Source organism: Maniola hyperantus, chromosome 18 (assembly GCF_902806685.2).
Source record: "Maniola hyperantus chromosome 18, iAphHyp1.2, whole genome shotgun sequence".
NCBI classification, from domain to species: Eukaryota; Metazoa; Arthropoda; class Insecta; order Lepidoptera; family Nymphalidae; genus Maniola; species Maniola hyperantus.
Genome location: NC_048553.1, coordinates 13,725,801 through 13,795,885, shown reverse-complemented (window position 1 = coordinate 13,795,885; position 70,085 = coordinate 13,725,801). Strand labels below are relative to the sequence as shown.

General features: G+C 45.8%; 3 protein-coding genes across 5 annotated transcripts; 1 reads left to right on the top strand and 2 right to left on the bottom strand.

The window, feature by feature from the left end:
* Nucleotides 1-9,494: 9,494 nt before the first annotated feature.
* On the bottom strand, nucleotides 9,495-11,679 carry LOC117990888 (gametocyte-specific factor 1-like). 2 transcript variants are annotated; one of them, XM_069504469.1, is made up of 2 exons: nucleotides 11,379-11,679; nucleotides 9,495-10,935 (listed from the first exon to the last, which is right to left on the bottom strand). In XM_069504469.1, the coding sequence occupies exon 2, from the start codon at nucleotides 10,888-10,890 to the stop codon at nucleotides 10,597-10,599; it is 294 nt and encodes a 97-aa protein (XP_069360570.1). In that variant the 5' UTR covers nucleotides 10,891-10,935; nucleotides 11,379-11,679; the 3' UTR covers nucleotides 9,495-10,596. The 2 variants fall into 2 exon arrangements, with proteins under 2 accessions (XP_069360570.1, XP_069360569.1); XM_069504468.1 differs by having other exon boundaries at nucleotides 11,396-11,679.
* Nucleotides 11,680-12,712: 1,033 nt separating this feature from the next.
* Nucleotides 12,713-34,446, top strand: gkt (tyrosyl-DNA phosphodiesterase glaikit). The gene is made up of 13 exons (XM_034978383.2): nucleotides 12,713-12,855; nucleotides 13,297-13,395; nucleotides 13,965-14,118; nucleotides 14,809-15,140; nucleotides 16,673-16,852; nucleotides 18,814-18,916; nucleotides 19,763-19,978; nucleotides 24,807-24,977; nucleotides 25,588-25,756; nucleotides 25,875-25,977; nucleotides 26,057-26,156; nucleotides 29,097-29,301; nucleotides 34,265-34,446. Exons 1-13 carry the CDS (start codon nucleotides 12,807-12,809, stop codon nucleotides 34,400-34,402), a joined length of 2,019 nt encoding a protein of 672 aa, XP_034834274.2. The 5' UTR covers nucleotides 12,713-12,806; the 3' UTR covers nucleotides 34,403-34,446.
* An 803-nt stretch (nucleotides 34,447-35,249) lies between these two features.
* Nucleotides 35,250-37,432, bottom strand: LOC117990886 (mitochondrial intermembrane space import and assembly protein 40). 2 transcript variants are annotated; one of them, XM_034978382.2, is made up of 3 exons: nucleotides 37,291-37,432; nucleotides 36,238-36,477; nucleotides 35,250-36,129 (listed from the first exon to the last, which is right to left on the bottom strand). In XM_034978382.2, exons 2-3 carry the CDS (start codon nucleotides 36,465-36,467, stop codon nucleotides 35,934-35,936), a joined length of 426 nt encoding a protein of 141 aa, XP_034834273.1. In that variant the 5' UTR covers nucleotides 36,468-36,477; nucleotides 37,291-37,432; the 3' UTR covers nucleotides 35,250-35,933. The 2 variants fall into 2 exon arrangements, with proteins under 2 accessions (XP_034834273.1, XP_069360805.1); XM_069504704.1 differs by having other exon boundaries at nucleotides 36,238-36,570; nucleotides 37,291-37,428.
* Between the last annotated feature and the right edge of the window lie 32,653 nt (nucleotides 37,433-70,085).

The following is a 70,085-nucleotide window of genomic DNA, read 5'->3' as shown; positions in this document are numbered from 1 at the left end:
TGGAGTTGAGCTCTACAAAATCGCGGAGACTGTTTGTAATTAGGATTAGGTTGACGAAATCGTGGTGAGCTCTACCGCAGGTGCCGGTTCTGGACTCTAGGTAGAGTCTGTACCTAAACCCTAGAGCCGGTATCGGTGAACACATAGCTTGTAACGAGACAAGCACGGAGAGCCGTCGCACACATCTCTGCGACCGGCGGTTCCCGAGATATTGAATTTAGAAGATCCAGGCAACAATTAAGTCCGCCATCTTGAAAAATTTTAAAAGTTGGATATCCCGGCAACCGTTGGTCGTAGAGAACTGCGGTTTTCACGGCTGACCAGCCCACGACGAGGGCTATCGATCGGTACTGGACGGGCGGCTCTAGCTAGAGTCAAGGTAGAGTCAATCTCTACCAAGCAGCGAAAGTAGTTTTTTGACTAAGCAGATTTTGACTGCTAGTTAGTCAGTAGTAGGCTTTTGACAGTTGGAGGCCCCTTACACCTCCAACTTTTTCAAACTTGTTTAAAGTAGTTTTAAGTAAAATTGGACAAAACTCCCGTTGTATTGTAATAGCAACTTGACTTGGGCAGCTTTTTACACTGCTCAAACTAGTTTTAAATCTACACTCAGTTTAAGTTTATTGACTTGAGCAGCTTTTTACACTGCTCAAATTAGTTTCTGATACTTTTGTCTAGCATATTATCGACTTGAGCAGCTTTTACACTGCCCAACCTAGTCTTAAATTGTATAACTAGTTTTAGTATTTCATTGACTTGGGCGGCTTTTACACCACCCAATAGTATAGGTATAAATTGACGAAGGTAGGCCCTTTACACCTCCATAAATTAACCGAGATTACAGGCCCTTTACACCTAACATTTCGTTGACAAGGCTAGGTTAAACTTGATTTTCTTTGTTCCCTGACGTATACTCATCCCAACATAAAATGCTGGGTCTCCGGACACCCGTTAAAACGCCAAGGCAGAGCCTAGACGCTGCAAAGGCGCCTCTTCACACAAGTAAGGAACTGGTCGAGCCCGGCCAGACACCGGAAGTGGGTGCAGTGGTAAGCGACCCCAGCCTGCCTCCCTCAAAGGACGATCCAACGAACTCCTCTCAGCCAAGCACGCAGGACAAAACACCGCAAGGTGAAGGGCCAGCGCCTCGGAGGATCGGCGCACCTCTGGACCAGACATTCCAAAAGCTCGGTTCCCCCGAGCCAGAAACAACAAAGCTAAAGGGAAGGGCTGCGGAGGCAAAAGCGTGTCTTATGAAAGCAAAACTCCAGCTAAATAATTCCCGCAACCTAAAGGCGGAAATAAAGACCGAGGTGATCTGGGCAATTGAAAAGTTGTACCGCCTGGTGAAAGAATCTGAGGCGGCTGGACTCCGACTCACCCAAACGACCGGAAACGACCACAATAAACCCAAGGAGCTACCAAAAGTGACACAACAGAGTGCAAGTGCGAAAATCGCAGCGAACACGAAGGGTGACGCAGCCGAGCTGACTCGGGCGCTGGAAGAGCACAAAAAACTCGTCCAGGAGAACACAGCACAAATGAAGCTGTTAAAGGTTCACCTGGACAAGAACGCCTCTGTCGCCCGTGCAGCTCCTCTGCCCCACGCAAATGACGCTCTGGTCGTGGAGGTCAGATCCGAACTGCAACAGCAGAAGGAGGTGGCGTCCGCGACCAGGGACGACCTGGGAGCCCTAAAAGACCAAGTGTCGCACCTCAGCAAAAACATCCAAGAGAGGATAGCCGTCACATACGCAAATGTGGCAGCCGGCGCCCCAAGGAAACGCGGTCTGGAGCTGCCTCAATCTTTCCACTCGATGGTGGTGTCTTCGGTCGACGCTCACGACAAAAGCGAAGACATAATTGACAAAATAAGAACTGCCGTGAACGCGAAGACATCCGGCGTGCGAGTGGACAGGTTGAGAAAAGCCAAAGATCAAAAGGTAGTGCTGGGCTGCCAGTCGCGAGAAGAGCTCGCTAGAGTAGTAGAGAAATTGAAGACTGGCAGCCCAACACTCCTGACGCAGGAGGTGGAAAATAGGGATCCGCTTGTAGTCCTGCTAAACGTCCTTAGCATCAATACCGACGAGGACATATTGGGTGCCCTAAAGCGGCAAAACGGGAACGTGCTGGGGACGATACCGGACGATGAATATAGGGCAAGCGTGAGGTACAGAAGAAGAGCCAGGAATCCGCTCGAGAATCATGTGGTTTTGCAGGTGTCGCCGCAAGTATGGCAGCAAGTCACAGCCGTGGGAAAGGTCCACATAGATCTGCAGCGGGTGGTGGCTAAAGATCAGTCCCCACTGGTTACCTGCTCCAGGTGTCTGGGCTACGGGCACGGTCGTAGGACCTGCGAGGCGTCCGTAGACACCTGCAGCCACTGCACGGGTCCGCACCTGCGTAGTGAGTGCCCGGCGTGGAAGGCTGGAGATCGACCCACGTGTTGCAACTGCCAGAGCAGCCGACTAGATCGGACAGATCACAATAGTTTTGACAATAGCTGTCCGATAAGGAAGAAATGGGACGCTCTGGCAAGGGCGAAGGTGGCCTATTGCTAAGGGCGCACCCGGGGACGCCATGGCACTCCATTTCTTCCAGGTAAATTTACAACGTAAAAAACTAGCACTAAACGAGCTGCTGCTCGAGTCGGAGAAATACGGAGCTCAGGTGGCGCTGGTGCAGGAACCGTATGTCGGAAGAGAGGGCAGGGTTTCGGGTCGGACGGGGACCAGGGTCTTCCAAAGCGCTGACAACGGGGAGGGTACGGTGAAGGCCGCAATAATTGTTTTTAATGTGGACCACAACGGCATCTCTTTTAAATTACATCTAAAACGGGTCAGATATAACTACATCAAGCACACAACACGAACATATAACACACGGAAAGCCAATTGGAGCCAGTTTCATGAGAAACCGGGCCAAATTTTGCAAACCAAAAACATTACAGTCACACACATTCAAAACACCACTACAGCTACACAACTAGATCATAGCATACACGAACTTATGCAGTCACTGACCGAAGCGAGCGAACATGCAATTCCCAAAATTGGGAGAAAATATACACTTACGCTGCCGTGGTGGTCAGAGGAGTTGGCGAAGTTGAAGCGTGAGGTGGCCACCGGAAAGAGGAGGATCCGGCGTGCGGCATCGATCCGACGTTCAAAGGTAGTCGAAGAATACCTGGAGGCCAAGACAAAACATGAGACCGAGGAACAGACACTCCGGAAAGACGCTTTGATACAAAGCAAACGTATAAGTTTATTCTGCATCAAAGCTGAAAGGTCAACGAAAGGAACAGAGCCAAATAAAAAGGCCCAATGTTGTTTAGTATTGTTGAATACGCAAATTAACATGGACGAAAATCAAATGGCTCTGTTCCTTTCGATATGGAAAAAACTCGATGTCATATAAAATGTATATATATAATAAGACAGAAATTGTAAACAAGATTGTATTAAAGATTAAAATAAAATAATAGAATAAAAATAATAAAAACCCCTTTAAAAAAATAGTCTAGCATAGGAGGGGAACCCACCCGTCGTATGAAAGAGGATGTATGAAAGAAAGAACTGGTATGAAGAATGAAAGTGCGAGAAGTAAAAAAGCGAGAACTGGCATGGAAGATTCAAAATTTAGCAAACAATGTCTCTAATCACGTTAGAGGAACCTAGCCTTATTAAATAAAAAAAAAAAAAAAAAAAAAAAAACATAACCTAACATAACCTAACATAACCTAACATAACCTAACATAACCTAACATAACCTAACATAACCTAACATAACCTAACATAACCTAACATAACCTAACATAACCTAACATAACCTAACATAACCTAACATAACCTAACATAACCTAACATAACCTAACATAACCTAACATAACCTAACATAACCTAACATAACCTAACATAACCTAACATAACCTAACATAACCTAACATAACCTAACATAACCTAACATAACCTAACATAACCTAACATAACCTAACATAACCTAACATAACCTAACATAACCTAACATAACCTAACATAACCTAACATAACCTAACATAACCTAACATAACCTAACATAACCTAACATAACCTAACATAACCTAACATAACCTAACATAACCTAACATAACCTAACATAACCTAACATAACCTAACATAACCTAACATAACCTAACATAACCTAACATAACCTAACATAACCTAACATAACCTAACATAACCTAACATAACCTAACATAACCTAACATAACCTAACATAACCTAACATAACCTAACATAACCTAACATAACCTAACATAACCTAACATAACCTAACATAACCTAACATAACCTAACATAACCTAACATAACCTAACATAACCTAACATAACCTAACATAACCTAACATAACCTAACATAACCTAACATAACCTAACATAACCTAACATAACCTAACATAACCTAACATAACCTAACATAACCTAACATAACCTAACATAACCTAACATAACCTAACATAACCTAACATAACCTAACATAACCTAACATAACCTAACATAACCTAACATAACCTAACATAACCTAACATAACCTAACGGTTACAATGTAGTCAGTAAGTTTACAAAGTTATTAATGCTGCCGTCATCTCAGTAGTTTGTATGCGGCAGCCTACATTGTAACTACACATTATGTTGGTCGTTGATATCTCGTCTGATATTAGTTTCGCATCAATTTTTATTTCTTTCACAGCAATGTTGTTTTAAGTGCTAGTATTGTGTGATTTTCCATATTTTTTCATGCAAGGGGTTAGGAGATACAGGAGCTGCAACTGGAATTGACTTCACTGAAAGCATATGCAATTTATAGTCTTTCTTATCACTTATACCTTTCGTTTAGTCGTGGTCTGGTTTTTTGGTCTAAAATCTGCTTGAAACTGCCTGCAGATCATAGCAGAATAGTTGAAAATAATAAGGTTGACAATTAAGTAGGTACAGTACGCCGCAGAAAATAATGCCTATTGAATGTTATTTCGGCTTTGTAGAGCGTTGTCTCTGTCACTCATATAGGTATGAGTATGACATATTGTCGGTGTCAACGACAGAGACAATGCTATACAAATCCGCTATTAATTCTTTAATTTTGTTTTAAATAAATATTCTGCTATTCGGGACATCGGTTCAGCTGTCGGTGTAGTTTAGGGAGAGGCAGCACTGATACACATACATACACGCCTACACCTTTCAATCAATCACTCAAATTATTTATTGCTTATTTGGGAACATTATGAACAACATTGCTTTGAGAACATAATGGAGAACTCTCAGGTGAGCCGGTTTCCTCGCGATGTTATTCTTCAGCGTTAAAACGTGCGTTTTAAACAATTCAATATCAAATTGTTTAAAACGCACATAACTACGAACAGCTAAGAGGTCCTCCCGGGGGAATGACGGAGGCTCCGGGGGGAGGATGGGGGGCTCCGGGGGGAGGATGGGGGGCTCCGGGGGGAGGACGGGGGACCCGGGTTCGAACCCCGCATCTTCCGATCGGGGGGCCACTATGTACCGTAGGGGTCATAGGAATACAGAAGTAATAAAGAATAGACAATAGACATAAATTACACTTATTCATTATTGTTACTTATAGTAGGTATGTATGTATTAATTTAATTAATTGTTTTATAAACTTACTACCGAGCACATCCATTCGACAAAATTACTCACATTATCAAATACTTAGTCACAAAAAAATAAAAAAATAATTAATATTGCAAATGTCAAAAATTAAAAAATTTCCAACTTAGTAGTGCAATAGTAATTATAATACATTAATAATATAAAATAATCCAGCAGAAGTAACGGTAATGATCTGTACATATACACTGTGATAGCTTGGTGGTTAGGACTCCGCCTTCTAATCGGAGGTCGGGGGTTTGATGTTGGGCTCTCTTTTCGGAGTTCTGTGCGTTTTAATTAATTAAATATCACTTGCTTTAACGGTGAAGGAAAACATCGTGAGGAAACCTGGAGGGTTATTCCCGTTGAGTCACACCCCCGTGTGTAACACTGTGACACAAGGTACCAAAAATTTCAAAACATTCCCGTTGAGTAACACTGTTACACAACGGGAATTTTTTGAACTTGTTGGCACCTTGTGTCACACCTACATAAATACATATTATTGCGCGTGTATCAAGTATTAACTGATTGTGCACTTTTCCGGGATGTTATTTATTTATAAATCCAAGATGGCGGACATGATTTTTTTTTTTCAAAAAATTGACATGGGTGTCGTTTTCAGGGATTTCGAGGGTGCTGAATTTGATGATGACATTTATTCTGAAATCCAAGATGGCGGACATGATTTTTTTTTTTTCAAAAAATTGACATGGGTGTCGTTTTCAGGGTTTTCGAGGGTGCTGAATTTGATGATGACATTTATTCTGAAATCCAAGATGGCGGACATGAATTTTTTTTCAAAAAATTTACATGGGTGTCGTTTTCAGGGTTTTCGAGGGTGCTGAATTTGATGATGACATTTATTCTGAAATCCAAGATGGCGGACATGATTTTTTTTTTTCAAAAAATTGACATGGGTGTCGTTTTCAGGGTTTTCGAGGGTGCTGAATTTGATGATGACATTTATTCTGAAATCCAAGATGGCGGACATGATTTTTTTTTCAAAAAATTGACATGGGTGTCGTTTTCAGGGTTTTCGAGGGTGCTGAATTTGATGATGACATTTATTCTGAAATCCAAGATGGCGGACATGATTTTTTTTACAAAAAAATTGACATGGGTGTCGTTTTCAGGGTTTTCGAGGGTGCTGAATTTGATGATGACATTTATTCTGAAATCCAAGATGGCGGACATGTTTTTTTTTTTCAAAAAGTTGACATGGGTGTCGTTTTCAGGGTTTTCGAGGGTGCTGAATTTGATGATGACATTTATTCTGAAATCCAAGATGGCGGACATGATTTTTTTTTTTCAAAAAATTGACATGGGTGTCGTTTTCAGGGTTTTCGAGGGTGCTGAATTTGATGATGACATTTATTCTGAAATCCAAGATGGCGGACATGATTTTTTTTTTTCAAAAAATTGACATGGGTGTCGTTTTCAGGGTTTTCGAGGGTGCTGAATTTGATGATGACATTTATTCTGAAATCCAAGATGGCGGACATGATTTTTTTTTCAAAAAATTGACATGGGTGTCGTTTTCAGGGTTTTCGAGGGTGCTGAATTTGATGATGACATTTATTCTGAAATCCAAGATGGCGGACATGATTTTTTTTTTCAAAAAGTTGACATGGGTGTCGTTTTCAGGGTTTTCGAGGGTGCTGAATTTGATGATGACATTTATTCTGAAATCCAAGATGGCGGACATGATTTTTTTTTTCAAAAAATTGACATGGGTGTCGTTTTCAGGGTTTTCGAGGGTGCTGAATTTGATGATGACATTTATTCTGAAATCCAAGATGGCGGACATGATTTTTTTTCAAAAAATTTACATGGGTGTCGTTTTCAGGGTTTTCGAGGGTGCTGAATTTGATGATGACATTTATTCTGAAATCCAAGATGGCCGACATGATTTTTTTTTCAAAAAATTGACATGGGTGTCGTTTTCAGGGTTTTCGAGGGTGCTGAATTTGATGATGACATTTATTCTGAAATCCAAGATGGCGGACATGATTTTTTTTTTCAAAAAATTGACATGGGTGTCGTTTTCAGGGTTTTGTAACACCAGGTTATGTTAGTAGCTTGTCTTAGTTTAATATTTAACATCAGTTTATACGGTTAACATGCGATTGGATCTATTTCGATTATGAAATAAAATCGATTAAAAGTTTAGAAAAAGCATGGACTTCTCTAGGAATGTAAATAATTATGGATGCGTTCAAAAATAAAACATTTTTAATGCGTTCTGTTATGCAAATGTTAAACACAAAGTCAAATGATTTATTCAAAATAGGTAATAAATAACTCTTTTTGATGGTCAGATGTTGGATTTCTAAGATATAGTGGTGATAATTATTACGCAAACTTAAAACTAAAGCTACGAGCTACGTTATATTTTTGAAGACGATTATCATAATTTCCATGTCATTTTTTTTTGAAAAAAAATCATGTCCGCCATCTTGTATTTCAGAATAAATGTCATCATCAAATTCAGCACCCTCGAAAACCCTGAAAACGACACCCATGTCAATTTTTTGAAAAAAAAATCATGTCCGCCATCTTGGATTTCAGAATAAATGTCATCATCAAATTCAGCACCCTCGAAAACCCTGAAAACGACACCCATGTCAATTTTTTGAAAAAAAAAACATGTCCGCCATCTTGGATTTCAGAATAAATGTCATCATCAAATTCAGCACCCTCGAAAACCCTGAAAACGACACCCATGTCAACTTTTTGAAAAAAAAATCAAGTCCGCCATCTTGGATTTCAGAATAAATGTCATCATCAAATTCAGCACCCTCGAAAACCCTGAAAACGACACCCATGTCAATTTTTTGAAAAAAGATTCATGCCCGCCATCTTGGATTTCAGAATAAATGTCATCATCAAATTCAGCACCCTCGAAAACCCTGAAAACGACACCCATGTCAATTTTTTGAAAAAAAAATCATGTCCGCCATCTTGGATTTCAGAATAAATGTCATCATCAAATTCAGCACCCTCGAAAACCCTGAAAATGATCCGCCATCTCGGATTTCAGAATAAATGTCATCATCAAATTCAGCACCCTCGAAAACCCTGAAAACGACACCCATGTCAATTTTTTGAAAAAAAAAATCATGTCCGCCATCTTGGATTTCAGAATAAATGTCATCATCAAATTCAGCACCCTCGAAAACCCTGAAAACGACACCCATGTCAATTTTTTGAAAAAAAAAATCATGTCCGCCATCTTGGATTTCAGAATAAATGTCATCATCAAATTCAGCACCCTCGAAAACCCTGAAAACGACACCCATGTCAACTTTTTGAAAAAAAAATCAAGTCCGCCATCTTGGATTTCAGAATAAATGTCATCATCAAATTCAGCACCCTCGAAAACCCTGAAAACGACACCCATGTCAACTTTTTGAAAAAAAAATCAAGTCCGCCATCTTGGATTTCAGAATAAATGTCATCATCAAATTCAGCACCCTCGAAAACCCTGAAAACGACACCCATGTCAATTGTTTGAAAAAAAATTCATGCCCGCCATCTTGGATTTCAGAATAAATGTCATCATCAAATTCAGCACCCACGAAAACCCTGAAAACGACACCCATGTCAATTTAAAAAAAAAAAATCATGTCCGCCATCTTGGATTTCAGAATAAATGTCATCATCAAATTCAGCACCCTCGAAAACCCTGAAAACGACACCCATGTCAATTTTTTGAAAAAAAATTCATGTCTGCCATCTTGGATTTCAGAATAAATGTCATCATCAAATTCAGCACCCTCGAAAACCCTGAAAATGACACCCATGTCAACTTTTGAAAAAAAAAATCATGTCCGCCATCTTGGATTTCAGAATAAATGTCATCATCAAATTCAGCACCCTCGAAAACCCTGAAAACGACACCCATGTCAATTTTTTGAAAAAAAAATCATGTCCGCCATCTTGGATTTATAAATAAATAACATCCCGGAAAAGTGCACAATCAGTTAATCCTTGATACACGCGCAATAATATGTATTTATGTAGGTGTGACACAAGGTGCCAACAAGTTCAAAACATTCCCGTTGTGTAACAGTGTTACTCAACGGGAATGTTTTGAAATTTTGGGTACCTTGTGTCACAGTGTTACACACGGGGGTGTGACTCAACGGGAATAACCCAACCTGGATGCCTGAGAGTCCTCAATAATGTTTCCATAGTGTTTGTGTGAAGTCTACCAACCCGCACATGGCCAGCGTGGTAGACTATGCCTAAAACCCTTCTCACTCTGAGAGGAGACCCGTGCTCTGTAGTGAGCCGGCGATGGGTTGATCATGATAATGATGATGATAAAAGGAAAAGCTGACTGACTGACTGACTGATCTATTAACGCACAGCTCAAACTACTGGACAAATCGGGCTGATTTTTGAAAATTCAATTCCTAAATTGGAGCCCCTTTTAGGAACTGAATAATTTAGGTATAGTAATAACTAGCTTATGCTTGCGACTTCATCCGCGTGGGCTACACAAATTTCAAACCCCTATTTCACCCCCTTAGGGATTGAATTTTCAAAAATCCTCTTTTAGCAGATGCCAATGGCATATTAGCTATCTGTATGCCAAATTTCAGCCCGATCCATGCAGTAGTTTGAGTTGTGCGTTGATAGATCAGTCAATCAGTCAGTCACCTTTTCATTTTATATATTTAGATAACAGTAATACATACATAATAATATAGTAACAGTAGTATAGTAGCCATCAAATGCCAATTGGTGATGAGACTGAACCAAACAGGTCTGTACTCTTTCAACAGATAAGAACACTTGGACGAGGAGTGGGCACTGGGCTAGCTACAATACTGGTATCTGCAAAAGATGAGTGAATCTCTTCCTGATTGGTGTGATGGCACGCAAGCACTTAGTCAGTATTGACATGAGAGCCAAAGTAGATCTGTGTGGAGCCCAGCTCAGTCCCACACTTCGTCGTCGGGGTCGTTCTTGGCCATGTAGGCGCGCTTGTCGGGAGGCGGCGGCGCGCGCTCGGGCTTGGCGCGCTCCTCGGCGCACAGCTGCGCGCGCGTCGGGCACGCGTCCACGTGCGCGCGCAGCTGCGCCTCCGGCATGCGGTGCGTGGCGTTGTAGGGGCAGATGGCGAGCGGCGGGTGGCGCGCCTCGCACCTCACCAGGTGGCGCTGGATGCGCAGGACGGGCACGCGGTGCGCGCGGTCGTAGGGGCACGTCACCCACTCCTCGTCCTCCATGCCGCCTGGTGCCTGCAGTCCACACGCCGCTACTGCAACTGCATGCTGACAAAAAAACTACATTATTACTTATGTAATAAATACAACTCTCAACATGTGTAGGTTGGTCAAAATGTAGCATTTTATTCACTGGCGAGGCACCCGACCTGGCCGCCCTAGTCGAAGGGCCCGGTCACACTGAACGGACTGAAAGGAATTTAATGAGGATGCACGCCGGAGCCCCATTGGTACACCTCAACAGTAAAGTTACGACGGTTCCGGTGAACGAGAGCAACTCGTAGGAGCAACACAACATAGACATGGTATTATCGTTATACTATGAAGGATATGGGTTCAAAGGGTTTTTATCTCTAAACAAAAACTTGATAATCCTTGTATAGAGCTAAATCAGAAAACATGCATGATGTACGGAACACAGCTAACAGCGTACAGCACAAGTAGACCTTCCACAGCTCGGTATCACTTCACACAAACAGGACTCAACTAACCGTCGAAGAATACCTACCGCTAAACAATAGCGGTATCTGCTTTCAAGAACTATGTCCTCACTATTTCTATCTTCACATTAATTAAATAATAATATTAACGATGTAACAAAAATGAAACACTTTTTATACTGAGGGGCATATAATGTACTCTGTGCTGAGGGGCTTGTTCAAGCCCATTCAAGCCTCAAGCCTCGATTGTACTTTGTATTTTAACAAAGTACAGACGTCAAAACGCGAGTATTGCATCTTCTTAAAACTTAGAGCAACTTAAAGCTTACAGGGGGAAAGAACAAAAAAAGCAAAAAACAGAAAAATCGCGAAAATCGAATCGAAACGAATATCAAAGAGTATATAACACAGAACACTATCACTACGATGTCCACAGATTACTATATAGTAGAGTTCGTCTGACTGACGAATGAGGGGTCCTTATAGGCGAAGATTCAGCACTTTTGGGGAAGCTTCAAAGTCTTTCCGCCGAAAAGTTGCCGGCCTATCGGTGTTTCACAGGATATATTTCGGAGTGTGCTCAGGAGCTGTTCGATCTTGTCCCTCCCTCACCTTTCTACCACCGTACCGCAAGACACCGGGCGAGTCCTATGTCGTTAACATTCCATCTTCGCGTACGAAACGCTTTGCGTCATCATTCCTTATACGCATGGCTATGGTCTGGAATACTCTTCCTAGATCAGTGTTTCCTGTCAATTATAATCCGGGTATCTTTAAAACAGGAGTGAATAGGCACCTTCTAGGCAGACGCGTCCCATCTTAGGCCATCATCACTTTCCATCAGGTGTAATCGTGGTCAAGCGTGCGCCAATAACGAATAAAAAAAAATGACACTAGACTGTAGTATAGTCATTATTCTGAGACTGTAGTATATAATAGTGATCTGTGGTTTCAAATCTATGGTTGTGATTATATAGGTACCTACTCTTTGGAAATACGTAGTAGTACCTAGTCATAGATTATCTACTTACTATTAGTACTTCAAAATTCTTTGGGTTTGAACTCAGAATAAGGACTGTTAGAAGTAGCCCTGTTGTGACACTTACTGTTAGAGCGAGAAAGCTAAATGCATTGAAGATGCATTGAAGCTCTTGTTAGAACGTGACAAAATGATTATGTTTTGTCCTTATCACCGTGGCCACTTTTTTTTTGGTTTGTCAAAATGTATTTGTACGTGAGTATTTGACAAACAACGTGAAGTGTAGAAGGAATGACATTTCACAAGTAAAAAAATCTGCTTGAGCGAGAGGGGCTGAGGGGGGCCACGCTAGTTGCAAATCTGACATATCTGTGGTTTGAATTTGAAAAGTGAAACGTAGGTAAACAAAAACAAAGAAAATTGCTAGAAAAATAATTTATACTGATGCTTAGATATACGATATTATTATTTCTTCTTTTATTTCTGGTCGGTGATACGATATGAGCTGCACAATGAATCATTCCAATAAGCGGATGAATAGAATGGACGGTAACAAATAACTATTCTATTTTTTCTATTAAGTTAAACAAACCTTTTCTCCATTTTTCTCAATATTTTCCTTGAAATCAATAGAACTTAGTGCTTATATATTCTTTGGAAATCAATTAAATAGAGTAGTTTTTCTCAAAATCTTCGGAATTGGTTCAACGGTATTCGATGAATACACTTAAAAATACATACAAATTGTAGTATAGGTAAGTACGCGACGGGTCGAGATGGCAATCAAGGTATGAGGCGGGGGGATGCCCCGCACACCCGTCACTATCACCGGGTTAGCGCGGGGGCTGTGCGGGGAATCGACCCGTCGCGTACTACAGTTGACCTGCCCAGTGGTGCCCCGACTTCGCGTCATTGTTTCTGCCTCTAACTGCTAGCTAAGCTGTGCCTACATGATATGTCAGTCAGTCAGTATATCCTTGTGTGCTGCAGGGGAGCAGAGTGCCAAGAGAGTGAAGAAGGAGTGCAGCTACGGCGTCGCGTGCTACCGCATGAACCCTGCGCACTTCCGCGAGTACAGCCACGCACACTGTAAGTACAGCCACGCACACTGCGAGTACAGCCACGCACACTGTAAGTACAGCCACGTGCACTGTCAGTACAGCCACGTGCACTGTCAGTACAGTCACGTGCACTGTCAGTACAGTCACGCGTACTGCGAGTACAGCCACGCACACTGTAAGTACAGCCACGCGCACTGCGAGTACAGCCACGTACACTAAGTACAGCCACGCACACTGCGGAGTACAGCCACGCACACTGTAAGTACAGCCACGCGCACTACGAGTACAGCCACATACACTAAGTACAGCCACGCACACTGCGGAGTACAGCCATGTTCACTGTAAGTACAACCCACCACCATCCATTTCCCCACCAACCTCGCGTTAAAGAGTGTACAATGATACCTGTTATAAATAAACCATACTGGCCGAGTGTGGATGGCTGACTTGTACACTCGGCCGGTGTGTTCAGGACAGAACCCCAAACCTCCGATTAGGAGGATGCGTTCACCTAAAACGTGTGTGTACATGTTAAAATGTGTTAACCTGTAAGCTATCACAGCTTATGCTCGACCAGTGCCTAACCTCGTATTCCAGTGGAATCTATCCTGGAGGCTTGGAGTGGCTCGGGAGGCTTCCAGATCCCCCACGAGCACAGCTTGCAGCGGAGCACCATCACCGAGCAGCTGAACATGCTGCTCGAGAAGGAGCTGTATGAGCCCAGAACCAACACTGGCCAGGGGAGAGGCAGGCGAGTGTCTTATTCAATCTCTATTTTACTGTATTCTATCAAAATGTACCTATTATGTATGTTCACTATATCTATATCCAATTGAGTTGCTTAATGAACATATCATACAAAAAATAATTTAATTTATTACCCAATATATTATGTATACAAGAATTATTGTAGTTCTATAGTAATATTTTTTGGGGCCGTGCCAATTAGCCGCATGAACTCTTCATATTGTTTTGTGACTCCTCATTGGCACCGACTCCAAAAATATTACTATAGAACTACAATAATTCTTGTATACATAATATATTGGGTAATAAATTACATTATTTTTTACTTTTTTGTGTTTGTGGTTATTGAAGTCGGTTTTTATTTTTTTTGAAAATTTTTTCTATCTCCGAAGATATTCATCAGATCTTTATCAAACTAAAATGGGACAACCTCTGAAGTATGTCCTACAAAACAAAAAAGAATCATTAAAATCGGTTCATAATTGACGGAGTAATCGCGTAACAAACATACAAAAAAAAACATTCAGTCGAATTGAGAACCTCCTCCTTTTTTCGAAGTTGGTTAAAAAGATACTGCGATCACAAAACTGTATAATTTACAAATACAAGTGACCTAAGTCTGTGGCCCGCTGTTCACTGACACTGCGTCAAACGCGCAGCTACTCGAGTCATAAATAAGTGTTTTGTCGTTTAGCACTGCCAGCACTGGTGGCGATCAAAGTCGACAGGCGACAAACCAACAGGACAGGCCAGTGAAGCCAACAACAACTGTACAAGGGACATGCACTGATGTAACAACGCCACATAAACATAGCAGTGTTACAAGTGAACTACACAAAAGTGAAACAGCGACACAAATGAAACTAAGTGAAAGAAGTAAACCAGTGAAGGAAAGTGAAAGTAAAGTACCAGTGAAGGAAAGTGAAAGTAAAGTACCAGTGAAAGAAAGTGAAAAATTAAGTGCAGGTAGTTCAGGGAGAGAGAAAGGTGTGTCCCCCGCACCCGGCCTGGGAGCTAGGATTAGAGGTAAAAGATTATATGTAGCTAATGGGGCTAATTCCTTTGTACACAATCTCTAAACTAAACTAAAATGGCACGTCTAAATCTATTGCTATCCCTTTCATAATGTTGCTTGCGGAAAAGGATAGCACTAGATTTAGACCTGTTAATTTAGTTAAGTTTAGAGATTGTGTACAAGAGAATTGGCCCCAATGTAACATATTCTTAACTATATACCCAACCACTATGGAGTGTAACTATACAGGGTGTCCCAAGAAGTAGTGTCAAGCGGTTGTCCAGAGGTAGAACAACACTAGGGCCCTAGTCTAGGGCGGTTGTCCAGAGGTAGAACAACACTAGGGGCCCTAGTCTAGGGCGGTTGTCCAGAGGTAGAACAACACTAGGGCTACCTGAATCACCCCCATGTATGTTCCGCGGTTTTTAGTAGTTTAGGAGATATGAATTTTTTAATGATTTTTTCATAATTTTCATCCATCAGTGGTTTTTATTTTTTTTCTCTTTCTGTAAAACGTTTTTGGACATTTTTTTTATTCATTAGTAACCATAAACTCAACTATTGTTTAAAAAATTACGGTTTACCTAGGCATTATGGAACATGACAAATTTTTTATCGAAAGTTCAAAATTATTTTTTGAGCGCAGTAGTTACAAAACTTCAAGACTTTCATCTAAGTATTTTCAAAAACTTTTATGGACTTCAGAAATAAATAAATAAAACCTAACGTTAATAGGGGTTTATTTGATGTAAATGGTCTCCAAAGTAAATGAGTGTGTAAGAGCAATGTGCAAGTGCACAGCGTAGCTCTCTGCCTCGCAATCGCACCTGCTGTGTGTAAGAGCAATGTGCAAGTGCACAGCGTAGCTCTCTGCCTCGCAATCGCACCTGCTATGTGTAAGAGCAATGTGCAAGTGCACAGCGTAGCTCTCTGCCTCGCAATCGCACCTGCTATGTGTAAGAGCAATGTGCAAGTGCACAGCGTAGCTCTCTGCCTCGCAATCGCACCTGCTATGTGTAAGAGCAATGTGCAAGTGCACAGCGTAGCTCTCTGCCTCGCAATCGCACCTGCTATGTGTAAGAGCAATGTGCAAGTGCACAGCGTAGCTCTCTGCCTCGCACTCGCACCTGCTGTGTGTAAGAGCAATGTGAAACAGATAGATACCTAATTGGCTGGGCAGAAGTAATGGGGCTACAATATTTCTAACCAGATGATACCTGGGACTCTGCGTGGGTTTAGGTTTTTAAATATCCCATGGAACTCTTTGATTTTCCGGGATAAAAGTAGCCTATGTCCTTCTCAGGGATGCGCTGTGCCAAATTTCGTCAAAATCGGTTGAACGGACGGGCCGTGATACACTAGCAGACGGGCAAACGGCCAGACAGACGGACACTATTTCGCCTTTATAATATTAGTAAGCATTAACTAAAAAATAATCAAACACGCGTGCCTCTGTGCTCAGTTGGCACACCTTGAAGCCAATAATTGAGAATTGTGGCACTGGCAGTGTGTCCTTACCTGAGCGAGTGGATGTGTGTGGCAGACTCGTCGTACCGGCCCGTGGTGGCGCCCACGCGGCGCGCCGAGGACTACCTCAAGGTGGTGCTGCCGCGCGGCCTCATGCGCGCCAAGCACGACGCCGCCGCGCCCTACCACGTGTTCTACACCGCCATCACGGCCGCCGAGCAGACCCACCGCCAGCCCTACTCCGTCACGTTCCTGGGTGAGTCATTTGATGTGTGTACCGGCCCGTGGTGCGGAGGACTACCTCGAGGTGGTGCTGCCGCGCGGCCTCATGCGCGCCAAGCACGACGCCGCCGCGCCCTACCACGTGTTCTACACCGCCATCACGGCCGCCGAGCAGACCCACCGCCAGCCCTACTCCGTCACGTTCCTGGGTGAGTCATTTGATGTGTGTACCGGCCCGTGGTGCGGAGGACTACCTCGAGGTGGTGCTGCCGCGCGGCCTCATGCGCGCCAAGCACGACGCCGCCGCGCCCTACCACGTGTTCTACACCGCCATCACGGCCGCCGAGCAGACCCACCGCCAGCCCTACTCCGTCACGTTCCTGGGTGAGTCATTTGATGTGTGTACCGGCCCGTGGTGCGGAGGACTACCTCGAGGTGGTGCTGCCGCGCGGCCTCATGCGCGCCAAGCACGACGCCGCCGCGCCCTACCACGTGTTCTACACCGCCATCACGGCCGCCGAGCAGACCCACCGCCAGCCCTACTCCGTCACGTTCCTGGGTGAGTCATTTGATGTGTGTACCGGCCCGTGGTGCGGAGGACTACCTCGAGGTGGTGCTGCCGCGCGGCCTCATGCGCGCCAAGCACGACGCCGCCGCGCCCTACCACGTGTTCTACACCGCCATCACGGCCGCCGAGCAGACCCACCGCCAGCCCTACTCCGTCACGTTCCTGGGTGAGTCATTTGATGTGTGTACCGGCCCGTGGTGCGGAGGACTACCTCGAGGTGGTGCTGCCGCGCGGCCTCATGCGCGCCAAGCACGACGCCGCCGCGCCCTACCACGTGTTCTACACCGCCATCACGGCCGCCGAGCAGACCCACCGCCAGCCCTACTCCGTCACGTTCCTGGGTGAGTCATTTGATGTGTGTACCGGCCCGTGGTGCGGAGGACTACCTCGAGGTGGTGCTGCCGCGCGGCCTCATGCGCGCCAAGCACGACGCCGCCGCGCCCTACCACGTGTTCTACACCGCCATCACGGCCGCCGAGCAGACCCACCGCCAGCCCTACTCCGTCACGTTCCTGGGTGAGTCATTTGATGTGTGTACCGGCCCGTGGTGCGGAGGACTACCTCGAGGTGGTGCTGCCGCGCGGCCTCATGCGCGCCAAGCACGACGCCGCCGCGCCCTACCACGTGTTCTACACCGCCATCACGGCCGCCGAGCAGACCCACCGCCAGCCCTACTCCGTCACGTTCCTGGGTGAGTCATTTGATGTGTGTACCGGCCCGTGGTGCGGAGGACTACCTCGAGGTGGTGCTGCCGCGCGGCCTCATGCGCGCCAAGCACGACGCCGCCGCGCCCTACCACGTGTTCTACACCGCCATCACGGCCGCCGAGCAGACCCACCGCCAGCCCTACTCCGTCACGTTCCTGGGTGAGTCATTTGATGTGTGTACCGGCCCGTGGTGCGGAGGACTACCTCGAGGTGGTGCTGCCGCGCGGCCTCATGCGCGCCAAGCACGACGCCGCCGCGCCCTACCACGTGTTCTACACCGCCATCACGGCCGCCGAGCAGACCCACCGCCAGCCCTACTCCGTCACGTTCCTGGGTGAGTCATTTGATGTGTGTACCGGCCCGTGGTGCGGAGGACTACCTCGAGGTGGTGCTGCCGCGCGGCCTCATGCGCGCCAAGCACGACGCCGCCGCGCCCTACCACGTGTTCTACACCGCCATCACGGCCGCCGAGCAGACCCACCGCCAGCCCTACTCCGTCACGTTCCTGGGTGAGTCATATCATAATTATTCTTACTTTGTGACTAAGTATTTTCACTCCGCGACTACGTATTTCACCCAGTATCGAAGTGTTTTCACTCTGTAACGAAGTATTTTCACTCTGTAACGAAGTATTTTCACTCTGTGACTAAGTATTTTCATTCCGTAACAATAAGTATTTTCACTGTGTGACTAACATTGTCACCGTGTGACTTCCGACAGAACTGCTGGACGCGAGTCTGGGCGAGCTGCAGAGCTCTCTGCAGATCAACTTCATGGTAGAACCGGCCTGGCTGCTGGCGCAGTACTACTTTGCGGGCTACAGGTAAGACGTGCTACTTTATGTCAATGTACAGGATAACAGATATTTGAATACTCGAAACAGTATCGATACTAGGTCGTCTGATGAAGGAGACAAAAAATAAAGATAATTGGAAGCGAGTGGGGACTGACGATATCTACTAATATTATAAAGAGGTAAAGTTTGTAAGTTTATTTGAAGGGTTTATCTCTAGAACTACTGAACTGATTTTAAAAACTCTTTCACCAGTACATTATTCCTGAGGCTATAATTTGTTTTCAAAAAAATTATAGAGATCCCTACGAAAATTGTAATGGGAGTTAAACCGCGCGAAGCCGGGCCGGGTCGCTTGTATTATTTACTGACGAATGTCGTTTACGTATTATTTACTGACGAATGTCGTTTACGTATTATTTACTGACGAATGTCGTTTACGTATTATTTACTGACGAATGTCGTTTACATATTATTTACTGACGAATGTCGTTTACGTATTATTTACTGACGAATGTCGTTTACGTATTATTTACTGACGAATGTCGTTTACGTATTATTTACTGACGAATGTCGTTTACGTATTATTTACTGACGAATGTTGTTTACGTATTATTTACTGACGAATGTCGTTTACGTATTATTTACTGACGAATGTCGTTTACGTATTATTTACTGACGAATGTCGTTTACGTATTATTTACTGACGAATGTCGTTTACGTATTTCTAATTTTTATTAGAAATGGTCTGTTAAAAAAAATCTGTTGCGTTTTGGAAGGCTCTCTGTTTTGTGCTCGACTCTGTTCTGAAGCTCAGAGTAGGTACGACAGGAAGTGTTCTAGGTCGCGGCCCCTCTAGCGCAGACATTGTTGCAGCGCCAAGAAGCTGACTATCTTGTACGGCGAGGAGTGCGACGACATGAAGCAGCTGGAGCGCAAGCCGCACGTGGACGCGGTGCGCGTGCGCATGGCCACGCCCTTCGGCAAGCACCACACCAAGCTGATGCTGCTGTGCTACGAGGACGGCGCGCTGCGCGTGCTGGTCTCCACCGCCAACCTGTACCAGGACGACTGGGACAACCGCACGCAAGGGTACCACTGCTCCCGTCACTAGCGAGGCTGATAGCTCTGTTGTAGGAACTGCCACGCGCCACGTACGAGGACGGCGTGCTGGTCTCCACCGCCAACCTGTACCAGGACGACTGGGACAACCGCACGCAAGGGTACCACTGCTCCCGTCACTAGCGAGGCTGATAGCTCTGTTGTAGGAACTGCCACGCGCCACGTACGAGGACGGCGTGCTGGTCTCCACCGCCAACCTGTACCAGGACGACTGGGACAACCGCACGCAAGGGTACCACTGCTCCCGTCACTAGCGAGGCTGATAGCTCTGTTGTAGGAACTGCCACGCGCCACGTACGAGGACGGCGTGCTGGTCTCCACCGCCAACCTGTACCAGGACGACTGGGACAACCGCACGCAAGGGTACCACTGCTCCCGTCACTAGCGAGGCTGATAGCTCTGTTGTAGGAACTGCCACGCGCCACGTACGAGGACGGCGTGCTGGTCTCCACCGCCAACCTGTACCAGGACGACTGGGACAACCGCACGCAAGGGTACCACTGCTCCCGTCACTAGCGAGGCTGATAGCTCTGTTGTAGGAACTGCCACGCGCCACGTACGAGGACGGCGTGCTGGTCTCCACCGCCAACCTGTACCAGGACGACTGGGACAACCGCACGCAAGGGTACCACTGCTCCCGTCACTAGCGAGGCTGATAGCTCTGTTGTAGGAACTGCCACGCGCCACGTACGAGGACGGCGTGCTGGTCTCCACCGCCAACCTGTACCAGGACGACTGGGACAACCGCACGCAAGGGTACCACTGCTCCCGTCACTAGCGAGGCTGATAGCTCTGTTGTAGGAACTGCCACGCGCCACGTACGAGGACGGCGTGCTGGTCTCCACCGCCAACCTGTACCAGGACGACTGGGACAACCGCACGCAAGGGTACCACTGCTCCCGTCACTAGCGAGGCTGATAGCTCTGTTGTAGGAACTGCCACGCGCCACGTACGAGGACGGCGTGCTGGTCTCCACCGCCAACCTGTACCAGGACGACTGGGACAACCGCACGCAAGGGTACCACTGCTCCCGTCACTAGCGAGGCTGATAGCTCTGTTGTAGGAACTGCCACGCGCCACGTACGAGGACGGCGTGCTGGTCTCCACCGCCAACCTGTACCAGGACGACTGGGACAACCGCACGCAAGGGTACCACTGCTCCCGTCACTAGCGAGGCTGATAGCTCTGTTGTAGGAACTGCCACGCGCCACGTACGAGGACGGCGTGCTGGTCTCCACCGCCAACCTGTACCAGGACGACTGGGACAACCGCACGCAAGGGTACCACTGCTCCCGTCACTAGCGAGGCTGATAGCTCTGTTGTAGGAACTGCCACGCGCCACGTACGAGGACGGCGTGCTGGTCTCCACCGCCAACCTGTACCAGGACGACTGGGACAACCGCACGCAAGGGTACCACTGCTCCCGTCACTAGCGAGGCTGATAGCTCTGTTGTAGGAACTGCCACGCGCCACGTACGAGGACGGCGTGCTGGTCTCCACCGCCAACCTGTACCAGGACGACTGGGACAACCGCACGCAAGGGTACCACTGCTCCCGTCACTAGCGAGGCTGATAGCTCTGTTGTAGGAACTGCCACGCGCCACGTACGAGGACGGCGTGCTGGTCTCCACCGCCAACCTGTACCAGGACGACTGGGACAACCGCACGCAAGGGTACCACTGCTCCCGTCACTAGCGAGGCTGATAGCTCTGTTGTAGGAACTGCCACGCGCCACGTACGAGGACGGCGTGCTGGTCTCCACCGCCAACCTGTACCAGGACGACTGGGACAACCGCACGCAAGGGTACCACTGCTCCCGTCACTAGCGAGGCTGATAGCTCTGTTGTAGGAACTGCCACGCGCCACGTACGAGGACGGCGTGCTGGTCTCCACCGCCAACCTGTACCAGGACGACTGGGACAACCGCACGCAAGGGTACCACTGCTCCCGTCACTAGCGAGGCTGATAGCTCTGTTGTAGGAACTGCCACGCGCCACGTACGAGGACGGCGTGCTGGTCTCCACCGCCAACCTGTACCAGGACGACTGGGACAACCGCACGCAAGGGTACCACTGCTCCCGTCACTAGCGAGGCTGATAGCTCTGTTGTAGGAACTGCCACGCGCCACGTACGAGGACGGCGTGCTGGTCTCCACCGCCAACCTGTACCAGGACGACTGGGACAACCGCACGCAAGGGTACCACTGCTCCCGTCACTAGCGAGGCTGATAGCTCTGTTGTAGGAACTGCCACGCGCCACGTACGAGGACGGCGTGCTGGTCTCCACCGCCAACCTGTACCAGGACGACTGGGACAACCGCACGCAAGGGTACCACTGCTCCCGTCACTAGCGAGGCTGATAGCTCTGTTGTAGGAACTGCCACGCGCCACGTACGAGGACGGCGTGCTGGTCTCCACCGCCAACCTGTACCAGGACGACTGGGACAACCGCACGCAAGGGTACCACTGCTCCCGTCACTAGCGAGGCTGATAGCTCTGTTGTAGGAACTGCCACGCGCCACGTACGAGGACGGCGTGCTGGTCTCCACCGCCAACCTGTACCAGGACGACTGGGACAACCGCACGCAAGGGTACCACTGCTCCCGTCACTAGCGAGGCTGATAGCTCTGTTGTAGGAACTGCCACGCGCCACGTACGAGGACGGCGTGCTGGTCTCCACCGCCAACCTGTACCAGGACGACTGGGACAACCGCACGCAAGGGTACCACTGCTCCCGTCACTAGCGAGGCTGATAGCTCTGTTGTAGGAACTGCCACGCGCCACGTACGAGGACGGCGTGCTGGTCTCCACCGCCAACCTGTACCAGGACGACTGGGACAACCGCACGCAAGGGTACCACTGCTCCCGTCACTAGCGAGGCTGATAGCTCTGTTGTAGGAACTGCCACGCGCCACGTACGAGGACGGCGTGCTGGTCTCCACCGCCAACCTGTACCAGGACGACTGGGACAACCGCACGCAAGGGTACCACTGCTCCCGTCACTAGCGAGGCTGATAGCTCTGTTGTAGGAACTGCCACGCGCCACGTACGAGGACGGCGTGCTGGTCTCCACCGCCAACCTGTACCAGGACGACTGGGACAACCGCACGCAAGGGTACCACTGCTCCCGTCACTAGCGAGGCTGATAGCTCTGTTGTAGGAACTGCCACGCGCCACGTACGAGGACGGCGTGCTGGTCTCCACCGCCAACCTGTACCAGGACGACTGGGACAACCGCACGCAAGGGTACCACTGCTCCCGTCACTAGCGAGGCTGATAGCTCTGTTGTAGGCTCAGTGTTGGCCAAAATTTAATTGCAATTGACAATTAAAGATTGACAATTGATTAATTGTCAATCATAACTTTACAACTAACAATTAATAAATTGTCAACCATGATTTTTACAATTACCAATTAATTAATTGTTAATTGCGAGCTTCACAATTATCAATTTGTCAATCTTCAATCTTTTTTGTAATTCTGATTGAAAACTTACAATTAAATAGAGTAAATTGACGAATAGACAGTAGTAATAAATTTATGTGATTTTTTTGTATAGCGGTAGTTTATGGGGAGGGGCTAGAATTCATTCTTAAACAAGATATTTTAAAAAAACATGACTTTATTATTATTAATGTCACGCTGCACAGAAAGCGATCAATGACGTCAGAAGAAGTAAACGACAAATGATTTCAATTTTTAGGGTTTCGTACCTCCAAAGTAACCTTAAAGGATCACTTTGTTGTCCGCATGTCTGTCTGTCTCTCTGCCCGTCTTTCTGTTAGTCAATTCATTCGGTCAGTCAGTCAGTCTGGTCAGTCAGTCAGTCAGTCTGGTGAGTCAGTTTGTCAGTCTGGTCAGTCAGTCAGTCAGTTAGTTAGTTGATTGGTCAGTCAGTGAGTGGTACGCTTTTATATAATACTAGCTGCTAGCTGCTGTTAGAGTCCGTTCAGTCAGTCAGCCAGTTTGTCAGTCAGTCAGTCAATCAGTTCGGTCAGTCAGTCAGTCAGTTAGCCTGGTCAGTCAGTCAGTCTGTCTGTTCGCCCAGTCAGTCAGTCTGGTCAGTCAGTCAGTCCGGTCAGTCGGTCAGTCAGCCAGTCGTTCGCCCGGTCAGTCTGGTCAGTCAGTCAGTTAGGTCACACAGTCAGTCCGGTCAGGTAGTCAGTCATTCAGTCAGTCAGTCAGTTAGTCTGGTCGTCTGTCAGTTAGTCCGGTCAGTCAGTCAGTCAGTCGCTCAGTCAGCCCAGTCTGTCATTCAGTCAATTCGGCCAGTCAGTCAGTTAGTCCGGTCCAAGTCTTCAAGCCTTCAATAATTCTTTATGTATTCTTTATGTAATAATGTTTTAATCAATCACAATTAAAAAGTTGATTGAATTTTTAAATGATTGATGTCCAACTCAGCGACACGCCACGAACTGGTGCCGTCCAGCCATCCATGATCCATCCATCCAGCGACTGGTTTTATGTCGTCCGTCCATCTAAGGGTGGGGGGGCTTCGCCTCGGCCTTTCTTTACCTATTATTTGGCCAGTAATTGTTTTATTTCAGGCCTGAACTGTAACGTCCTGTTGCGCAGAAATACACAACCTAACGTCGACTAAAACCGTAAGTAGGTACACCAATAAAATATAGACCTTATATATAGCTTGCCGTTAAGATTGTAAACACAAGAACATGGCGCGAAGGCAACAACCAATTATAGCGAACAGACGCGCGCTATGATTGGCGGAGACATTCTCGCTAACTCGTCAGAGTGGTAGCACTGTGCCATGTTGTGAAACATAATGATTTGGTCCACAGGTTATGGTTCAGTCCGCGTTGCCCCGAGTTGCCGCGCGACGCGCCACCGCATGACGGCGAGTCCCCGACCATGTTCAAGCGGAGCCTGCTCAAGTACCTCTCGCACTACCGCCTGCCCAACCTCGTGTGCTACATAGAGAGGATCAAGCGGTGCGACTTCAGTCACATCAAGTACGTATTACAGCTAGCGCGCACTATTTGTGAACTGTAGACCTGCATGGCAGTGATTGCACTTGGATTGCGTGGAAACAAAACAGTGATACTGCGACCTGTGGGTGAGCTGAGAGCTCACTCTCATACTTCACTTTTTGTGATCATTGCTTATGCTTTAGCCGTACCACGATGAATCACTTACTGCGCAGGTACAACCCTTTTAATGAGACGCCAAATATGTAAATGGATAATGTCACCTACTGTGCAAGTTCAAGATCAGAGACCTTTTGACGTAGCATCAACTGTACCTTCTACCAATAAAGTACCAGGAGAGCATAGCAGTACAGGCTAGGCTCCGGCAACATTCCGCAACATTTCACGCGCCGTGTACGCCGCGATCGACTGGAGTAGATACAGTTTGTTCACTCCGTGTGATCTCAGCTGTTCTTCCATGTTCGTTTGACCGCGAATGCTCGTAGCGTCTCGGAAGCCCGCTGTACCTTTCATGACATTATATTGCAGCAATGTGGATAGTAAATTCTTTCATTGTATGTTAAGGGCTTCCGAGACGATCAAGCGGTTTGATGTCTCGGTATCACTCATGACCCCCCCCCCCCCCCCCTTGCAGCGTGTTCCTGGTGGCGTCGGTGCCGGGCTCGCACTTCGACCTGGAGTGGGGCATGGCCCGCGTGGGCGCCCTGCTCCGGCAGCACTGCGCCGTGCCCGCCGACGAGAGCCGCTCGTGGCCGCTCGTGGCGCAGGCCAGCAGCCTGGGCAGCTACGGCGCCGAGCCGAAGGTACCTACATCTCAATATCGCGGGCACCTGCCGCCAGTTGCGCTAGTGTCTCATATGACGCGGCGACATTAGAGAGGCTATGGCGTTGGCGCATGTAAAGTGTAAGGTTTGTTGGCAGCTGTGGCTGACGGGAGACTTCCTGCAGCACTTCACGAAGGTCAAGAGTCCTCCGCAGACGCTGACGCAGCCGCCGCCGCTGCAGCTCATCTACCCCTCGCTGGGTGAGTGGACGTCACCATCATCATGGCGGCTGTTGCCATTGCGCACTAACACCGACGCGCGACGCACGTGTGTCCGCAGAGAACGTGCAGCGGTCGCACGACGGGCTGCTGGGCGGCGGCTGCCTGCCGTACGCGGCCGACTGCCACGCCAAGCAGCGCTGGCTCAACGACTACCTCTAGTGAGTCTGTTTGTTGTTTATATTATATTATGTAATCAAATGGCATTTCATTGAATTGAATTTGCCTCATATGTGTATCAGGTTGTCTGTGGAACGAGTGACGCAGATCGTAATGGCGGAAATCGTTTAGATAATTTTGTGATTGTAAAACTTGTAGAAAGATAAATCGAAGGATTAAATCGGTTAGTGCGGCTAATTGGCACCAAGAAATATTACGATAGAACTACAATAACTCTTGTATACATAATATATTGGGTAACTAGCTGATGCCCGCGACTTCGTCCGCGTGGGTTTAGGTTTTTAAAAATCCCATGGGAACTTTTGATTTTCCAGGACGAAAAGTAACCTATGCGTAGCCCATCCCCAGGACACAAGGTATCTCTGTACCAAATTTCGTATTATTAATAAAAGTCCCGTGGGATAACCATGATTTAGGATTGCAATTCCTGTAATGCTGTAGCATCAGGGCTGAGGAGTTGGGTCCTCGATTTCAACGATAGTCTTTACTTGATAGCCACCTCCAATATAAATTTATAACCGATATAGTTTCTAAATCCCATCAGTTTAGTTGATCAGGGTCCCCTGCAGCATCAGTTTAGTTGATCAGGGTCCCCTGCAGCATCAGTTTAGTTGATCAGGGTCCCCTGCAGCATCAGGACTGAGGAGTTGTAATTCAATTTTTTTATGGAACAATGTTGTGAAGTTTCTCTATCAATTAAAAAAGAAACTACGCAAATCGGTTCAGTAGTCTCGGAGATTTCAGTGTAAATATGTAGAAAAACACAATTCCTCCTTTTTGAAAGTCGGTTAAAAAAGTAGCCTATGTTACTCCCTGGTTAATCCTCTACTTATCTGTGAAAGTCCCGTCAAAATAGTTTCAGCCGTTCCGAAGATTAGCCCGTTCAAACAGACAGACAGACATACAAAAATTGACTAACTGACTGACTTACCAGACTAACTGACTGACTGACCAGACTAACTGACTGATCAAACTGATTGACGGGCTGACTGACAGACCAGACTCTAAAAATCTATATGTTACTAGTTAACCATAATATTATAAATGCTGAAGTATGTTTGTTGGTTGGTTTATTCGTTTGCCGATTTGTCCCTCAATCATGTCGCAACGGAGCAACTGATCGACGTGCGTTTATGGTTTATGCATTTAGATATCCCGGAGAATCAAAGAGTTCCCACTGGATTTTAAAAACTCTAAATCCACGCTTACGAAATCGCGGGCAGCAGCTAGTATTATATTATAAAATCTGACTGACTAGTCAACTAAATGACTGACTGACTGACCGAATTATTGACTGACTGACTGACTGACCGACCGCCCAGACTGACTGACTGACTGACCCAACTGATTGACTGACCAGACTACCTGACTGACTGACTGACTGACTGACTGGCTGAACTGACTGAACAGACTCTAACAGCAGCTAGCAGCTAATATTATATAAAAGCGTACCACTCACTGACTGACTAATCAACTGACTGACTGACTGACCAGACTGACTAACTGACTGACCTAATTAATTGACTAACAGACAGACGGGCAGACAGACAGGCAGACAACAAAGTTGTACGGGAGCGGTGTGCAGGCTCGACCGTACCAAAGGGGAGATCTCCCACCGAGCGGTTGGTTGTGCTCGGTAGCGCCAGCTGGGCCGACGGTTGTATCTTGAAACTTCTATATATAGTCCAGATTGCAGAACACTCTGTTAGTGCGAGTACTGTCGGCGGTACATTTGTTCGGGACTATGTCATCGATTGAACAGCGCCATCTAGTTTCTATTGTGGCAACCGCCACAAAGTGATCAAAAGTAACCCTTATAGGGTTACCTTTGAGGTACGGAACCCTAAAGATTGAAAATCAAATTTTGTCGTTTACCCCTTCTGACGTCATTAATCGCTTTCTGTACAGCGTGACGTTAATAATAATAAAGTCATGATTTTTTTAAATATCTTGTGTAAGAATGAATTCTAGCCCCACCCCATAAACTACCGCTATACAAAAAAATCACATAATTTTATTACTACTGTCTATTCGTCAATTTTCTCTATTTAATTGTTAGTTTTCAATCAAAATTACAAAAAAGATTGAAGATTGACAAATTGTTAATTGTGAAGCTCGCAATTTACAATTAATTAATTGGTAATTGTAAAAATCATGACTAATAATTAATTAATTGTTAGTTGTAAAAATCATGAGTAACAATTAATTATTTGTTAGTTAAAAAATCGTGATTGACAATTAATCAATTGTCAATCTTTATTGTCAATAGGCTACTTGACAATTTTTTTAAGTTGGTCTTAAATGGTTAATATTTGTCCTATTATATCAAAAAAATTAACACTATATTTTTTTGCGCCCTAAAAACCGTAAAACTTTAATTTAAAAAAATATTTTTCTTAGACAGGTGAAAACACTGTCGGCCATGTTTGGCCGATAGATTATCTGTGCTCTGACGTCATGCATTTGTAAACAACAGTATAACCCTGTGGTTATACTGTTGTTTACAAATGCATGACGTCAGAGCACAGATAATCTATCGGCCAAACATGGCCGACAGTGTTTTCACCTGTCTAAGAAAAATATTTTTTTAAATTAAAGTTTTACGGTTTTTAGGGCGCAAAAAAATATAGTGTTAATTTTTTTGATATAATAGGACAAATATTAACCATTTAAGACCAACTTAAAAAAATTGTCAAGTAGCCTATTGCAATTAAATTTTGCCCAACACTGAAAGGTGCCCATATTAAAAGTGGGGGGGAAACCTGATGTCAGAAGGGCGCGTTCCAAATCCTAGGGGTTCGGATTAGAAACGAGGAAGCAAATCGGTTGGCACGTCAAGTCGTACTGCCGCTGGCGCGACGCGCGCGCGGGTATCGCTCCATATACAAGTAGACCGCACATGGTGCTTCTCTCCCCGGCAGCCAGTGGCGCGCCGAGCACTCGTGCCGCAGCCGCGCCATGCCGCACGTCAAGTCGTACTGCCGCTGGCGCGACGCGCGCGCGGCCTACTTCCTGCTGACGTCGGCCAACGTCAGCAAGGCGGCGTGGGGCAGCGTCAACAAGGGCAACAGGGCGCTGCGCCTCATGAGCTACGAGGCGGGAGTCATGCTGCTGCCCAGGGTCCTCGTGAGTACCCCAGGGTCCTCGTGAGTACCGTCGTCCGAGACCCATCGTCCGGCTCACTAGCTACTGACAACGGATCTGCTCTCAAAATGGGAACACTACCACGCTGGCCGAGTGCGGATAGGCAGACTTCTCAGGCCTTTTTGAACATTATGGAGAACTCTCAGGCATGCCGGTTTCCTCACGATGTTTTCCTTTACCGTTAAAAAACTGAGACCAAATAATATGTTTACCTAGATGTCGCTGTCTGTCACTACCTTGCAGCGTAGTGTTGCGTGTACTGTTGGAGCGAACACACACTTGTGACAGCGCTGTGCTCGCCCTCGGCTCCGACCTGTAGCAGTTCGAGGCCACAGTGGGCTTCACGTAATCCACTCAGAGAAACTGATGTAGAGCTCTCTCAGAGTAGAGTGGGGTATCATAAGAAAGGTCTTCACCTGTGCATTTTAAAACAGGTTTTTATTTATTTTTATGCATCATAGTTTTTGAATTATCGTGCAAAATGTCGAAAAAATACGACTGTAGTACGGAACCCTCGTTGCGCGACCCTGACTCGCACTTGGCCGGTTTTTTTTATGTATGTACCTACATCGATTTTTTTGAGGTTTCTGGACCAATTTGCAAATATCTTTAATCCGTGGTGGTCCCATAGAAAATTCTGAATCCAACTAATAGAATAGAATAGAATGTTTTTTTTATTCATGTAAACTTTTTAAAAGTGCTTATGAATAGTCAGGTAGTTTTAATTTACCACTGGTTTAATCAATCCTGATGCTGCAGGGTTACTGCCCGCCTAAGTTATCAAGATTCAGGAAGTGCTCATAGTGAATTAATGTTGAATTCCAAGTCCTAATTCTTCAATCCCGATGCTGCAAGGTACTGAACTCCTAAGCTGTGGATTTGGAAAGTATTGCTGGTGAATTAATATTTTAGGTACCAAGCAATGTGTACTTACACTAAAAAGCTTAAAAAAAAAAAAAAAAACCGAATTCCAAAACCACTAACTACAAAGTAAAAATAACTTTTGTTTCTGCACGTGTATGTATCTGTATGTATGTATGTATGTATGTATGTATGTATGTATGTATGTATGTATGTATGTATGTATGTATGTATGTATGTATGTATGTATGTATGTATGTATGTATGTATGTATGTATGTATGTATGTATGTATGTATGTATGTATGTATGTATGTATGTATGTATGTATGTATGTATGTATGTATGTATGTATGTATGTATGTATGTATGTATGTATGTATGTATGTATGTATGTATGTATGGGGTCGGGCGCAGAATAACAAAAAACTAGAAATTAAAGCGGCCGACTTTATCATACATACATGTGTAGAAACCTTGGACGATTTAACCTATGGACTTGTAACGCGCCTAATATTACGAATAAAAATTTCTGTCACTTTTGGTGCGGGACGAGGAAACACTACATAGACAACTTGACACACTCACTCAACAAAGTTTTGTGTCATTATTAACACACACATATCTAAATCTTCAACACTACTACATTTTACGCACACTAATAAGTTATATACATCAACATACAAAGACATTACGAGTGTAAGACAGTCAAATTGATTTGCGATGCTACCGTATCGATATTTTAAAATATATCGATAGTTTTTCAGAAACAAAAGTAGAAGTAAGAATTTATTACTCGTATTTAATTACTTAAAACCAGTGTTTGGTCAGCGTAGCGTATTCTTGCATACATTCACCTCACTTAATAGGTAATTATCCCAAAAACTAATAATGCAACGTAAAAATAAGAAAAATATATATTTAAAAAATATGCACATACTTTTTTACTTATTTTATATCATTTTTAATCTTTTGTATTTTTTATAAAATGATGATAGTGAAAATGTGCTTATTAATGACCTTGGACGTTCTAATCTAGGTTAGATCGTCCAAGTTAATGACTTATATTATTATATAATACAAAATAAACCTGACCGCGCAAAAGCCTACCAAACATAATTAGTAGGTATATCAATCAATAAAATGTTTTTTTCTTTCCAATCAATCATTTATTTATTGCGCATTGGGTTTACATGGTAATTCCAATATGGTGTACTCTTTGTCCAAAAAAATTAAATGTAAGTAATTAAATATTACACGTATTGCCCTTACAAATTAGCAATGCAAAAATTTTCTCAATAAGCGGCAGGCGCTTTTACCCCACAGCAAAATTCCATAAGACAGATATGATACTATGAAAATAAATTAGTAAACACACACGGTGGCCTCTTCTATTTTTAACACGTCATTGGCCCCGATTCTCTAGTCTCTGTCTAAACTAAATTTAGAGTATCTGCATCCCTTTCTTTTTACTAATGCTAAAAAAGGAACGGAACATGACTTTCACATTTAAAGACTCTAAATTTTAGTGCACAATACAAATTTAAACAGTAGGTTCGCGAGTGCGTGCTAAAATCACGGGTTTTACCATCTAAAAATTAAATTTAGAAATGTCAAACTGCTTCTGTCCTTTTCATATTACAATAGTAAGAAGAGGGTGCGAATACTCTAAAATTAGGTTGTGCTTAGAATCGGTGCCATTATTTACCATTAGGTTAATGTTATGTATATTCTTGGCGATTCTCTCTGTAAAAATATCGAAATCTGTAAAAATAAAACGATTATGATAAATTATTACCTAATCCTCATCCTTGAGAAAGGTACACCTTTTAGCTACATATTACCCAGTTCAGAGACACCCTACCCCGTTTCGCGCCTATCACTAAAATTGCGTTGCTTTAATATTTTTTTTAATGTATTAAGTACGTGAAATCACAGAAATCGACTAGTTTTATTACAAGTATAGGTAGTGAAAAAATTATGGTAATTAATAATAACTATTCTTTACTTGACTTGAAGACGGTAATTTAGTCGTTAATAATAAAGAAAATGTTTTCATCGATATCGATAATCGAACCGCAATCACTATCACATGATTCTTAAAAATCGAACCTTATGTCCTATGCAATTAAATCTAATACTGAAAAATTTTGTAAAAATAACACTATAGTCTCGTGGGGAGTGCGGTATACTATAGACGGAGAGCCAGGACCCAAAATACTGTTTGAATTTACTAAGGCTAATTTTTATATAGTTCATTAGAATGGTTGCGTACACAAACATACTGCGGTCAGTCAAGTGAACCTGAGAACAGTGACTCAGGTGCGCTATCAAAGGTGTCGTACCTGCGAGGTAATAAAATTAATTTACTAAGGCTGAAAATTGTTATATAACTTGTATATTGCATATAAATAAAAGTTGTAATGGTTAGTCAGCAGAATATGGGGACAGAGCTGGTCAGTATGCGCAAAAAATTAGCCTTAGTAAATTCAAACAGTTTTTTGAGCGCTGGCTCTCCGTCTATAGTATACCGCACTTCCCACGAGACTAGTGTTATTTTTACTACTACGTAATTTCATGCTGTTCACGCGTATTCAAATTTTAACCTAATTTGTATATATCGAGGGTTGCAATTGTTTAGAAAAAACAAAATATAGTCTCGTGAGAAGTGTGACTCGTTTCTACCGAATTATTACGTACTCAATTACTGAATCGGTAAAGTTCTCGATTGTTATTTTATTATAATAATTTATGTAATTTAATTTATAGAAAGCGTTTATTACACCAAAAATACTTACTTATGAAATGAAATTCCATCTTTTTGTAAATTTGATGTGTTTGATTTGTTCTTGCACTCACTAACGGCACAAACAGGCATTTTTCACCCAGCGTGTAAGACGTCGTCACACATCGAAAACGATTCTGACAATGACAAAATCGATTCCGCAAACAGTGTTTATAAACGCAGTGGATTAAAAATCCATTACTATTGACAGAGGGGAATAATCATGCGAGGCGCGTCCTTAGGTTAGATCGTCCAAGGTAGAAACAAAAGTTATTTTTTACTTTGCAGTGGTTTTGGAAGTCGGTTTTTTTTAAAACATAGTTTCTTCTATTAGAGTAGTACAGAAAACATATGTAGGTTCGTTTGTTTTTTGTTGGTGACTCAAAACGGTTAACGCCCACTGAGTTTTTTGTGGTTGTCATTTGTATGGGATAACGTAACAGAGCGAGCGCTGTATGGGATAACGTAACAGAGCGAGCGCTGTATGGGATAACGTAACAGAGCGAGCGCTGTATGGGATAACGTAACAGAGCGAGCGCTGTATGGGATAACGTAACAGAGCGAGCGCTGTATGGGATAACGTAACAGAGCGAGCGCTGTATGGGATAACGTAACAGAGCGAGCGCTGTATGGGATAACGTAACAGAGCGAGCGCTGTATGGGATAACGTAACAGAGCGAGCGCTGTATGGGATAACGTAACAGAGCGAGCGCTGTATGGGATAACGTAACAGAGCGAGCGCTGTATGGGATAACGTAACAGAGCGAGCGCTGTATGGGATAACGTAACAGAGCGAGCGCTGTATGGGATAACGTAACAGAGCGAGCGCTGTATGGGATAACGTAACAGAGCGAGCGCTGTATGGGATAACGTAACAGAGCGAGCGCTGTATGGGATAACGTAACAGAGCGAGCGCTGTATGGGATAACGTAACAGAGCGAGCGCTGTATGGGATAACGTAACAGAGCGAGCGCTGTATGGGATAACGTAACAGAGCGAGCGCTGTATGGGATAACGTAACAGAGCGAGCGCTGTATGGGATAACGTAACAGAGCGAGCGCTGTATGGGATAACGTAACAGAGCGAGCGCTGTATGGGATAACGTAACAGAGCGAGCGCTGTATGGGATAACGTAACAGAGCGAGCGCTGTATGGGATAACGTAACAGAGCGAGCGCTGTATGGGATAACGTAACAGAGCGAGCGCTGTATGGGATAACGTAACAGAGCGAGCGCTGTATGGGATAACGTAACAGAGCGAGCGCTGTATGAACCCTCCACCGGTCTGTTTGCTTGTGCAGATCAACGACGACTTCTTCCCGCTCGCTGAAGGCGCCGCCAACCGGCTGGTCATCCCCTACGACCTGCCCCCCACCGGCTACACCCCCGCCATGGCGCCCTGGGTGCAGGACCATCTCTACTCAAACTGTACCATGTGATCATTGAACTTGTTCCCGCTGGGCGAGGGCGCCGCCAACCGGCTGGTCATCCCCTACGACCTGCCCCCCACCGGCTACACCCCCGACATGGCGCCCTGGGTGCAGGACCATCTCTACTCAAACTGTACCATGTGATCATTGAACTTAATCTTACCTAAATCAAGTAAATATATATTTTATTATTTATGATGTACTGTTTTATTTGTCACGAATTGTTCTCGCCCTGCCCTCCGCCCTCCGCCCTCCGACAGACGCGAGGCGCCCCGCCCTCCGACAGACGCGAGGCGCCGCTGGCCCTCCGCCCTCCGACAGACGCGAGGCGCCGCTGGCCCTCCGCCCTCCGACAGACGCGAGGCGCCGCTGGCCCTCCGCCCTCCGACAGACGCGAGGCGCCGCTGGCCCTCCGCCCTCCGACAGACGCGAGGCGCCGCTGGCCCTCCGCCCTCCGACAGACGCGAGGCGCCGCTGGCCCTCCGACCTGGGCGTGTGGCACGCGCACCCCGACCTCAGACCCCGCGCCGCTCCAGTACGCGACAGGTCGACATGGCAATCGGCGCGCGGCGCCCCGCACGCCGAGTGCGCGGCGCCCCGCACGCCGAGTGCGGGAAGCAGGCGGTGTTTACAATTCTGTATATGAAATCTCATGAAATTATCTCTCATTAAAGGATTTGTTGTTTGTTTAAAATCGTTAACTTGTTCTATAGCGTCGTATCGTCGTCGTTGCAGAATGCAACTGTTCAGTGTTTGTATGTTTGTATGTTTGTATGTTGTGTTTCATCACAATCGGAAGTGAGTGGGAATAACAAGGGAGTAGGTAGAGCAATACAAACGACTCGTCAATTTCCCTCATATATATTTTATTTCACTTTGCAGTCTAAGTAGTCCAGTCATAGCATTACACATTCTGACACTGAGCCTACTGCTGCAAACTCACTCAAATACTCGTTTGATATTTACAATACAGTAGCTACTTGTACTAGCTAGTAGCTAGTAGCTGGTCGCTAGGAGCTGGTAGCTAGTAGCTAGTAGCTAGTAGCTAGTAGCTGGTAGCTGGGCAGCTTGTTGGCTAACTAAAACTAATTGTTGGTCGGCTGCTCCGTACCAATACCAACGTATCACAATGGATAGTGGACGCGAGTCAAATGTCCATTTAGTGAAAACAGTCATCTGACGTAGGACACATCCCAAACTAGTTTACGACCAGGTTTTGTCTGCAGAGCCAGCAGGTGCACGTTTCCTGTCAAAGCCTGAACTAGTGGTAAATGTCAGGATTTTTTAGTAACGCTAATTTAACAAGTGTTAACTTTCTGTGATTGTTAAATTAGGATTCTTCCCGTAATGGCTCGATAATTCCTAGTCCACGAATACACGTGGTGAGGTCGCACCTCGGAACTAATCGTATGTGACACGCCCCCTCGTACTGCCCCGTCCCTGACGGTCCGACGCCGACCCGTACAGCACGTTGTACCCCAACTTATATTTTGTGTGTCTAAAATGGTCTAAAAACTTAACACAATATGCTCGTGCGAGCCTAGCGCTCCGCGCTGGCGGCGGCGGCGGGGTCGGCTGCGGGCTCGGCTGCGGGCTCGGCGGCGGGCGCGGCGTCGAGCGCGGCGGCGAGCTCGTCGTCGTCGTCGTCCTTGGCGTAGAGCGAGGGGTACTGCGCCATGCAGTCCTGCATCACGCTGAACTTCTCGTAGCAGTCGCTGCCCTTCGGCTCCGCCTCGCTGCAGACACACGGACATGTGGATTACAGGATCTACATATGTAGTTGAACACACTGGTTAAGGCAGGATGAGGCCGGGCGGCGGCAGGCTCACCGTGAATGTCAGTACCTGTAGTGGAAGCAGGAGAAGGCGTCGCGGAACTGCGTGCCGCACGGGCCGGTGGCCATGCCGCCCAGGCACGGGCAGCCCCAGTTGATGGAGCCGTCGGGCAGGATGAGGCCGGGCGCCGGCTCGGGCGGCGGCAGCGCCTCCGTGCTGGGCGTCGCCAGCTCCTCGCGCGACGCCACCAGCAGCACGTGCTGCCCCTCGGCGCCCAGCCGCCACTCCGCCGCGCTCATGCCGCTGCAACTGACCTCCGCCGCGTTACCGGTGCTTCACCAGCACTCGCTCACGTCACACGAGACATGCCATCTTTTGACATGTTCTTGAGCAACTCTACCTCTACATATAAGAGAGAGAGATCTATACATAGTGCAAAGATTTGTCTCGACTTACTGACTGACCTATCAACACACAACCTGAATGCATCAGAAATTCAGTAGATGTGTTGTAGGTAACTTAGTAAACATTGCGAGTGTATTGAACCACACTTTAGCCAAGTGAGTCGCTACCACAGAGCAGAAACAAAGAGGAGTTGGCCTAAGCAACTGTGCACTGTGATTTTCAACTAGGTCCTGATGTCATCACTGTGGGCGGGGCCTTAGTTAGTATGCTGTCTGCGTTCGTCAGGTTCACATATATTGAGACTCGTATTATCGGTGTGTTTTCGCGTTTTTAAGAACAAAAGGATGAAGTGTTGTGTTTTATCGTGTCAAAGTTATTCAGACAGACGTTCTGATGCTATGAATGGTATCACATTTCATTTGTAAGTAATTTTATACGTAATTTCTACACTTATTGACATCTAGTGTGAGATAGCTGAACTATGTAGTGACATCAATATATCGATGTTAGGTCGCTAAGCGAGTAGTTTTGCTACTAACCCGCAGATGGAAAATTGAGAAGTGGGCGGCGTTCCACAACCCCTCACCCCGCAAAATGTCACTCGATATTTCATAGGGAAATCTTAATACAACATCTCCTCTTTGTTTCTGCTCTATGGTCGCTACACTGGAATACAATGCAGAGATAGAGAAGCGTAACTAGGTCACAGTCACTTACGGGTCACAGTCCTATAGGAGTGCTTGCAGAGTGGGCGCCTCGCCGCGCACGCGCACGCCGCGCGAGCTCAGCGCCAGCGCCGCGCGCAGCCGCCTCAGCTGCGCGTCCCGCACGCGCACCAGCACGCGCCCGCCGTCCGCGCTCAGCACGTCCGCGCGCACCGCGCCGCACTCGCCGAACAGCTCCTGCGTGGCCTGCTGCAGCACCTGCTGCACCCGCACGCCCGGCCTGCCCGCTGAGCTCCTGCACACACACACACACAATACAATATCTGATCTGCCAGCTGAGCCTTGGCAGCTGGTACAAAGTTCTCAAATGGACATCGCATATTTCAACAAGCACGGTGTGAATCAAATAACCTAATCTAAACTTAAATTATTTATGTCACATTATAAATGTGAGTTTGTCTTTCTCTGATTCATTTTGCCACTATGTAGTGTGTAGTGTATACTGTGTGCACCTAAACCGTTGAACCAATGTTAATGAAAATATGTAAGGCAGCTTACATTCTAAAGAAAAACAGGTTAAATATTATCTGTGGGAAAATCAGACCACTGTATGGTAAATTAAAACACCTTGCAGCATTATATTTTCATTGAAAAATATTGTACTTTATCGAAAAGATTCAATAAAAAATAGTTATGCAATGAGTCGTGCAGTTAGCGGTGAGTAGGTCTAGGTACTCACAAGTCGATTTCCAAGTCTAAATAAAAATACCGGGAGATCATTCCATTTATCCCACGAACTAGCGAAAATACTGTATTATATAATGTTTAACAATTATTGAGTCAAAAACTTATATTTTAAGCTATAAACAAATTACAAATGACCAAAACAGCGGCTTAAGCTTTGAGGTTATGGCCTGGGGTTATGTTGACAATTGATTGAAATTTATGAAAATCCCACCCTCAGCTACAATGTCACAATCGCAATCATCTCTGATTGGTTGCCGCTCGCTCCCTATTGGCTACAATGCATTGTTGCAACAAAAATCGCACAAATTCAGCCAATCAGAACAATTGAGATTGTGTATTACTTTACTCTATGGATTGTAATAATGATTGATGCAAGTTTTAGACAATCGCCCATACAGTGAGTAGTGACATTGACAATAATTTGTAAAACTACTATTATACATATTAATCTATGACTACTATAGAAGTAGGAAGTACAATCACAGAATAATAAAATAGTACTAACGTAGTACAATACAGTCGTTACGGGTAACATTGTAAACGTGGATAAAGTCGTAACCATGGATGTACGACGAGGCATATTACACAAGCATACACAGACAGTAATTTTATTATTGTATAATTGTATACACATTTATTCTAAATCTATTCTGTTAAAATAGATTTCATTATAATTTTAAGTAATCTCTTGTGGCCTTCTGTTAAAACTAGATTTAGATTTAAATAATAATTATGTAATTACGCTGTTGATTACTTTCAAATAAACAAAATAAAATAATTTATAACTTCCTACGATGTTCGGCGGTGTTCCCACTAGATTATAACATGGGGTTATTCAAGGGGCGGACCAACAAATTCCTAAAAGGCCGGCAACGCATCGGCGGTTCCTCTGGTGCTGCAAATGTTCATGGGCGGCGGGCGGTAATTACTTAACATCAGGTGAACCGCCTGCTCGTTTGCTCGCTATATCTATTTTTTTTAAAAATGTACTTTTAGTACGTCCATGGTGGGTAATATATAAAACTCACATTAATTACTGTGTCCAATCAATAAATCTTCTGTAAACTCAATCAATTAAATCAGCATTTTCCCTGACAGCTGCCCGTGTCCGGCGTCAGGTGCGGCGTCCGGTGTCCGGCGTCCGGCTCACTATACTGGACATTTGTAACAGGTCGTTGTTTGGCCGGACGCGACCGGTGTACAAGGGATCTCTACAATCGGTCGCGTCCATAGAGCAGAAACAAAGAGGAGTTGGCCTAAGCAACTGTGCACTGTGATTTTCAACTAGGTCCTGACGTCATCACTGTGGGCGGGGCCTTAGTTAGTATGCTGTCTGCGTTCGTCAGGTTCACATATATTGAGACTCGTATTATCGGTGTGTTTTCGCGTTTTTAAGAACAAAAGGATGAAGTGTTGTGTTTTATCGTGTCAAAGTTATTCAGACAGACGTTCTGATGCTATGAATGGTATCACATTTCATTTGTAAGTAATTTTATACGTAATTATTAAAATAGTTCTAGATTATTGACATCTAGTGTGAGATAGCTGAACTATGTAGTGACATCAATATATCGATGTTAGGTCGCTAAGCGAGTAGTTTTGCTACTAACCCGCAGATGGAAAATTGAGAAGTGGGCGGCGTTCCACAACCCCTCACCCCGCAAAATGTCACTCGATATTTCATAGGGAAATCTTAATACAACATCTCCTCTTTGTTTCTGCTCTATGGTCGCGTCATACAAACTGTCCGGAAATACTCGATTTTATTATATACCGTTTTTTGTTTCGCTCAATTCATAGGGTTGATTAGTCATTAAGCAAATTATTTATGTATAGTACATCTAGTGGTGATATTGAACTTGTATTCAGGAGGTCTCGGGTTCGATCCCGGGTACGCAGACTACGCACCTTAACTTTTCGGAGTTATGTGCACGGTGAAGGAAAACATTGTGAAACGATGTCTAAAATTGTTTCTGTGTGAAATCTGTCAAACCGCACTTAGTGTGCGTGGTGGACTGTGGCCGTACTCACTAGCGGCGCTGCCAGTAGTAGTTGAGATAATGAACATGTCGTAATGAACATGATTAGTAAAAATTTATATTAAGTATGTAATGGAAATTGAATGTAAGTATTACTATTCGTGCAAACAAAAGCAATATGTGAGAGTATGTGTCTGTGTGACTACTGAGTACTAAGTACCAACTGTTACATAGAACATATTATATACTACTACTATTGGTGCTCGGTCGAGTCTTTTAGTATTTTATTAATGGAAAGTTTCAAAAAGAAATTTAAAAAGCCTAAGAATGAGAACTTTTAGATTCAATAAAAAACCAAAATGTTAACGAGGGGACTACTACCTACGTATTAAGATTATCTATTTAGTCATAAAATCTTACACATAATAATATACACCTAGTATAAATTCACAACAATATCCCTCGTTTCACAAGTTATGAAGTCATCAAGTTTCATCAATTTATATTTTATAGCCGCGGGTCGAAGTTTTACGGTCGAAATATTGATGTAACAAAACGCATTAGGTATATTATATATCTTCATCTGATATGTAAATTATAGCAATCAATACGCTATAAACTGTGTTTATCTCTATTTATATTAAAATAGGTTTATTAAAACGTAAAATATTTTTCTATTTTGTTAAATCCGATGCCAACAATATTCTAAACACTTTTGTAGAGCTTGATTTATTTTATGGCGGGTATTTAAAATAATTTAGGATTATCGGCATACGAGCTTTTTATTAGATAGTAGGTAATTTAATTATTTAACTTGATACCATCATCGGTAAACATATCATTGGTTAATGGAATACGCACCTGTTGTTGATGACGACACACAGTAATGCTAGTGATTCAGCGATTTCAGTTGTTAAAAAAATTGTATTATAGTATGGATTTATATACTTACCTAGTACCTAAGTGATTTTAAATCCTAAGTTTTATGTAAGGAATCCACTCTTGGCAAGCGTGGTCGACTATGGCCAACCCTTTTCATTCTGAGAGGAAACCCGTGTTCAGTGGTAACTGGTAGTCCGGCGATAGGTTGATGATGATGATGATGAAATAAGTAGTAGTTTTTTGCGTAACATCTCAACCTGTCGCGTACCATAGATAGTATGCTTAAGTTAATAACATGGTGAAAATATATAATCCCGCGTTACGTTACAGTTAACTTTATGACGACGTTCTAATTTAGGCGATAAACTAGTTTGGTGCGACGTTTCCACTCCACTCGCCCACTCGCCCACTCGCCCACTCGCCCACTCGCCCACTCGCTGTCAACTAAACAGGCGAGTGGTTCAGTTGGAACGGATGTAATCTCCACTGGAGGCTGCGGACGTAAACACCTGCAGCATGAGTCGACAGTCGACAGTCGACAGTCGACAGTCGACAGTCGACAGTCGACGGCTCTGACTCCATCGACGAAACTGTTTCGGATTTAATCGATAAAATGTTTCTAATATTAGTCCCGCAAATTGCTATTGCGCTGGAACCATGTCTCATTAGCATCGAGATGACGTTATTTTGACGTCAGCCGAAATAAAAATATACCATCAGCTCGAAACTTCAGTCTAGTGCTGACGTCACTAAAATGGCGGCCACGAGCATTAGCAATTTGCGGCACTTATACATCTACTCGTGTGCTTATACAGCTAGCTTAAATAAACTTTTCTATAGGTAGGTACTTACATAAGCGTGAGCTGTGATAGTCTAGTGGTGAGGACGTCCGCCGCCTGATCGGAGGTCGGGGGTTCGATCCCGGGCACGTCCGCCGCCTGATCGGAGGTCGGGGGTTCGATCCCGGGCACGTCCGCCGCCTGATCGGAGGTCGGGGGTTCGATCCCGGGCACGTCCGCCGCCTGATCGGAGGTCGGGGGTTCGATCCCGGGCACGTCCGCCGCCTGATCGGAGGTCGGGGGTTCGATCCCGGGCACGTCCGCCGCCTGATCGGAGGTCGGGGGTTCGATCCCGGGCACGTCCGCCGCCTGATCGGAGGTCGGGGGTTCGATCCCGGGCACGTCCGCCGCCTGATCGGAGGTCGGGGGTTCGATCCCGGGCACGTCCGCCGCCTGATCGGAGGTCGGGGGTTCGATCCCGGGCACGTCCGCCGCCTGATCGGAGGTCGGGGGTTCGATCCCGGGCACGTCCGCCGCCTACTCGGAGGTCGGGGGTTCGATCCCGGGCACGTCCGCCGCCTGATCGGAGGTCGGGGGTTCGATCCCGGGCACGTCCGCCGCCTACTCGGAGGTCGGGGGTTCGATCCCGGGCACGTCCGCCGCCTACTCGGAGGTCGGGGGTTCGATCCCGGGCACGTCCGCCGCCTACTCGGAGGTCGGGGGTTCGATCCCGGGCACGTCCGCCGCCTACTCGGAGGTCGGGGGTTCGATCCCGGGCACGTCCGCCGCCTACTCGGAGGTCGGGGGTTCGATCCCGGGCACGTCCGCCGCCTACTCGGAGGTCGGGGGTTCGATCCCGGGCACGTCCGCCGCCTACTCGGAGGTCGGGGTTCGATCCCGGGCACGTCCGCCGCCTACTCGGAGGTCGGGGGTTCGATCCCGGGCACGTCCGCCGCCTACTCGGAGGTCGGGGGTTCGATCCCGGGCACGTCCGCCGCCTACTCGGAGGTCGGGGGTTCGATCCCGGGCACGTCCGCCGCCTGCTCGGAGGTCGGGGGTTCGATCCCGGGCACGTCCGCCGCCTACTCGGAGGTCGGGGGTTCGATCCCGGGCACGTCCGCCGCCTACTCGGAGGTCGGGGGTTCGATCCCGGGCACGTCCGCCGCCTACTCGGAGGTCGGGGGTTCGATCCCGGGCACGTCCGCCGCCTACTCGGAGGTCGGGGGTTCGATCCCGGGCACGTCCGCCGCCTGCTCGGAGGTCGGGGGTTCGATCCCGGGCACGTCCGCCGCCTACTCGGAGGTCGGGGGTTCGATCCCGGGCACGTCCGCCGCCTACTCGGAGGTCGGGGGTTCGATCCCGGGCACGTCCGCCGCCTACTCGGAGGTCGGGGGTTCGATCCCGGGCACGTCCGCCGCCTACTCGGAGGTCGGGGGTTCGATCCCGGGCACGTCCGCCGCCTACTCGGAGGTCGGGGGTTCGATCCCGGGCACGTCCGCCGCCTGCTCGGAGGTCGGGGGTTCGATCCCGGGCACGTCCGCCGCCTACTCGGAGGTCGGGGGTTCGATCCCGGGCACGTCCGCCGCCTACTCGGAGGTCGGGGGTTCGATCCCGGGCACGTCCGCCGCCTACTCGGAGGTCGGGGGTTCGATCCCGGGCACGTCCGCCGCCTACTCGGAGGTCGGGGGTTCGATCCCGGGCACGTCCGCCGCCTACTCGGAGGTCGGGGGTTCGATCCCGGGCACGTCCGCCGCCTACTCGGAGGTCGGGGGTTCGATCCCGGGCACGTCCGCCGCCTACTCGGAGGTCGGGGGTTCGATCCCGGGCACGTCCGCCGCCTACTCGGAGGTCGGGGGTTCGATCCCGGGCACGTCCGCCGCCTACTCGGAGGTCGGGGGTTCGATCCCGGGCACGTCCGCCGCCTACTCGGAGGTCGGGGGTTCGATCCCGGGCACGTCCGCCGCCTACTCGGAGGTCGGGGGTTCGATCCCGGGCACGTCCGCCGCCTACTCGGAGGTCGGGGGTTCGATCCCGGGCACGTCCGCCGCCTGCTCGGAGGTCGGGGGTTCGATCCCGGGCACGTCCGCCGCCTACTCGGAGGTCGGGGGTTCGATCCCGGGCACGTCCGCCGCCTACTCGGAGGTCGGGGGTTCGATCCCGGGCACGTCCGCCGCCTACTCGGAGGTCGGGGGTTCGATCCCGGGCACGTCCGCCGCCTACTCGGAGGTCGGGGGTTCGATCCCGGGCACGTCCGCCCGCCGCCTACCCGGAGGTCGGGGGTTCGATCCCGGGCACGTCCGCCGCCTACTCGGAGGTCGGGGGTTCGATCCCGGGCACGTCCGCCGCCTACTCGGAGGTCGGGGGTTCGATCCCGGGCACGTCCGCCGCCTACTCGGAGGTCGGGGGTTCGATCCCGGGCACGTCCGCCGCCTACTCGGAGGTCGGGGGTTCGATCCCGGGCACGTCCGCCGCCTACTCGGAGGTCGGGGGTTCGATCCCGGGCACGTCCGCCGCCTACTCGGAGGTCGGGGGTTCGATCCCGGGCACGGGGCCCCTCTAGCTTAAATAAGCGTGAGCTGTGATAGTCTAGTGGTGAGGACGTCCGCCGCCTGATCGGAGGTCGGGGGTTCGATCCCGGGCACGGGGCCCCTCTAGCTTTTCGTTGTTATGTGTGGTTTAAGTAAGTAATTAATAATCACTTGCTTTAACGGTAAAGGATACTATCATGAGGAAACCTGCATGCCTGAGAGTTCTTCATAAAGGTTCTCAAAGGTGTGTGAAGTCTGCCAATCCACACTTAATCAGCGTGGTAGGCTAAAGCCAAAGCCTTTCTCACACTGACAGGACACCTGTGCTCTGTACCGAGCCGGCGGTGGTGATCATGATGATGATACTTACTTTGAGCCGGACTGTATGAATTTATATCCTTAGGCTTGGAGTCACAGTATAAAGAGGGACACAGTAGTCCGAGGTCTTTAATCTCGTGGTAAATGACGACGACGAACGACCCTTCAACGTAGGACCCTAACTACACAGGCCAGTTCGGGTCGCTCCTTCGTCCCGCACAATTACCGCACGATTGCCGCACAATTACCGCACGATTGCCGCACAATTACCGCACGATTGCCGCACAATTACCGCACGATTGCCGCACAATTACCGCACGATTGCCGCACAATTACCGCACGATTGCCGCACAATTACCGCACGATTGCTCTGTCGAGAGTCGAGACGGCTAACTCTGTGATTGGAGTAGTGGGGCACAGCCAGCAACTCTAACATAGAAATACTACAGCGATATCAAAATTCAGTCTTTCGCACAATAGTCAATGCCCCGTGGTTTACCAAAACAACAGAAATACACGAATATCTTGCAATGCCCACAATTAAAGAAGAAATAAATATTAATGCAAAGAAACACAAGGCCAGGCTTGAAGTCCATGCAAATAGTCTGGCAGTGTCACTTACCACATGCAGCAGAGTTAGTAGGCTGAAAAGAGTCACAGAGTTTTTATTCCGGAAAAATAAAGAGTTCCCACGGGATTTTTAAAAACTAAACCCACGCGGACGAAGTCGCGGGCATCCTCTAGTAATGAATAACTCGTCTTTTCGGAATATACCTGCCTACCATGAAACGCAATGAAGATTCAAACGTTGTCAGCATCTGTATTGTACATTTTTGGGCGATTAATAATAATTGATATCTTAGTATGAGAAATAAAAGTACGCATATCTTAAAATTTGGGTCTCATTAACCTTTCGGGGTTTTCAGCATTATCTAAGCGAGCATTCATAAAATGCCGACATGTTTGTAAACAACGAAGTTCACAATTTCACTGCTACAATGTAAAGCAAACGATTGCTATAAGAAGGGTAACCTACTAAGAAACTACTGTAGCAATTTTGGAAGACATTAGTCTCTACCACCGCTAGCAGCGGGATGCAGGCGGGACGGGGGTAGACCGTAGAGGGGGTGAGGGGGTGAGGGGGTGACAGCGAGGCGGGATGATGAACGATCCGCTGAGGTGCTTATTATGTAAACAATGCTGCGCGAGATAAATGGCGATACGTGGATCATGTGTGGTTTTACGCCGTAAATAGAGGCGCTTCCCACTGTGAACTGGCAACATTGCTATCTCGTTTAGATGATTTCATTAGGCCACATTGGCCGCTACCACGTCACCCAATCAAAAACCCGTATATATACAAATTGAGTCAAGATATCACGTGACTTCCGTTTCGAAAGGCGTAACTACCAGTGCGATACATAACATATGTTTTTTTTTTGTATATCTCATGGACAGTAACAACTGGTACCTACTTCTTAACTTTTACACTTAGGCATCTAACTCTTAGCACAGTTCGCAACACTTTCATTCACTTGGCTTGTTATATTTTTAAAGGAATCCTACAAAAACACAACAATTACTGAAAATGTGAGCAGAACAACAAAGAAATGTCAAACAATTCACAAGCTTGTGAAATTCCCTCGTGGGACTTTAAAGGAATTATACTCTGTGCTCAGTTACCTTTGTTGGTGTACGTACAAACTTGAAAACATGAAAATAAAAAATATAAATTACCAAAAAATATCAACTCTTTGTACTCAACGGGTTGCGACTTGCGAAGCTGACTTGGCAATGGGCACTGGGCAGGGCACATTGCGAAGCTGACTTGGCAATGGGCACTGGGCAGGGCACATTGCGAAGCTGACTTGGCAATGGGCAGGGCACATAGTTCGGAAAACCGATGGAGTTAGACTTTTCACACGTAACACTTTAGGTATCGTGTATTTTCAGTTTGCGGTAACGCGTATAGAGTGCTTCTTAGTTCCTCCGTAGTTCAGCGAGAAGCTAAGTGTTTAGCTTTTAAGTCAGGAATGGAGGAAAAATAGATTATACAATTAGCTATGGCAAGGAGGTTAAACTGGCGTCTTCAGACGGTCGAATCTATTTTTACTTAGTGTGAAAGTAAAGCGATAGATAATATTGAGTGGTGAGTGGGCACGGGTAGTAGGCGCAATTATGCGTGTATGCGTGTATGCGTGTATGCGTGTATGCGTGTATGCGCGCGGCAATTGCCACGCATGCTTCCATTACGCACTTACATACTTCCGACGTCATACAAAGTTGCCACTAATGCACTTCTTTTGACTAAAAATGCCTTCAGCTGACCCCCGGCTTCGCGCGGGTCAAATAATGCGTTTTTTAATAAAGGAGAAAACGTATAGGTACATGCAAAATCTTAAGTTTCTAATAAGTAGATTCGTCAGATAATAATCATTTAACCCATTGCCGGCCCAGCACAGCTAAGCAGAAATCACTTTCTCTCACAATGTTCTGTTTAGGCCATAGTTCACCACTCTGGTCAAGTACGATTGCCACACATTGAGAACATTATGGACAACTCTCCGGGAAGCAGGCTGCAGGTATCTTCACTATATTTTTCTTAACCGTTAAAACACCTGCAATGTTATAATAATAGTTTGGAATGCATATTAAATCCAAAATGTAGATAAGTAGACTCTAACTAATACAATGCAAGCTAAACAGTGCATTCCAGAGCAAGATGTTTGTACATCAATAGAAGAGAAGTGCAATGTGAGCTGCAACTCCTACGGACGCGCATTTGCTGCGTCAATGCGCTTGTGCCACTACCACTACTGACTGCTGACTGCTGACTGCTGACTGCTGACTGCTGACTGCTGACTGCTGACTGCTGACTGCTGACTGCTGACTAGTATACAATGTGTAGAAGTTATTCATTGAAGCGAAAATGATGTCGGTGCGTGCTGTGTGCAAATAAACATGTATGAACAAAAACATAAACACAATTTTCAGAGTGAGCTGTGATAGCTCTGTGGTTAGACGTCCGCCGTCCGCCGTCCGCCGTCCGCCGTCCGCCGTCCGCCGTCCGCCGTCCGCCGTCCGCCGTCCGCCGTCCGCCGTCCGCCGTCCGCCGTCCGCCGTCCGCCGTCCGCCGTCCGCCGTCCGCCGTCCGCCGTCCGCCGTCCGCCGTCCGCCGTCCGCCGTCCGCCGTCCGCCGTCCGCCGTCCGCCGTCCGCCGTCCGCCGTCCGCCGTCCGCCGTTCGCCGTCCGCCGTCCGCCGTTCGCCGTTCGCCGTCCGCCGTCCGCCGTCCGCCGTCCGCCGTTCGCCGTTCGCCGTCCGCCGTCCGCCTCCTAACTACTATTCAGACTAAGTATCTTTATTACACGACTGTCCAAAAAAAGAGGAGGTTAATGTATTCAGGATTCATAGAGATATGTATAATAAAGAAAAATCCCTTTCTGTAGAAATTAGAATCCTAAGACACACAGACGGATGGACAGCGGAGTCTTAGGCTGAGATCTATAGAGCGCACTTTGACTTTGCTCAGACTTAAGATCGAGTTAAAACGAGACAGATTTATGTGAGAGATATAGCTCTGTCTCGTTTTAACTTTGTCTTAAGTCTAAGCTAAGTCAAAATGCGCTCTATAGATCTCACCCTTAGTAATAAGTAATAAGTTTCGATTTACCCTTTGGGTACGGAACACTAAAAATAGAAATTAAATTTAAGTAAGTAGGTGTGGAGATGTGTGTGATGATTTTGTGTGCGCGAGTGTTCTAAAGAGTGTCAGAAACTCAGGCCTCAGTCCACCGCGTTCCGGTCAGTGTGCCTCGGCCCCAGCCATGATAGCCGTCGTCCGTGCGTGGTGCGCGCCATGTGTGTCGGTGCGCAATCGATAAGGCGACTTATTAATGCTGATTGCTGCATTATCATGCTAGCGCGGGGGAAAGCTGTGTTCGTGATTACATATACGGAACCCACCCAAGTTACTGACATGGTTAGTGTGTGCGTCACTTGGTACCTATAGTAGGTACGCCTCAGGTGGAAATGGCAATCGGGGAGGAAACGGCCCCACACCCGCACAGCCCCTGCGCTAACCCGGTGCGGGCGAGCGCGCGTGACGTGCGGGCGAGCGCGCGTGACGTGCGGGCGTGCGGGGAGTCCACCCGCCTCATACCCCGATTGCCATCTCAACCTGACTTTTATGTCATTATGATCATCGTCATGTCATTCCACCACCGGCTCACTACTGAGAGCGGATATTCTCTCGGAATGGGAAGGGTTTAGATGCTACGCCGTGTGTACGGCGTAGCAATGCTACGTTGGCCCAAACACAGCCCGGCTCGGCCAGAGCCTGGCTATATCCGTGTCACAGGTCAGTGTGCCAGAGACAAGATATTAACTTGATATAGTGTCCCCATCGCACGGAAATATTCCAATAAATTGCAGTAAAATGTGGCACCGAAATTTAGAAGCAATTTATTTATATGATTCACATTAGCGGTGAAATATAGCTCGCTATATCCGCGGGTAGGGGGACCATGCGGCAGAAGTTGCTTCAGGACACTGTCCTAGAAGTAATATAATAATAATATATTTATTTATTTAAACAACTCAGTACAGTAATCAACTCTCTGGAATCCTTTTTAATTAAAGAAAGTTGTTTTTAATTGTTGCTAAGTATAATGTTGTATAGAAGCAGGCGTTACTTTGCGGAAATCCATGATATACAATGAACCAAAAAGCAATACGCACCGTCGCCAGATTGCAAGTTGCTTTGCAATTGTAGATTGTAAATGTGTGATTGTCTACTTCTCCTGAGGATGCTCCGAGCTCCGGTGTCTCATCTGTTTTGGAATGTACACTGTACAGGAAAAACCCTTTCATACGATACCCCACTTGCTATAGTTATCTTTTCATGAACACATTTAAATATTTTTGGTGATGTAACCAAAAATTCACGGCTTTCGGATTTATTCACTTAGGTACTTGTGCTATAAGACCTACCTACCTACCCATGATTCTAGGTCAACAGGAAGTTCCCTGTAGGTTTTCTTTGAAAGTAACGACGGACAGACGGATAGACAGAAAGATAGACAACAAAGTGATCGTGTAAGGGTTCCTTTTTTCTTTTTGAGGTACAAAACCCTAAAATAAGCTCGACACGTACCAACTAGCCAATTTAAAAAATCTTATTTCCTGATCTTAGCCGATCGCAAATAAGACCTTCGCTCGTGTTACGGTTTAGAAGGGGTTGTCCACATATTATTACGGTTTAGAAGGGGTTGTCCACATATTATTACGGTTTAGAAGGGGTTGTCCACATATTATTTTGAAATCAAAAACATATTATTACTTATTTCACTTTGAAAACATGTCTATATTAATTAGAAAGGTCAGACTTAAGAAGCCAGCGATCGGATGAGTTGAGATTAAAATTCATCTAAATAAGCTTTAATAAGTTCTTTTGAATCATGTAAATTTAAATATTATTTTTCTATTTGGACTTTGTGGTCGTGGTCGCCCTACGCGGCAATCGAGAGTCTGCCTCGCGATAGCCGATGGCCCCGAAATAGTAGCCCCAGTGGGGCAAGGTCGGGGCTATTTATACCTGTCCCCACACACACACACACACACACACACACACACACACATGTCCCCAGACACTTCACTATCCATTAACTTTCAATGTTCAAAATACCACTGATAAGATCTTATCGACAATCTAGTTAAATTAGTGTACAAACCAAAGGATATCGCGGAAAACTACTGAGCTTTCGTTTTGAGTCTCGTCTCAAAACGAAAAGTTTAGGACACAGTCCAACAAGCTGGCCAAGTGCGTTTTGATAGACCTTACACGCCTTTGAGAAAGTGATGGAAAACTGTCAAGCATGCAGGTTCCCTCACGTAGTTTCCGCTAAACCAAGTGTAAAGTTAGAGATGCGTAGGTAGAAATAGAAACCATCCTGTTCGGAGGTCGGGGGTTCGATCCCATCCATGCACGTGCGTGTAACTTGTCAGAGTTATGTTCGTTAAATATCACTTGCTTTTCTATTGTGTGACAGTTTGTCATAATGTTCTCAAAGTTGTGTGAAGTTGTTGGCCAGCGTGATGGACATTCTCATTCTGAGAGGAGAGCTGTGCTCGGTAGTGGATCGGCGATGGGTTGGTCATGATGATGACGATGAGAGATGCGCACTGCGTACCTGGTATCGAGCTCGGGCCCCTGAATAGGAAACTGAAGTTGGATATCTATAGATACCAAAATAAAATATGCTTTAACTTTTGATATTTACCTTTAAAGCTCTACTTTGATAAACGACCTAAGCATCCTGCCATAAAACTTAAAAGGTCAAAAACAGAATTTCCTTCTACATATATCTACTTATGACCATTTAAGTCTGGTATTTGTATGACTACCTTCAATTGGTATTTAGATGTTGGAGGTGAACTTTAGAGATCTACCTACTCGCCTACTTAGCACAGGTTTTTGGCGTTCCTCGCAAGTCGCAAGCCCGTTTAAGGTGAATACTCATCATGTGCCGGTTTAGGAGCAACTTACTTTCTGCTCTACAATGTTACGTCTCTGAATATCAAAGCAGACGCCCGGGACACGTCCCAAACGTATAAATTACATGTAACTAACATCCCAAACTGATCACAGAAAAATAATCTCTATGTGTGTGTTTATAAATGTTAAATTCCTGGAGCTGAATTTGAGAATTTCCCACCTTTTGTCTACGTGCGTAGCTCTCTCGCCTTCAAATGCTCAAAATGAGGCTATTTAGTTACCGGCATTGACTCGAGGCAACAATTAAGCACTAAATCTTTCCTGTGTACTTCGATATTTGAAAACTTAGTTCTTAATTTTCTTTTTATTGTTCATTGCTGCTTTTCTTTAGTTATATTTTTAACTGAGAGTTTAAAACAGGAATGTATTAAAATGAAAACTAAATGTAAGAATTTATAGGTTGTGTCTAGTAGACAGTTATTTTGTGGTTATATTCTGTGAAGCATCTGCAACGTAGGAGGTCAAACCAACCTCTATTCGGCACAACACGTTTATTCACAAGTTTCACAGTTCGTTTTAAGTTTATACAATTACATCCCTAGAGCATTCCGTGGGTTTAGGTTCAAATCCCGCTCTGATGGTCTCTTGTAATTGATTTCAGTTCCTAATTAGCGCAGTGATGCCTGCGTATTGCGTAAATAGATAAGTAGGTAGTATAACTGGTATAAGGTATCTATGAAACTGCCATAATCTTCCAGCAGCAGCAGGTGGTTCAGTGTTCAACACTGCATGATATGATAGCCACCGAGCCACATGTTGGATGTACATGGCTGCTTTACCGAGTGATATGAAAACAATTTTTCATAGCAAACCTTCAATAGATTAGAAATAAATGCCTCCTACCAGACCAGACCAGTCCCTGCCGGGAAACAAACCTGGGACCTCCCACTTAAAGAGCACAGCGGCAGGGAGGTCGTCATAGCCCCACTGTGCGTGCGCCCTACGGAATACGGATGTGCCGCATTACTGCCGCTCCCAGCCCATTACGTACAGCAAACTATTGTGGTGTACCCTCCAAGCCAAATTAAACATTAAGTATATCAGAACAGAGTCCTATTCAGCTCGGTGCAAGGCTGTGCGGTCGAGCGCCTGATTCGACTGCGGTTAGCACGCTGAATGCGTTCAAACCGAAGTATTCGCCGTTCACTATAACTTGACCCCTGCTGTCACGTTGGTACCATTGTTTTTTTGCTTTATTGCTTGAGTAGTAGGGTTTATTATTGTGTGATTTGCAATGATGCCAATATAACGTCAGGGGTCAAGTTATAATGAACAGTTTACATTGTACAGTGAGTAGGTACATAGAAGTATGAGGAGGGTCGTGGCTCAGTGGTGAGTGGTGAGTGGTGACCACTCACTATGAGCACTGAGCAGCTTCTGAATTGAAAACAAAGATGCAAAGCGGAATAATTTTCACGTTTTCGAGTTTTACCGTTTTTAGGGTTCCGTACCTGAAAAGGAAAAACGGAACCCTTATAGGATCACTTTGTTGTCTGTCTGTCGGTCTGTCAAGAAACCTACAGGGTACTTCCCGTTGACCTAGAATCATGAAATTTGGCAGGTAGGTAGATCTTATAGCTGACATTTCGGGAAAAATCTGAAAACCGTGAATTTAGGGTTATGATCACACAAAAAATATTAAATTGTGGGCATGAACTAAAAATTAGTATTTTCAACTTTCGAAGTGAGATAACTATATCAAGTGCGGTATCATATGAATGGTCTTCATCTGTACATTCTAAAACAGATTTTTATTTATTTTTATGCATCATAGTTTTTGAATGATCGTGCAAAATGTCGAAAAAATACGACTGTAGTACGGAACCCTCATTGCGCGAGCCTGACTCGCACTTGGCCGGTTTTACATTTTAATACCTATTAGAATGCTTAGTAATTGCATAATAATTCAATATTAGAATGTCACAAAGGAAAAGTCATCAAAGTAAAGTCATGATATTAACGTAAGCGTCATAACTCATAAAGTCATACTTAACATTTAATTTCGGCAGAAATTTAATACCTATTGCATTATCAGAGCACGTGGAAGCTCGCCAAACGGAAATTTGCGAATTTCTTGCTCTGAAGTTTAATCAGAGGGAAAGTTTGCGCGCCTCCGCGCCGTGGCCCGCGGCCCGCGGCCCGTGGCCCGTGGCCCGTGGCCCGTGGCCCGTGGCCCGTGGCCCGTGGCCCGTGGCCCGCGCCTCCAGTAGGTACCTCTACTTTTCGTTCCCTACCTAATTAGTACCCTACTATATTAACATGGTATTTGCAATACATCCAGTGTATTGCAAATTATGTAATACTAAGTATGTTAAAAGCGGTGACAGGTAGGTTTAGTGGTTTAGACGTTGTTGGCTTCTCTTCGGAAGGTCGGGGGTTCGAACTTCGAACCTTCATGCCTGAGAGTTCTCCATAACGTCCTCAAAGGTGTGTGAAGTTGCCCAATTCGCACTTGGCCAGCATGGTGGACAACGGAAACCTTTCTCATTCTGAGAGGAGACCCGTGCTCATGCTGATGACTACATCTATAGTGTACAATGTAGCCTCGTGTCGGTGTTGGTGCCGGGGCGGACGGGGCGGGCGGGGCGGGCGGGGCGCGGGGCGGCGGAGGGTACCGGGAAAGGGCGGAATCAAAACATGGCGTGTTTACGAAACGATGTACGTGGAATGTCGCGGACGGACCACCGGGAACAAGCGGATCACGAGTTAGGGTTCCGTGCGGCAGTCAAGAAAACCTTTCAACGTTTCTCAGTTAAATATGAATTCATTTAGAAGAAAAATCACATTTTCTTGAGAACTAAAAGCACGATTTTAGTTCTCAAGCTACAGCGGATTTGAGACAAGGGCAGAATTAAATTATTAAATTATTGCAACCTTCCTGAGATTTGTAAATAATTGTCTCTGCTGATAAGAGGCTGCCGTAAAAGCTAACTGCCCGTGTTACAAACTGATAATTAGGGGTATGAATGAAAACAGTTCTGATATAAAAATTATAGTTTTTTTTACCTAAAAAATAATTATTTCGCACCCTTCTATAAAAACAGCTTACAACTAAAAAAAACACATCAAGTCATGAAAAAGTGACGTTTAGAAAATGAGGTTTTCTGAAAAGGTGAAGTTTTTGAAATGAACAGTTTTGATCCAGAGATGCGACTCAGCGGTACGTGACTCGACTCGCGCTTGGCGCCGGGCGGCGTGTACCGTGCAGGTCTGCAGCAGGGGGCCCGGTACTGCTGATTAGCGGTACGTGACTCGACTCGCGCTTGGCGCCGGGCGGCGTGTACCGTGCAGGTCTGCAGCAGGGGGCCCGGTACTGCTGATTAGCGGTACGTGACTCGACTCGCGCTTGGCGCCGGGCGGCGTGTACCGTGCAGGTCTGCAGCAGGGGGCCCGGTACTGCTGATTAGCGGTACGTGACTCGACTCGCGCTTGGCGCCGGGCGGCGTGTACCGTGCAGGTCTGCAGCAGGGGGCCCGGTACTGCTGATTAGCGGTACGTGACTCGACTCGCGCTTGGCGCCGGGCGGCGTGTACCGTGCAGGTCTGCAGCAGGGGGCCCGGTACTGCTGATTAGCGGTACGTGACTCGACTCGCGCTTGGCGCCGGGCGGCGTGTACCGTGCAGGTCTGCAGCAGGGGGCCCGGTACTGCTGATTAGCGGTACGTGACTCGACTCGCGCTTGGCGCCGGGCGGCGTGTACCGTGCAGGTCTGCAGCAGGGGGCCCGGTACTGCTGATTAGCGGTACGTGACTCGACTCGCGCTTGGCGCCGGGCGGCGTGTACCGTGCAGGTCTGCAGCAGGGGGCCCGGTACTGCTGATTAGTCTCGCAACTTCGGCCTATCGCCAGATGAGATGTCCATCGAGCGATCCGTGTTCAGTCAGTGCCGGTCTTCTCCGTTGGCCTAAGACCAGACGAGGGTATGGCGGTCCCTCTGGCGCTGCATATGTTGAGAGGCAGCGGTAATCACTTCACAACAACTAACGCGATCCGTGTTCAGTCAGTGCCGGTCTTCTCCGTTGGCCTAAGACCAGACGAGGGTATGGCGGTCCCTCTGGCGCTGCATATGTTGAGAGGCAGCGGTAATCACTTCACAACAACTAACGCGATCCGTGTTCAGTCAGTGCCGGTCTTCTCCGTTGGCCTAAGACCAGACGAGGGTATGGCGGTCCCTCTGGCGCTGCATATGTTGAGAGGCAGCGGTAATCACTTCACAACAACTAACGCGATCCGTGTTCAGTCAGTGCCGGTCTTCTCCGTTGGCCTAAGACCAGACGAGGGTATGGCGGTCCCTCTGGCGCTGCATATGTTGAGAGGCAGCGGTAATCACTTCACAACAACTAACGCGATCCGTGTTCAGTCAGTGCCGGTCTTCTCCGTTGGCCTAAGACCAGACGAGGGTATGGCGGTCCCTCTGGCGCTGCATATGTTGAGAGGCAGCGGTAATCACTTCACAACAACTAACATCAGGTGACCCGCGAACTCGTTTGCGCGACATTTTTATAAAAAAACAGAACAGTATTATTTTTATGTGTGTACCTATTTATGTAAATTGGTACTAAATAAATAAATAAAATGGGGTGTGGGCCTTTGATGTCTGTGAAATAAAGATTATTTATTTATTTTATTTATTGACCTCAGTTTTGCTCGCTATACATTGCAGTTTTGAAAAATACTAAAACACTAAAACTACAAAATGAGGCAAATGGTTATTGGTATTGAGTTGTGTTTAGATAGTAGCTGGTATAACGACAACACCAGCCTGTAGGAAGACGAGACAGACAGCTATATACGCTTCGCGGAAGTGGTATCGACTGTCGAAGCCACTGTTGGTGGTATTTGGGAGTGACCCATTGTTCCTCGTTCAGTTCACAAGGCTCTCGTTAATTCCTCCGTCGTGTCTGTCCGCGCGCTGCGCAAACACCGCCCGCCAGGTAAACACACCAAATGCTTTTCCGACCACGTATTTCTAATGTTCAAGTCTTTAAAGTTCATTTTCCTCTGGCACGAAAATGCCAAACTTTGTTAGAGAGTTAACTTGAATTCGTGTCCGAGTTGTTAGGGACTTTGAACACACATAATGTAACCGCGTATGATTACTTCGTTTATAACACTTTGTGCGTAATTCATTGCTGTTATTGTTCAATACTTTTTTATTAAGTTTGAATATAAGCGTCAATGGAACAGCTAATAGTGGAAAGTCTTGCGGTAATATCGTTTTCAGTAGAGGCAAAATTGTGGTTATATGAAGCAAGTATCGTCTGTGTCGAGGGAGGTCGTGTTTGCTCGCTGCTCGCTGCTCGCTGCTCGCTGGTCGCCATTCTCATCGGCTCCGAGACATTCGACTCGACAAAACTCTATTCCATTACGACGACGGTTTGTTTGTACTGTATAGAATAAGTCCACAATACCTCCCCGACGCGGACGACCACTTGTGTCAATATCGCCGATGTGAGCACACGACTCTCGCCCTTGTGTCTATGACACACGTGTCGGGACACGTCGACACGTAGCTCGCAGACAATAGGCACAATTAGGGCCCAGTTCTGGTGACACACGTCAGCGCGGTGTGTGTTTTGGGTGTTCCCATTAGAAGCTGCAGGTACCTAAAGGCGCCCACGTATACCTACTCTACTCGTGGCTTTATTTACAGTAAATGACCTTCATCATTATGATCAACCCATCACCGGCTCACTACAGAGCACAGGTCTCCTCTCAGAGTGAGAGGGGTTTTGGCCATAGTCTACCACGCTGGCCAAGTGCGGATTGGCAACCTAGGTAGCTGTACCGACGTACAAGAGTTACTTATCTTTTCGTCGCAGTTCCAAGGTAGGTATAATCTAAATTCAGACTTACACATGGACCCTCCTCCGACACATACGCCTGTGTCCTCTGCAGTCTGCAGTCTACACACTACCATGTGAATAGCGGACGCAGCAGCTGTAGTGTGTTGACTGTTGACAGATCCCGCGACAGACGATGCGGGACAGGATAACATGCACTCTACCGGATGGACATGGACGGACATCGTGCGCAGGCGATTTGTTATCCTCATCGATGTACTTGTACTTGTCCCAGCTTTGCCAAGTCAGCGACGCGATCTGGCAAATCCGCTTCGAGCTGAGATATTAGCTAAACTATTACCTACCTCCTTAGAATACATTATAGTGTTAGCTTATTGAAGTTAGTTTAATGAATTGGATAATATTTGACTCATCCGATGTCACGCGATCGGTGGCGGGGAGCCATCTTGAATCGATTTGTATAAATACCCGGTGTTTGAGGGTTTTCAAGCAGTCTCGTTCCGACTCGAGACTCAACGACTATTAAATACTTTTGTGTTTAGGTCGATATTTTGATTAAGTGGTTACAATAGCAATTGTGCCCTAATCAAGTTAATATTGCAGTTAGGTTATTATAAAGATTAAATCTCTCAATGTGGCTAATTCCGTTGTACACAATCTCTAAACTAAACTAAAATGGCACGTCTAAATCTATTGCTATCCCTTTCATAATATTGCTTGCGGAAAGGGATAGCACTAGATTTAGACCTGTTAATCTAGTTTAGTTTAGAGATTGTGTACAAGAGAATCGGCCCCAATAAGCCTCTACGCGTTGCGATCTATATCCACGTGCAAGCTTTATATGAGGGAACATTTTAATAACTTTTGAAATTAGTTAAATTTAACCTGCTTTTCTGACTTACGCTTATAATAGATTTTCGGCTAAGAGCCTAGCGCGCACCACGCACACGGTGTTGTGTGCGAGCCTAGCGCGCACCACGCACAGTGCACACGGTGCCGCGAGTTGCGGTGCGTTTTAAAATCCGTTGAATTTAAATCTATCAAAATCTGGTGCGGCATTCACTCCGCTGTGCGTGCGCTTCTATGTAGTTCTATAGTTCACAGATTTTGCGGGGAAAAACGTACAGAAATGTGCTGTGGTCTAGCTCTTAGTCGGCTCTCTGGCACTACTGGTTTTGATTAAACTTAGTAGGTAGGTAGGTAGGTACGGGTGTAAGTGTAACTAGAACACTGGCAACAACGAAGACAACTGAAAGTACTGATGATTACCTACTGATATGGTACCTACCTATCACAAAAAAAGCGCGAAAAAATATTTACCTAAAAAAATCCTATGTTTTTAAAAGTTATTAGTTATTTAAAAATTGCAATTATTTAAAATTCAAATTCAAGTTTATTTCATGTAGGTACCTAGTACCTACCCCCTGACGAGGACAATAGTATGTGGGACTCGACTGCACCGCGCCGAAAGCAGATTCTACTAAGCAATGACTGCCTACAGTGTTCTATTCGGGGGATTGGGAGTTCGATTCCGGACCTCTAACATGAGGAAATCTGCCTGCGAGTTCTCCATAATATTCTCAAAGGTGTAAGAAATCTGTCAAGTGTATATTATGAACTGCCTACAAAATATTGTATCTATTTATGATCGGTAACTACATAGGTGGGTATGTTAGAATTCGTAAGTGCTCGAAACAAGGAGTTTCAACGACCACGTAAGTAGGTTAGGTACGATATCTCTCCCGTGTACAAACTCCAAAAGATGAGAGATCCTGTCGACAGACGCTGTCGAGCAGCGAGCGCGGCGCTAATGAGTTACGAGTGACACACGTAAACACACGCAGTGATGTCTACACGGGCCTGGTGCTAGCACTGCGCACTGCGCACTGCGCACTGCGCACTGCCTAAAGACACTCTACCTACAGTCTAGTCGGTCGATTGAGACTCTAGGCAAAAGTCTAGAAGAGAATAGAGTCACTCGAGATGTAGTGCAGTGCCTGAGAACTCTCCATAATGTTCTCAGAGGTGTGTGAAGTCTGCCAATCCGCATTTGCCCAGCGTGGTGGACTATGGCTAAACTCTTCTCATGATATGGGGAGACGCGAGTGCAATGTATATAAAACGGTGGACTAAAAAAAAGGTCACGCATAACCATTTCATGCCCATACTTCCCACATGTCACGCGACCATGCATTGCCCCTCATTGCCCCTTTTCTTTCATGCCCATACTTCCCACATGTCACGCGACCATGCATTGCCCCTCATTGCCCCTTTTCTTTCATGCCCATACTTCCCACATGTCACGCGACCATGCATTGCCCCTCATTGCCCCTTTTCTTTCATGCCCATACTTCCCACATGTCACGCGACCATGCATTGCCCCTCATTGCCCCTTTTCTTTCATGCCCATACTTCCCACATGTCACGCGACCATGCATTGCCCCTCATTGCCCCTTTTCTTTCATGCCCATACTTCCCACATGTCACGCGACCATGCATTGCCCCTCATTGCCCCTTTTCTTTCATGCCCATACTTCCCACATGTCACGCGACCATGCATTGCCCCTCATTGCCCCTTTTCTTTCATGCCCATACTTCCCACATGTCACGCGACCATGCATTGCCCCTCATTGCCCCTTTTCTTGCAGATATTGTATCTCTGTACACTGACTCGCACTTGACCGGTATTTACATACAACATAATTTTGTGAGTCAACTGTTTCGAAAACACTGTTTGTGACGCGGACGCTGCTAGAGGTAATGAGCTAATGAGTTATTATACTTATTAACTTAATATATTAACTTGCCTGATTCTATTTTCAGTAAGTATTATAGAAAGTAGGTGCACAGTAGCTAGTAGCTAGGAGCTAGTAGCTAGCAGCTAGTAGCTAGTAGCTAGTAGGTACCTACTCCAAGATAGTTTGCAGTTGCACGGGCCAATGGGCAGGCCGAATCATTTATACCAGGCTTACTAATGCTATTATTGAATACACCATTGTGCTCACATATTTAGCCCTTATCACACTCGCATTAAGGTCTACAATCCGACAAGCAAGTATCAAGTTCGACCTAAGCGTTGTTCACACGTTACCAATATTTTAGCGACCATCCGTCAACTTCGAAATATGTGACATCGCATACAACCCCGTTCTTTATTCAAAACCATTATCTCCTAAAGCCGGATTTTGAACCTTAAAACAGCTGCATAGGGTTTATTTTGTAATGATTGCATGTATTTATTTACGGTCCGTTTATACAAGATGACATGACTCGCTACTTTAGCGTGTTGGAGACGTGAAGGAGAAATATGGCGTCATTTTAACGTGTAAATATCTTTATCGATCGTGTATGGTAGTTTACGACGTGCCCACTAACTCCACTAATGTCACTAATGTCTGACGGCTGACGTTAGCTCGCAGCGGATATCGTTAGGTACTACGATATGTTATTATCATATCCTATTTATTTTGGAACTCGGTCATCGGCAGAAGTATCTCATATTCAGGTATAGGTAGGTACCTATTAATAAACTTGTAAATTTTCTTGATTAGATACTACCTCAAATCAAAAAGTTTGGTATCTTTTTAAAAATATAATTGAAGTAGTTACCTAACAGCTTTAATTTCGTTTATGTATGTGGAAAAGATAGATTTGCCACATGAAGTTTAGGCAATGGTTTTTTTTGTAAACTCTATCAATCGTATCCAGTGCTCAGAAGTCAGAGGCAGAGCTGGGACATATCGTACGGAGTACGGAGTACGGATGGATAGACAATGCAGCTGCTGCTGCTGCTGCTGCTGCTAGGTAGATCTAAATTTGAGAAAGAGGTTCGGCGCCGAATCTAACTCGGCTGGGCAACATTTGGGAAGTCTTCTCGTTCAAATATTCGTCAGTGTTTGAAGAGCAAAGTCTTCGAACAGAGCGTGTTGTCACTTGCCACTTGCCACTTGCCACTTGCCAGTGGCGAGTGACGACAGCTTGTTATAGGTCGGGGACATGATCGCTATAACTATGGGCCTAAGTTTAGAATAAGAAAGCTCAGAGTGACTCGGCGGGCGATGGAGACAGCTATGTGCGGAGTTTCTCTACGTGCTCAATGAGGAAATGAGGAAATGAGCAGATCCGTAGGAGAACTAGAGTAACCGACGTAGCTCAACGGGCTGCGAAACATACTTATTTACTTAGCTTGAAAATCCGATAGACGTTCGAGCTAGATTAGCCTCGAAGCAAAATAAACAGCGTTGGAGAATCTCCCACTAAGTCGACAGACTCAAAGAGTCGCTGGGTGACGCTGGATGGCGGCGGCGCAAGGCCGTGGTGTGTGGAAGGCATAGCATCCTAGTATGGGTAGGTGTCAGTAATTTTGTAAGTACACAAATATAAGGTCAAAACTCAAATCACTGGATCACTGGATTTGAAAAAATTAAACGTTGTCAGTTTTACTTAGTAAGTAACTGTTGTGGTTTTTAATAAGAAACACAATTTTTTGGAGCTACTGGTAATCAAAATTAGTCTCTCCTTAACCAGTCAGGTCATATCAGGCCGAAAACCGGTGTAACAGTAATTGCATACCGAGATAAGAGAACACTCTTGATCACCGAATGGTAATTGGAGCCGAACCCTTAATTGCATTACAAGAACGGTGGCAGCAACTCGCGCGCTGCATATTAATGCCACCAAACTCAATGTTTTTTGCTCAAACGTAAAGAAAGCTGTAAGGTTAGTACAAGTTCATTTCTTGCCAACGTCGGTAGATTTCGAGTTTCGAGACACTTATTACTTCAGAGTAAAATGCATCTAAATTCTAAACCCCGACACGGAAGAATAAAAAAAAATTAAAAAAAACTGTAACTCGACTAGGTAGATATAAATAAAATGAAATAAAAACTAAGAAACAAGTCAGGTGCTTAGTGCTAGCATCGTGTTGAGTGAGATAAGTCCTTTGATGTGTTCGGTTTATTACTAAGATTACGAAGCATTCTGGCAATTTCACATTAATCACGTTAGGTATAATTCAATTCAAATGCCGTATCTCGTGCGTACCCACTACCCACTACCCACTACCCACTACCCACTACCCACCACACATAAATACAAACCTAAATACATACATACATACATAAACTGCTGAAATCATAACCCTTCCTTTCGGCTTTGCCAAGTCGGGCAAAAAGGTAGGTGTATCGGGTAGTAGGTAGGTAGTAGGTAGGTAGTAGGTAGGTAGTAGGTAGGTAGTAGGTAGGTAGTAGGTAGGTAGTAGGTAGGTAGTAGGTAGGTAGTAGGTAGGTAGTAGGTAGGTAGTAGGTAGGTAGTAGGTAGGTAGTAGGTAGGTAGTAGGTAGGTAGTAGGTAGGTAGTAGGTAGGTAGTAGGTAGGTAGTAGGTAGGTAGTAGGTAGGTAGTAGGTAGGTAGTAGGTAGGTAGTAGGTAGGTAGTAGGTAGGTATGGAAGCGATGTAATCGTTTTTGGACCAGCAATGTTTAAATTTCGGATCCCTCGTGATAAAACGATTCATACAAATCAGTTAGGGTTGTTACGTCATACTTTTTAATTTTCATGACTTCACTCGTTGTAGAGAAATCGAAATCGGAGAAGAAAAACTGGAGTGTGATCTCCAATTCAACAATTCCGCAGAATCCGGATCACTTGCTTCAACGCTGAAGGAAAACATCGTGAGGAAACCTGCATGCCTGAGAGGTCTCGCTAGACATCCGCTAAGAAAGGATTTTTTAAAATTCACCCCCTAAAGGGTTTAAAATTTGTGTAGTCCACGCGGACCAAGTTGCGAGAAAGCTAGTAGGTACTTAACAAAATTAAGATAATGATATAATTTTTATAGGAACCTATATAATATATTGCAACATAATATATTATAATATATTGCAACATAATATATAATATATTGCAACATAATATAAAACAGCCAACAAACATGTAGGTGAATGTCTCCAGTCATGAATTTCATGTTATATTGCGAACCATAGGTATAAGGTACTTATCACATAACATAGATATCACATAAAAATACTGAAAAGCATAAAATAAACATTAAAAAGTTACAACCCTACGGAATATAGACGCAAATGTAAAGCGCTTCAACTGTGCAAACATTGTGTCCATTTAAACTTCACGTTCAACATCAAATCGCTCTTATAGCACACAAAACACAGTCTAAATTGCTTTACACCAGCTCGCAACATGTCCCCACGTGTGGCTCAACCAGTTTATGTAAATTTAATTGTCAATTAGTAAGTGTGTAGCCATTCATACATGAAAATATAGTATGTTTGTATATGCCACCCCTTGATCACTATCGTGGAAACGGACAACGGATTTTGTTGTTCAAATCTGTGCTGCACTGCTGCACTGCTGCACTGCTGCACTGCTGCTGCCAGACCAAATATTAATTGAATAAATATTTCAAAGTATTCTAATTCCAAGCATCGTAACACAAACATTCAGTTTTTTTTGTTAATTTTATTCATTAGTACCATCGATGTATTTGTACCTATTTCGTGTAGGTAACCATTTCATGCATATCCATTTCGCATAATTTATAAATGCGAAAGTGTGTCTGTCTGTCAGTCTGCTAGCCTTTCACGGCCCATCCGTACAACCAGATGTACCTAGCTTGCATCCTGGAAAACGACACATGCTACTTTATATCCCGGAAAATCAAAGAATTTCGCGGGCATCATCTCGTACCTACTATATTATTATGCGTACAAAATGAGTTTTTACGCGCCATTTTAACTTGTGTGTCAATTTCATGTCAAAAGCGCCTACGATATTTTCAGTCCTACTGTTGACATGACAGCTGACCCATAGCGTTGAAATGGCGCGTGAGAACTGATCTTGTACGGGAGAATATCATCCAGAGTAACGGGCACGACGTAGCGCAACGGGTTGTGAAACTGAAGGAGCACTTGGGCAGGGCACATATGTCGGAAAATCGATAAACTTTGGGGTTGCATGTGGAAGTCCTTACGAGAGACCTACGTCCAGCTGTGGATCGGTTGACGATGATGATGATGATTAATTAATATGTAACAATCGGAAATCCATTTCCATGGATTATGAAGTAGGTATATAATTATTTTGCTTGAGTAGATACCTACTTATTGTTATTTGGAGCGACTACTTAAGATCATACCTAAGCGTCGAGTCCAAATCCTTCGTAAGACCACAAGACCCTTACAAAGTGTGTAGACTGTAGATATACCAGATACTGCTCGGAGGAGCATGACTAATGTTCACTCTATTGTCTCTACACACTGACTTATCTGTGCTACGGGTAAAAGTCACTGGGTGGGCAAAGTTGTTACTGCCTGGCCGCAAAACTAACTCAAAGTTGTTACTGCCTGGCCGCAAAGCTAACTCAAAGTTGTTACTGCCTGGCCGCAAAGCTAACTCAAAGTAATAAGTATTAATTATTCAAAATAGGTACCATACCAATTGTACACTTTTTAATTGTTAATTTTTTATTTGTAAGATATTATTGCAGAGGAAATTAATTACGTAAACTTAAAAAGCTGAACGTGACAGCTATTGCGTGGCAGATAAGCCCATGACTATTTATGGCGCCCTGGTAGTCCTGGTACCAGGGCAAGCTCACTTGGTCCCGTGGCCTAGGATACCCACAATGGCTCTCTTATCAGATACGAGAAAGAGAGATATATAAGAGAAAAGAGAACGCGATCGAAAGAGAGGCGTTTATTGAATTATAGGCCGCAACGCTGTGGAATCGGAATATCATTTTATTGCGTCGCGTCGTAACAAGAGTGGCTATTTATTTGAACGTGTTTGCTATTTCACAGTTCACACTTATATTCTGTGATATAAGTGTGAAAGGTGAAAGCGGATTTGTCTGCAACATGCATGTTCACTCACACATACTCGGCCGCTCTAACGAGCTGATCTCCTGAAGACAAATCGATCGGAACGCGCTCGTGCGGCCGCCGAGCCGAGCCGAGCCGAGCCGAGCCGAGCTGAGAGATATGACACACATGATAAGCCGACAGCTATTTATGGCGCCCTGCTACTAGCTAACCCGCCCGACTTCGCACACAACCATACTCATTTATTTATTTTCATTGCATATTTTGAGCTTCTGTAAGACCGTGTGTTATGGACATTCGCATCCGCAAATGCGGAACATCCGCATTAATTCAGACATCCGCATCCGCATCAATTATAGCGGCGCTTTTACGGATGCGGATTCATATTTACAACAAGTAACAATCTGCAAAGAGAGTGAGCGGGGCCAGAGTGCGGCGTGCCTCGCGCATGTTTGTTACGTGATACCTTCGTTCGCCAACGGACCAATCAAAAAGTGTGCAATGGTATCCAACTGCAGGGGTGTTACAGATATTCGCATCCGAACATTCGCGTTAATTCAAACATCCGCATCTGCGGATGTGAACTTCTAATAATCCGCACCCGCGGATGTCAAAATATTGGCATTCGCAACAACCCTGCTACACAGTACACACCTGTGTGCACCTCGCTAGAGGTATGGCAGCTTGTGCCACAGCAAGGCCCTCTTCCCAAGCTCGCTGGCGGGCGGTGCATGCCCTGTCAGGTACGCATTCAGCACACGGATGCGTGAACAGCGAAACTACCACTGCATTGACGTACACGCGTTGATGTTTCAGTGCGTTTGGAAAGCGTCGGTGTTAACGGCGATCATTTCATGAAGATTCGATGCGCTAATCAACACACAGACTACATTCGTGTATTTCTGTAGAGTGCAAGTGTACGGAACGGTACACGAGTGGACTGTGGAGTTCTGTGAACTGCGAGTGATGGATCGCGTGAGTGTGAACGACTCTACTCGCCTCGTCTCGTGTGTCGTGTCACGCTCACGTCTAAGGGCCAGCGCAAACAGACAGACTGCAGTAGAGTAGTTTTTTGATAACAACCTAAACTCAGCTTTATTTACTTTGACATACCGTCGAAATTGGTATATTGAACAGAAGATTGGTATTTGGGCTTGCGGTTATAAATGAAGAAATACGTGTTTCTGAATTTTTGGAAATATCCCATCACCGATTATCAAAAACTCCACACGAGTGAAGGCAAGATTTTGAAATATCATGAGTTATGACCATTATAACCATCAGTTTATACTTAGAGTGTCTAGCCTGTTAACTTATGCTGTACTAGGTACTAGGTAGGTACCTACCTAGTCTAAGGTTTAACTATAAATACAAAACAGCTATTTATGGCAACATTAAAACAGCCGTTTTTATAGTATTCTCTTTAAAAAGTGCCTATTACGTAAACAATGCTTTATCAATAAAGAACTTTTTTCATTTTATTTTATAAAGATTTGGTTTAACGGTGACCTAGTGCTCGTCTTTTTTCCCGTGATAATAATTACAAAGTAGGTATTTTAGCATTAAGGACTATTTTCATAGAACTGTGCACGTCTAATACCTACTTAGTAATAATAATGTAACCAGCAGGCATTGAAATAATGCTAGCGCCTCCATGCCACAGCGTAAACCCATGCCACAACGCAAACCCATGCCACAGCGTACATCCGTGCCAGCATGAGCAGCTAGCATAATCAGTGCCACATACAATCTGTCTTGCGGCTTTGGTAATGCTCTTTCCATGAAAAAACTGCGAGAAAATGGTGTCGTAATGAACTCTGAAGGTTTGTCTATCCTAATAAAATAACTCTTTTTACAAGTGCTTTTGAATCATCAAACCATTGGTTCGGTTCGGAATTCCTTTCCTATACCGAGAAGAACCGACACGAAACTCGGCGGTTGCTCTTTTCAAAGATTCAATTTACAATATTATGCCGTGATGTAGTACATAATATATCATAATGGCCTAATATTGTAAATCAAATCTTTGAAAGCGAACAACCGCCGAGTTTCTTATACATGCAACTGAAATACTGCGCATTACTGGAGCGAGCTGTAAGTCAGATCCTCACTCTTTTATCATTTACAATTTACATAATCTTTAGATTTTGCAGGAGCATACTTATAGGTATGAGATCTTGAGTGTCTCGTCCTTTTTAAATAAATAAATTAATTAATTAACGTTTATTCGCTGGAATGTGGGTACATGTAGGTGTTACATCAGTTGAGTTACCTGACACATTCTACCAGATCCTGGTGTGCAAATAGTTAAAGAATATTACAATTACATCAAATTTTTTTCTAGTTCATTACATTTACAAAATCATAAATTTAAACATTACTCAATCAGATAAAATAAAATAAGGATTTCCATGTCGTAGTTAAAAACAAAATAAAATAAACAGTGATTACAGAATATAAACCAGTCATTTAAAAGAAGCAGGACAAAAGCATAGTTTGTCAGCGCATATAAAAGTCCAAATTCATCAATTATATTATAAATTTTTATCCATGAAATAGTCATTAATTTTGTAATACATTTTGTTTAAAAGAAGATCATGTAGTTTCCGCTTGAAATGTAGTATACTAGGCGTGTTTTTTATCACTTCGGGTAGCTTGTTATAAGTTTTTATTACCATGTAGTATGCGCTTTTAGAAAAAAGATTTATCCTCGTGTGAGGTAGCTGAATTTTATTATTCCTTCTTCTGCTTTTCAAGTTTGGATTGACCTTGGAATACGGTGCTATGTAAATACTCCCTTAGAACAATAGGTGAGGCGGCAAAACCACCATCTTGCGCAAACGACCTCAAATTAGCTTTTTACCGCTTTCCATCACCAGCGACCTCGCGCCGGACCACTTGTTTTTATAACTAACTTCTGGGAAATCGCTCGAAAAGGCTTTTCTAAAAACGAAGGTAATGAGGTAAAAACATCCCTAGGAAGTGGAGCAAACGCCCAGCGCGCCATCAGCCATGTGCCATGTGCCATGTGCCATGTGCCATGTGCCATGTCCGATCGAGCGTGGGCGGATTTCCAATTGCCTATTGTATAGTACGCGACAGATTGAGATGACAATCGGGGAAGTAGCGCCCCGCATACCCACATAGCCCCCGCTCTAACCCGGTTCGGGCGAGCGCGGGAGACGTGCGGGTGTGCGGGACGTCTCCCCGCCTCATACCCCGATTGCCATCTTGACCTGTCGTGGACTATACGATCGTCACAATCATCATGATCAACCCATCGCCCGCTCCACCACTGAGCACGGGTCTCCTCTCAGAACGAGAAGGGGTTGGGCCATAGTCCGCCAAGCTGGTTAAGTGCGGATTTCCTTTACATAGAATTTTAGCAGCCGTAAACGGACAAAAACGTTACCCTAGCAAAGCAGTAACAAAAACGGCATAGTGAGAGCCAGTGCGAGCCAAACCTTCTTTATTTTATAACTAGCTGAAAGTTTCTCTGCGTATTGTCCCCAACACAGGGAGGAACGATCAGCGACTATGAATTAGTTTGAATCATGGCGGCTTTGGGACATATCAGGTAATAAAGGTGTCAAAAATCTTACGTCAAAGTATAATGTCTAATTTAGTATATTTTCTTCGGAGTACCGTTTATTACGTCCTGTTATATCCCAAAGCCGTCGCATGATCTACCAAACTAATTCATAGTCGCTGATCGTTCCTCGCTGTGTCGGAGATAATATGCAGAGAAACTTTCAACTTTCATCGAAGGTCTGGCACGCGCTGGCTCTTAGTCCAGTAGTAAATGATAACATTTCAGAACTATAACGCCTTTGCGTTCTCAGAAACATGGCTGCCTGGTTCCCGCAAACAGACATATTATACACATTAGTTATACAAACACAAATGTATGCGAAACGCCGCGTTCCCATCCCACAACCACCGCCGCCTGCCAGCCTGGAAAATAAACATTCGCCTAATGTGCACTGTCGTTTATGGCTCGAACAGACACCATGTGACGTTAACTGTTTATAATGTGAGTTGTGACGTATGCTGAGGGATCTGGGATATTCATCATCATCACCATCATCATTATCAACTGATAGACGTCCACTGCTGGACATAGGTCACTAGCCACGACCAAAGCGTCCACCAGACCAGACCAAACACAATATTGGCATTTCCCAATTTTCGCACAAAAGTATATTTTCAGGCTGTCTACATAGGGAAGTAAGCATTTTCAGCAAAATATTTTTCGATTTATTTTCCATTTTCCAGCGAGCTTGTGATATATAGGAAAAATAGGAAAATAAATCCACCCAGTACTCCAATCTCCATAAAAACTAGGATGCTATTTGTATAGTAATGTATCTTTCTGTGCCTAGCTTCTTGTTCCGAAGTGGATGGAACCGATACCGGGTATCGATCTTGTGGCTCGCTCCAGAGTCGGACCGAGAGCCGGTAGCAACTGGGATTCTCATTCTCCTCGATCCTTCGGTCTCGGTTCTTCACTCTTATCTTCCCTAGCTACGGACCTGGCTTCTGCCCGCCGGCTAGGCTTTAAGAGAAAGACTGGGGCAGAATAACTCCAGCTCGAATAACCCTTCACTGGGGTCCCGCGAGTGGTGTAATCCAAGTATCCATAATTTATTTACTTTGTAACAGTGTGAAGTGTGGACAATAAAAGGGGTGTCTATCAAACTTGGTGGTTGTTTCTATGAGCACCGGACACCCCCACCTAACATTGGTAACGTCTCAACTGGTACGATATTAGCCAATTTTCAGCTCTTGTCAGTCACCTCCTCAGAGTTGGGCACAGACTCCCGGGCTATTGTGGTTTTTGTGGGAGCCAGCGGAGCGGCACAGATGCGGGAATGCGGCGGGCTGCGGCACTGGCGCGGCACAAAAACAGCATCCTTCGCGGCAGGCGGATTGATTGCGATTCAGTGCGGAATCTAGGGAAAAACGTTCTACGAGGGATTCGTGACCATGTCTTGTTGAAGCGGAATGGGGTGGCCGGTCTTACTATCACGGACCTCGTTGGTCCAGTGGCTACGAGGTCCCGGGCTGAATTCCGGAACGGACCAAAACTATTTGGGGCTCAGCTGGAACCTATTTCTAATACCGAATTTTCTATTATACATTTGAGCGAGGAAGCGAAGGATTTCGTCTGCGACATCGGCCGTCGCCTGAGGGAAAGAGGTTGCGATCCGCGCTCTGGGGCCTGCCTGCTCCAAAGATTGTCCATCGCCATTCAGGGTGGCAATGGTGCCAGCTTGATGGGCACCTTTGCCCCAGGGGCAACCAGGGGTGGACTTTTTGACGACGTGGTTAGATAGTAAGGGTTATTAATATTGGACTCTTGTAAATATTGATGCATTAGTTATAAAGAGTGTTCTGAAGAGTTGTTTAATCTCATTCCACC

Coding starts and splice junctions, on each gene's coding strand:
- LOC117990888 (XM_069504469.1), bottom strand. CDS start 10,890: ATGGAGGACGAGGAGTGGGTGACGTGCCCCTACGACCGCGCGCACCGC.
- LOC117990886 (XM_034978382.2), bottom strand. CDS start 36,467: ATGAGCGCGGCGGAGTGGCGGCTGGGCGCCGAGGGGCAGCACGTGCTG. Junction 36,130..36,237: donor TTCTCCTGCTTCCACTACAG/GTACTGACATTC, acceptor GTGTGTCTGCAG/CGAGGCGGAGCCGAAGGGCA.
- gkt (XM_034978383.2), top strand. CDS start 12,807: ATGAGCTGCACAATGAATCATTCCAATAAGCGGATGAATAGAATGGAC. Junction 18,917..19,762: donor TACTACTTTGCGGGCTACAG/GTAAGACGTGCT, acceptor ACATTGTTGCAG/CGCCAAGAAGCTGACTATCT. Junction 24,978..25,587: donor TGCGACTTCAGTCACATCAA/GTACGTATTACA, acceptor CCCCCCTTGCAG/CGTGTTCCTGGTGGCGTCGG.